Source organism: Salvia hispanica, chromosome 4, assembly GCF_023119035.1.
Source record: "Salvia hispanica cultivar TCC Black 2014 chromosome 4, UniMelb_Shisp_WGS_1.0, whole genome shotgun sequence".
NCBI classification, from domain to species: Eukaryota; Viridiplantae; Streptophyta; class Magnoliopsida; order Lamiales; family Lamiaceae; genus Salvia; species Salvia hispanica.
This window is the reverse complement of record NC_062968.1, coordinates 56205344-56273883: the sequence shown is the minus strand read 5'-3', so window position 1 is coordinate 56273883 and position 68540 is coordinate 56205344. Positions and strand designations below refer to the sequence as shown.

Here is a 68540-nt window from a genome sequence, read left to right as displayed (position 1 = left end):
ATTGAAAGGCACGTGGCATATTAGATAGTAGTACTAGTAATTAAATTTATTGATATGAAATACAATGTCGAACTTTGACACTAAATAAAATAAAATTGTACACCACATATCTCCTCTTAATCTCTTATCATGTTATAAAAAAGTAGAAGATTTAAATAAGCACACAGTCATGACATAGCAGCCACCTCATAATTTATTCGTTCAATTCTAAAATGATTCGTTCATAGAAAAATATGCATCTAGACTAGACGAGTCATTGTCGTGGTTCCACAAAACAACAACATCTAGTGGACCAAAAAGCATTTCTTATGAGCCTAAAATCACGGAATAAGTGAGGCACATTTTTATCAAAAATTTTAAAAGTGATACTCCAATAATTATTTTTTGACTAAGATAATTTTGAGAGTGGTGAATTGGAGTATTAGACTACAAAATAAGTAAATTATAAAATGTTAAATTCATAGCATAATGGTGTTGGAGTTGTTTGATATATAATCTCGTAATTCCAATATATTTCAGGACAATACGAGTTAAATAGGTAATTTTCTTCTTTATAAAAGCAATCATTTTAATCGGTTTTAATTTATTACTCTCTCGTCAATTATCTACTTTATTGTATCCTCTAGTTTATTTGCACGTCTTATTCTCTTTCCATTTAACTAAATACAATTTCCTGTAAAAAGAATACCTCAATTAACATAAAGAAGAGAGTTTGTTTTGTTTACATGAAGGGGAAAATCCATTTAGTAATACAAGCATGTAACAACCGATTTTGAGGTCGGCCAAAAACGCCATGCCCATTGCCCGATTTGTATAAGTATCACTAGTGTTTTCGTCGTATAAAAAGACTTCGAACGATATCATTTTGACATTTTATAAAATTTCATTTTGAAATTATAGGTTTGTCACTAATATAAGTAAAAAATCATTTACCATCCCTCGTACACTAAGATAGAGACATAATCGAGTTTTGAGAAACATTACTATATTTAGTTAAAATTAGATTTTTAAACTATACGGCTATAATCGATCGATCATCAGTCATAACCAATAGCTCAAAATCAATAATTGAAATCGAACCCAAAAACAAAAATTTCGGTTTTTGGTTAACCGATAACCAATCATAACCGATTCGGTTATCGACCGATTAACCATACCACCACCACCACCACATTTTAGATTAGGCACTTCACTTGATATTTTGATGGCCCACAACAAGGCTATCTTGGTCATTAAGACAATCTTCAATGGTTTAGTTCCTCCACCTTAAAAAGCATCCTTTCCCATCCAAGGTTGTTAACAGCCCCTCTCTCTCAGACATGGCTGTAACAGACTTCTTCGCCGGCGAGATCGCCACCGAGCTCCTCAAACAGCTCCTCGTCATCGCCCGCAAATCGGCGTCGTGCCGCTCCAGCGCCGAGCAGCTCATCGCCTACATCCGCGACCTCCTCCCGATCATCGAAGAGATCAAGCTCACCGGCAACGAGCTCCCTCAGCACCGCCAGCGCCACCTCGACAACTTCTCCCAAACCCTCTCCGGCGGCCTCGAGCTCACCAACAAAGTCCTCTCCTCCCCTCGCTGGAACTTCTACCGCAACATCCGCTTAGCCCAGAAGATGGAGAAGTTGGAGAAGAACGTCTCCCGGTTCATGGAGGGGCCTATTCAGGTATGAACGGACGCAGAAAAAAATATCGATAGACAGTAGAAACAATATTTTTTAAATTATATTAGAAAAAACATCTTTTTTGACGAACGCAGAAAAAAATATTGATTAAAAAAATATTTTTTTTATGGACGCAGAAAAAAATATTGATAGAAAGTAGAAACTTGTAAAATATATTTGAAAATATGTTTTTTTCGGCGAATGCAGAAAAAAATATTGATATACTGAATACATAAAATTCGAATAAATTTTAATGATTTATATTAAAATTTTTGGCAGCTTCACGTGCTGGCGGACGTGCATCACACGAGGATGGATATGGCGGAGAGGTTCGATCAGCTGAACTGGAAGTTGGGGGCGATGAAGATCGGAGTCAACGGGGACGGGGGGTGCTTGGGGGCGGCGGTGAAGAGGGTGGAGGAGGAAGAGAGGTGGTGCGAGGACAATTTGGTAAATTTGGGCTGCACGGGGCTCGAGCTTGGCAAGATGAAGGTCAAGGAGATGTTGACCGGCAGCGATCACAGCGTGGTCGGAATTCATGGGATTGGCGGCATTGGCAAAACTACCCTCGCTAGGGAAATATGCAAGGATGATCAGATTAAAAGTAAGTCCTGTTTTTCTATTTTGGTTCGTCCATAAAAAATTAGTCATTCCAATTTATGAGATTATTTATTATACATTACTAATTTTGCATCAAAATTCTGACAATGTGATCATATAAATTTGTTATATTTCAGGTCATTTCAGGGTGTTTTTTCTGACTGTTTCTCAATCTCCAAATATGGAGCAACTCAAGTCAAGAATAAGGGAAATATTGTTAGGGAGGAGTGGCAATGTCAATGACAACAGCATGGAACTAAAATTTGGATTTGAGGCTGAAAGCAGTTCAAGAATTCTATTGGTTCTTGATGATGTGTGGAAACAATCTGTTGTTGAACAGCTCCTGGTGAAAGCTCCAGGCTGCAAAATCCTCGTTGTTTCGCGCCTCAAGTTCCCGCCATCGGTTGTCGACTGCTCGTACGAGCTCGATCTGCTGTCGGAAAATGAGGCCATGTCTCTGTTCTGCCACTTCGCCTTCGGCCAAACTTCCTTACCTCTCGGTGCCGACGAGGACTTGGTCAAGCAGGTAAATAACCATTAACCGGTTTAAAGCCGAGGGGCTCAAGTCTCTACCATATTTCATTTTTTATTTTATTTTTTACTTTAAAATTTGTGGAAATTTTTTAAAATTATCTTAAGGGGAAAAAAATAAATAGAGTCAGACCAACATTTTTTTCTGCATCCGCCATCTGCTGTTACTAGTAGCCTAACCCTTATGTTCGAAATTTCGAACAGGTGGTATCCGAATGCGGAAGGCTTCCGCTAGCATTAAAAGTGATTGGGGCATCACTAAAGGGTCAGCCGGAGATGTCATGGACGAGCGCCAAGAGCCGGCTATCGCGAGGGCAGCCTCTATGCGAGTCCCACGAGGTGCAACTGCTCGAACGCATGAAAATGAGCATCGACAATCTTTCTGAGACGGAGAGGATGTGTTTCTTGGATTTGGGGGCCTTCCCTGAAGACAAGAGAATCCCACTCCACATCCTCATCAGTATGTGGGTCGAGCTTCACGACATCCCGGAAGAAGAAGCGTTCGCCGTGTTAGTCCAGCTTTCGGACAAGAATCTTCTTACACTAGTCAAAGATTCTAGGTATGGTCTTGTATCTTTTGTTTATGGTGGTTGACCCTTCAGCGTCAAAATCCTGGCTCTGTCACTGATTTTATCTCGTATTTGACAGGTCTGGTGACAAATACAGTAGTTACTACGAGATATACGTTTACCAGCACGACGTATTGCGCGATCTAGCGATACATCTGAGCAACGACGGTCCGGTCAATTCACGGAGACGACTATTGATGCCGAGAAGAGAAACCGGGCTTCCCAGAGAGTGGGAGAGGAATTCAGATGAGCCCTTCAACGCTCAAGTTATATCGATACATACAGGTTTCATTATATTCTCTCCATCCCCTCATTATCTGTCCTGGATTTTCATTTTGGGACGTCTCTTATTGTTGGGTTGCAAACTCATCTCACATCAGAAAAGAAAAAATTGAAAGCAATATAAATTTTGTCAAATTCAAATTAGTTTGGACTCTTTGGAAGTGAACCAAAAATAATAATTCAAATTATTATGCAGTCGACGATCCTAATAAGTATGTGACTGATGCAGGGGAAATGGGAGAAATGGACTGGCTAGAAATGGAGTGCCCAAAAACAGAGGTGGTGGTTCTAAACTTCTCATCATCCCAATACTTTCTCCCGCCTTTTCTCGAGAGGATGCCCCGGCTACGGGCCCTCATTCTCATAAACCACAACGCCGGCAACGCCCTTCTTCACAACACCGCGGTGTTCAGCAACGTAACCAATCTCCGAAGCCTCTGGTTCGAGAAAATCTCCCTCCCGCTCCTCCCGGCCACCACGACTCCGCTCAAGAAGCTGCAGAAGGTCTCGTTAGTCCTCTGCGACATCAAGACCGTCGAGCACTCGGTCCTCGGCCTCCCCTTCCTCTTCCCGAACCTGTCCGAGCTCACGTTGGACCACTGCATCAACCTCACCGAGCTCCCGGGCAGCATCTGCGAGATGCCCGCGCTCACGAGCCTCAGCGTGACCAACTGCGACAGCCTGGAGGCGCTGCCAGCCGAGCTGGGGCGGCTGGGCTCGCTGGAGATCCTGAGGCTCTCCGCGTGCCCGAGCCTCAGGGGGCTCCCGGCCGGGGTCGGGAGCCTTGAGAGGCTCAAGTACCTCGACGTGTCGCAGTGCGTGAACATGGGGTGCCTGCCGGATAAAATTGGGGGGTGCCGCAGCCTCGAGAAGATCGACATGAGGGAGTGCCCCCGGGTGAGGAGCGTCCCGGATTCCGTCGCGTTCTTGCATTCGCTGAGGCGGGTTGTGTGCGACGAGGAGGCCGCCGGGCTGTGGAAGCAGATGGAGAAGGCGAGGCCGGGCTTGTGTCAAGTTCCGCAGGAATGCTTTACGCTCGACTGGCTCGCGGAGTGATGAAACGGCGTCGCTTAAAAAAAGATGTAAATTAGCGACGAAAATTATCCGCAGATAGTTTTCGTCGCCAAAGGAGTATCGAGCGGTAAACATTGATGTAAATATCAATAATGTTAATGCTTTACTCTCGACTAGCTCGGGAGTGAAGAAATGGCCTCACTAAAAAAAGACGGAATTTAGCAACGAAAATTATTTAGCGACGAAATATCGAGCGGTAAACACTATTTGTAGTGTTTGCTTCATCTCAATCTCCATTGATGTAAATATCAATAATGTAAATTACATTATTCTATATCCAACTTTTCATTCAAATTTTTTCTTCAATTTTAATTTGTCTTAATTCCATATGGTCTATATCCACAACAAATAGTTACAACATTTTTCTATTACTAATTGAGTAGACATAGTGGAATATCACATGAACACTATCGCAAGTCAATTGTACGTTCTTTTAGGAACACATGGTAATGACTTTATTTATCCATTAAATCATGGGAAACTTTAATTTAGATAATTATAGTGGAGTAATAAAGTATTTCTCAAGTCTAATGGGCACCCACTAGTCAACAAGCTATCCGGAATGGTATGATCATGAATAGTAAAAGCTGATGAATAGACATGTGATCATGTGAATAATATAATATTATAATAAAAAATTGAGTGCATTTTTATGATAACTAATTGTGGATTACCTAATCATATTCCCAACAAATTAAGAGTCGATAATAGCTGTATGGCTGCTACTGGTGATAGTGGAATATCTAAATAAATCCAAAAAGAGTCTAAAACGCAAGAAATTTCAAACCGTGTGGACCCTTTGAAAGCAAGAGGCATGAACGTGATTTGGAATTCTCTTTCTGCCAAAACATTTATTTCATTTTTTTCCACAAAAAAGTGTACTCCCTACTAAGGGGGTCGGGTCGCATTTACACTACACAAAAGGAATTTATCGAGTGCCAACTTGTCGAGTAAAGCATAATATCCGAGTACTTTTTGAGCGACATAGATGCTCGTTATTCGTTAAATATGTGAATGTTCTCTTTCTGCCATAACATTTATTTCATTTTTTCCACAAAAAAGTACCTACAATGAAGGTCAGGTTGCATTTACACTGCACAAAAGGAATTTATCGAGCACCAACTTGTCGAGCAAAACATAATATCCGAGTACTTTTTTGAGCGACAAAGATGCTCGTTATTCGTTGAATATGTGAATATTTAAGAATTCCTACTACATTAATCGTGAGCATAAACAGAGCCACTAGTCTAACAATTCAAATTTATCATATATAATATTATATTTACATTTATAATTTTGAGAAAATGGAAAGTGCATTATTACAAATTGAGTTTGTGATTCACGTAGCTAGGAAGCAAATTAAATAAATCAAGTCAAACAAACATTTTAAAGCTTTCTTGTAGTCCAAATGTAACATCTAGAATGAAACTTAAACAAACAATTAAAAATATGATTAACACTAAATCGTCAAAGTAAACATACTTTTGGTATTAAATGGTCAAAAAGGTTGGTTGGTGATGCTCATGCCACGTGACTTAAAAAAGAGCATGAAAATATACAATTTTTTATTTTGGATGCGACAAATAATTAGATGACACGTCAACGATCATTCAACAGTCGCATTTTCTTATGATAAAGTTGGTAGAAAATAAAAGTATTATTGTTAAAATAAGATTAAAAAAAATACAAATAGCTTACAATAATCCTTCATCACTTTTCTATCAACTTCATTCATACACTTTCTTTTTCTCCTTTTTCTCGAGTTTATTTCGAATATACACAAGCATAACTTATCTCAGAAATCTAGTAGGAATGTATTCACTAAATCTCAAAGGGTAGCTGTAAAATTCCTCATTTCTGCTGTCTCCCTTCCAGCGATGGAAGGGCACCATCCACGGAAGCCCTCGTTCTTCAACAGCGTGCCTGGCTTCGAGCGTGTTGTCAAGAAGCGCTCCAACGATCAGTGCCACGGTGGGTGGCGAGGAGAATATGGTGTTCAAGATATCATTGAACTGCAAATAACACAGAAATAACATTATCTTCGCTTCGTACGAGCATTGGAACACTCATAAGGAGTGTCGATTCATAGTCTGCCCCGTGCTAATCACTGGAATCTCGACTAAATTTGAACATCAAGAGTTAATAGAGAACTTTAGTGTTATTGGCATGTTTTTTTTTTCTTTCTATTATTAGAATTTATTTCCGAAAATACTAATGATAAGAGATTGAATGAAGCAGTAGTATATATAGGTCACGGATTTTGAGACCGTGTATACTACTGCTTCATTCAACGTCGAAAAAGTTATGATTTTTTTAACTAATATTCTATGTTTGTAACAAATGAATACACTAATGAATGTGTGTAATACTTACCCATCCTGCTTTCGTTCGGACAGGACCGTGCCCGGACGCATCTGTATTGGTGATAAAATACTGAGGAATCGATATGCCCAAGAACAGGGAGACGCCCAATACGTAGATATTTCGCAAGGAATTGTTGTTTGCGAACTGAATAAGTGAAATCCCGGTCGCAGCTGAGGGTGAAATGATATATGCTAGTGAGTTTCCGGTTAGAAAATAGAGAAGAAAGGGTAACAACATGCATTACTGGTTGGGAAAACTTACCAACGATACCGTATAAGATGCAGTATATTGCAGCAAATATCGGCAATGGAATTGATGCAAAAAAAGCACCAAACTTTCCTGTAAAGCAAGATTTCCCAGTAGTCATGTATACCATTATCATCATCTTGCACTCCTTTTTACCACACGAAACCAAGAGAAGGCTTAACCTACCGAATATTGAGAAGAAGATCATGAAAGCGGTGGATATCTGAACCACTCTTCTGCTCCCAACACGAGTTAGTCCCAGGAGGCCGACATTTTCACTGCATAGCAAAGATAAAACATAATCACACGAAACTTATTGATAGATCTCTGTTTGTACGGGATATATAAGCTCCTTTCCCACTAAAAAGACATACTCGTGCAGGCGTATGTGCATCGACATGCCTACACAAGCGTCGGGGTAACAGCATTAAGAAAATAACAATATTATGTCAAGACGCAGTGACATTATGTCAAGACGCAGTGACAGCAAGTAGGGGTAGTAGTTACTTCATTCACATAAATGAAGTGAAAATAGGCCCACTTCTGCAAACTTAAGTGACAAAATAAAGAAGACAAGAGGTTTGTTGAACCAAAATATATGTAAGACTCGTGAAATCTTACACAGAACCAGTAGTTCCAACAACAGAACCAAATATGCCTTCGAGCAGCTGGCCTATACCCTGCAATGGAAAGAGATATGATCAGTCCAAAACTGTTTAGGAAGAAGCCATGCCAAAAGAGCATAGAGAAAAACATTATTTATCTGGATTTATCATTAATATATGTATCTATTTTAGAGGGGTTTACCTTTGAGGATTAGCCCAGATAGATAAATATAGGATAAGACAATCCCATTGTTTACTTTGAGGATCGAAGTTTTGGGCTATCCCAAGGCCTTTGATAACTCATATCAGTCGACCTAATTATGCTTAATTCATTGCCCATTAATGAATATATATGATTTACTACCATCAAATCGTTCAAGAAACACTACATGTCATTATGAGAGGGCTGGTTCGTGTTTGTCAATATACTCCGATTAGTAGCATTTTGCTTGCATTAAATAGTCATAATCGACACAGATGATACATTCTGGCAAATATCCTAAGTACTACACAATTTGTATGCATATCCCACATAAAAGTCTAGAGATAAAGTCATATATTGTTACTAAAAGAATCAAAGTTCTCGTGACCAGACAAGAAACCGAAAACTTCACAGACCTGCAGACCTATGCTTCTGCTCATCACATGCCCTGGAGGCGAAGTAGCACCAGAAAGCCTTGCTGCAGCATAAAACGTTCCAGTTGACTGCGATTAGGATACTATTGTTAGTCATATACAAGACCACTGGCATACCCGTGACGGCCAACTTTTCCAATGCATAAGAAGTTCAGAGGGAAAAAAGCACAAAACAAAACGATCACACGCCCAGCCGAAGTGATTAAAAAGCTGAGAGAAGTGGATGATCATTTAGAGGTACAAAAAGTGAACAAACCTCAGCAGAAGAAACAAGTGCAGCACCCATCATCCCAAATACATGACTTGCTCTGAATATAGGGGTACCCCACTGAAAAGGATACGGAATCTTGATCCTGAAAAGAACAAACATCAAGCAACAGGTAAGAAGTAACAAAGTTGGAAGTAGCTAGAATGCAGAACGTACCATGGAGCAGATGACATAAGAAAAGACCGATCTGTACGACAGCTTGTTTTCGTCTGCTGCTTGACATTGTTGTAAGCACCAGCAACAGTCAGAATTGCAGCAAATGCCCAAACAAGTCCAACACATAGAAGCAAAGCATATCTCTCGAGCATGGGCTTAGCAACTGCATGGAGGTGTTGCAAGTACTGCATATAGCATATACTTGAGCCAAATAATACTTTTGGAAAAGAATAGACATAAACACGAGCGACATAATAATTTCTTACTTGTTGCGAGATAACCAGTAGAACTAACATGAGCAAGCCAATTTCCACGCAGTTAGCAAGCTGTCGGATGCACGGAAACAAGTAAGCTGTAGATTTTATCATGTTTGTAGCTTCACTGGTTTCTGAAATTTCAAGGAAGAGGGAAATACGAAGATACCTGGGGGAAGCCCCTGGCGAATAAGCCGAGCCCCACCACGCAGACAGCTGGAACCAAAACTAGTGGACCAAAGTGCCTGTTCAAAAGCAATTTAAAGAGACATTGAGAGAAATGGTAGAGCTAATGAGATTAAGCATGAAACTTCCTGAAATCTTCATCTACTACAAGAAAAAATAAAATATGGATGAACGAACTACTGATGACAAACTGAAGGTACACAGATCAGTTTACCTTGTAAGCTTTCCCCATGCATCGCTATATCCAAGTATAATGTTCAAAAACGAAGATACAATTAGTGATCCTTGAATGGCTCTCATGGTGTGAGTGAATCTCTACAAGCATCCAACTCAACAAGTTACGAAATTGTGGCTAAACAACAGAACCAACATAAATATCTACTTCACACGAATAACAAAAAATCACTTGAAGTCCAAAAAGAAAATCATAAATGAGTGTGTAACAGGATCCTAGTGTGCATATAAAGTGCTAACAAAGACAAGCCAATAAATTCTGGATTGTATCTAAGAAGTGACATTGATGGATGGGTCAGAGTTGGCTAACTGAGATTACATCTAACATAAAAGGATAGGGTCAACTACACTTTTACACCCAAAATTTCCCCCGGTTTTTTGAAATAGAATAACTAATAAATGTATTGTGTTTTCAAATCTAGACGCACTTAATCGCGCTGGTAGTCAAGGACCACTTGTCACTACTCACTAGCATTAATAACTTAATCAGAGAAGCTCCAAACTGATTTTCGGCTGTCAATGCGACTAGCACGGATCAAAAAGTTATACCAGATTATTGAATACGAAATGCATTTCTTGGGCACTAATATGTCAAAGTAAGACATCTTCTGTTTCTGAATTAAATCTGGGGCAAATATTTGGTGAAAGTGTAATTATAATCCTAAAAGATACAATGATTTTAACTTTAAAGATGTCCCAAATACAGCATTAATTAACAGTAATGAGCAACAAAGTAGAAAATTTGAGTCACAAATATAGTAATACATGATTTTCTACAGAATACGAAGTATTTTATATTCTGAAGACAGCTGTTCATCTTAGATTCATTTTAGGCAAGACAAAATATAAACTTCAACTCACTAATTTAAACTTACAATATATTTACAACTACCAAATTTGCATACCTCATGATCATTTTGGAAATCACTATCAAAGAAATCATTGATGATTGCAAACACCGGAATAATATACGCAAAGGATGGGCCCATCACAGTTGGAAGTCGTGTGCCGAACCATGTTTGCAAGAGAGTATTCACTCCTGACATAAAGAGCAATGACTGGATAACCCGAGCTTTATCACCCTGTTGGAAAGATTTTTCGACACTTAAGGCAACGATATTACACAAAAGAAAACAACTCCAACAATTTAGTTATTCTTAACAAGTGCAGAAGAATGTAAATGGACATACTGGGCTACCACCCATCCGAGGCACTAGTAAAGTGGCGATCATCACAGTGGTTCCAAGCATGACAATGTAATGTTGGAAAGCCAAAACTGCTGTTTGTACTGCAATATGTGAACAATAGAATTAGCCAAGAATCATGATATGATAAAAAGAAAAGGGGGTTGATACTTGATTGTCAATAAAATCACGAAATTTGGTCAAATCCCGATATGTCCGTACCTTTGAAAATTTAAATGAAAAATCATGAAGTTCAGAAATTCGCAATTGTCCCACGACAGATTTTTCCCGAGCAAATGTGATATTGAGTTGGCACACATGTAGTATAAGATTATGGTGACGTGGATGAATAGTGTCACATATGTGTATTAATGTGGCGACATGAACAATGTTGTTTTAGATCTAATAAACCAAAAAATAGATACCTATATCCACTCCTTCTTTGCATTCGTTCGCATCTCTCTCTCTATTAGTCTCTAACCTACGCATCGTCCCCCCTTGTTCTTTCCCGACCACCACTTCCATGTAATGTAGACTTCTATGTCTATCAACTTAGTTTCAGTTTCCCCAAATTATGAAAGGGATGGGAGATTTTATAGGCAATTAACCCTAAACCCTCATATGTGGGAAGCAACAATAACCAAGATGCAATTTTTATAAGCAGAAAAGACCATGGATACCCAAAATCAGTCCAATTCCAGTTCCATTTCTTTCAATTACAAATCTCCCTATGCTTCAATTACCAAATAAACTACGCACAAGCAACCTAAACTCGAAGAAAATTGCAATATCACTTCCATTATAAGCAAGTTAGGGAAACAATCTGGACTAAATCTTCAATCAAACACAGACTAATCAAGAAAACACAGCAACCCAATCATGGCAGAAGAGTGTGAAGTGTATGTACTAACTAACCCCAAGAAGGATTGGAGTGGATGCAGTAATGGAGCTGGAGGAGCTGCTCCGCAGGAGGGTAAACAGGGCCTCTAGCACCCCCGAGCGGAGGAGCTACCATGGGCGGCGGTGGAGCTCCATGACCCGGCGGCGGAGCTTCGTGGTGGTGATGATGTCCCGTTTCCACCATCTTCACTTGAAAGACTCCTTTTTTATTCTGAATTTGGAACTGTTTCTTGGTTTGTGGGATTGTAATTCTAGCAAAGCACAGCACAGCAGCTCCTGATAAAGTGAAAATCGATTTGGAGATGAAGCCCTCTTTAAAAAATCACCGACAGTTAGCACATGCACAAGAACCCAGAAGCGGTATATTCTGTAAAATCATGTAAAAGTTGCTTTAAAAGTTGGACACCTTTCTGTAATACGCCTTTTCTCATAAAAAAGTAATCTTGTTGAATGTATTTGAAAAAGTAGTTCTAAAAGTTAGTGAATTTTCTGAAATAGGTTTCATTTTTTCCAAAATTAGTCCCTTTCGATTTTGGGATATTGACGTCTAATATCACGAAGCTTTCAAAAAATTGGATTTTTTCCACGAACTTTAAAATTGGCAAATAATATCACGAACTTTATCACGTGTTTAATTTTTCCCACGAATGAAAAAATTCCCACAAATAATACTATGATATCAATTTTTTTTCGTAATTTCTCGACAACAATTTCGAAAGTTTCAAGTTTTTCAATATCTGAAGATAGTTTTCTTGAAGCACACCCTCAAAAATTGTTCTTCAATCTATTAAAATAACATGAATTTTTTCATTCGTGGGAAAAAACAAACCCAAGGTAAAGTTCGTGATATTATTTGCCAATTTTAAAATTCGTGGGAAAAACCCAACTTTTTGAAAGTTTTATGATATTAGATGCCAATATCCCTTCAATTTTTTATATTTTTTTATTATAATGAGATTGAGATTCATTATTCATTAATGTTATCTTTTATCTCTTTCTTTTTCTCTTTTTATCAATTTTGTATGACTGTTAGTATTCGTTACTAATAGTAGTCGATAGGGTGATTTTAAAATAGAAAAGGATATTGGCATCTAATGTCATCGAATTTTAAAAAAGTTAAGTTTTTTCGATGAATTTTAAAATTAACAAATAATATCACGATATTTACTCAGAGTTTGTCATTTTCTGCCAATGAAAAACATTTCAGCTATATTAATAGATTGAATAACAGTTTTGGAGAGTGTGTTTTAAGAAAAACTATCCTTAAAAATTGAAAAACTTGAAGCTCTCGAAGTTGTTGTCGAGAAATTACGAAAAAAAATCTGTATCATGATATTATTTGTCTGATTTTTTCATTGGTGAGAAATAACAAACTCGAGGTAAAGTTGGTGATATTATTTGCCAATTTCAAAGTTCGTGAGAATTACGTTAAGGTTTTGTCCCATTCTACGAACATGGCGTATGGCAGTAGCCGCGTGAAATCAATATGGACAATTTAAATGTCAAAGATTAATTCTCCCTCCATTGTCACGAATAGTAAAGACAGTTTTTTGCTATATGAGATTTAAGAAAAAATATTTTAAGCGTGCTAGGTAAAGAATAGAGTAGAAAGAAGAAAAGATAGGGAAATCAAGAGAGATTAAAATAAGAGAAAATAAAGTACTGAATAATAGAAAAAATGCACTTTTTCATTCCTATTCAAGAACCACATTCTTGAGTATCACCATATTTTAGGAGGAATTGTTAGGTGGAGAGAAAAATATAATTGAATATTTTAATGTGATGAGATGAGAGATAAATTTATTTCCAAATATAAAACGTGGATGATTTTAGTAGGACAAACTAAAAAGGAAAGATGGACATCTTAAATAGAACGGAATGAATATTACTTTTTGCCAAAACAAAAATGAATTAGCTATAACGGGATGACTAGAAAAGGAAAAAGACTCAATTACGTGGGGATGGAAAGAGTACAATATACTGCACTTATGTGGTCGTGCAAACAAATTAAATTTTGCTAATTTTTCCAAACAATAATTAAAATATAAGAAACAAGATAGAATTTGACCAGATTTTATAGTTTATCTGGAAAAAAAAAAAAAAGAACTAAACTGGTGAGAGTAATACTTTTTCTACTTAAAATTTTATTGTGCATGTCAGCATGTGGACTATCAATTAGGAATAGATGGAGTAATGCCCGCAGGGGGTGTATATAGCGCAGTTGGCAACGGAAGGGCAGATCTTGCTACAATGAGCATGGGTTCGAATTCTACTGTTGTCGTGTAGTTGCTTCTATCTTTCAGGCACAAGTGGCAGACCATGGGAGATGGGCTTCTGACAGCAAGTGGGTTAAGGCCTCCCCTTTAACGGGCTATTGCGTACCCTGATTTTAATCCCTTTACATGATGTCGAGCCGGAGTGTGGACCGTCAAGGCGATGGAATCGCCTTTTTTTATGCAATGGAGTAATACTTTTTTCTACCTCAATTTTATTGTTCATGTGGAAAATCTATTGAACTTCGTCAGCACAACATCATTCTTGTATTTAACTTAACCACTTGCTTTTCAATGCATAGGAAGGGTTTAGGAAGTAGCTAACTCTATCTGAAAAATCTCCACCACCCAATTGTTTCAAAATTTCTCTATAAATTGAGGACTAAATCCAACACAATCTACCATCCAAAACTCGAATATCATCGTCCAAATTTCAATTCCAATAGCATATATGGGTGCCAAAGTAATTAATACTTTTCTCGAAATTTTGCTCCTCATAGTTCTCATAATGTCTCCTCAAATTGTTGTAGCCAGAGAACTTGCACAGACTACCATTGTTCATGGTATGCTAATTTCTTCTCTCTCAATAGCATTAGTCAATAGTCATCCTTATTTCAAAATAAAAATGGAGAATTATTTTCATGCATTTCGATCATAATTGGTTAATTTTTTAAAAATAGTTAATATTATTGTGATTACGGTAGTTTATAAACTCAAATTACTTATTTGTCTAATAATGCAGGTGACGCGACAGAGATTGATCCAGCTTACGGGGGGTCCACGTGCTACTACGGCCAACGGGAACCCTGCTACACTCCGCCCACGCCCAACCGACATCCTTGAGTATTCAAGCCCGAACTAGAGATTTTGGCAATGTATGAATGATAGTATTAATTTCATACATATTATCCACATTTTATTTGGTTGTTGACGATCATGTTATATCTTGTAATTTTTGGTCCGTGTTATATATAAAAGTTTATGCGACTTTATATATTTTGTTGCGATGACAATCGTAGTAACAAATTTTGGGTTATAGTAAGAAAAATTTGGGCCTATATATAGAGTCACACTAAATAATAATGTTACTAGCCAATGTCTATAGCTATTTTTAAAAAACCCAAAACTAAGTTTTCGCTCAAGCCCAATTGAATTTTGATTTCTATATTGTGGTATTTTCACATTGAATTGTCCATATATATTTGAATCTGATAGACATACAGTAATATTTTGTGGTCCTGTGTCCACAAGACCACAACACAATCGAAATGTTTTGTGATTAACTTGATTACACATAATAATATCAATAAAATTTAAAAGAAAAATTAGTGGCAAAAATCAACGTTATAAATAAATGAAATTATAAAGTTTTTAGAATAATAATTCTGAAGCATGCTTCAGTATACAAACCTAAGAACATAGACAACGCAATCGCTGGGGAGGTTGAACCAAATGTGGTCACGGTGCAGCTGAGAGGCCTTGTTGTAGGTGTGCACGTCCAATGCGCATGCGTACGAACTTCATGCACGGGTCCTCTTAATTTATCAAGGACAAGAATTTTGCAATAAATTAAATATGGTAGTTTATAATGCAATTTTAAAAGTTCATTGGAAAAATTAAATTTTGGATTTATTTGCAATTAGCCTACATCAAAATTTTATATTAGTGAAATTATATCATGAAGTAAATAACGTTGTATGATCAAGAAATAGTATCAAGACAATCTTACACATAACACATAGGCCATTAAATTTTTTTTTGGCATAATCCAATAATTACAAATAAATTAAAACTATGTAAATTTTATGATAATTTGACCAAATTTTATGTACTATTTTCAACTAACTTTTTATATTGCTGAAAAATAGAATTTTAACCGCAAATTTTATGACAATTTGACCTCATGAAAAAACTAAAACAAGACTTATCATTTAGAAATGAAAAAACTGTCATTTAACTTATAACTTTTAGTTGGCTTCCGGTCAATCCCATAAAAATAGTTAAGTACTACTATAAAACATAATTTTTTTACATTTTTCAATTGTCTCGACAATTAAAATTTTGATGGATAAATCATAATTTTAGTTAAATTTTGAATAAATTTAGCATTGTTCTATATAATGGTAGTCGATTTTTAAATAATTTTTAATTAAGTGGTGATGATATAATAACGAAAAGTATAAAAGTTTAAAAAATCCATTAAAATTTTAAATTGTTCAAACAATTAAGAAATATACTTCCTCCGTCCCACTTTAGGAGTCGCGGTTTACTACTTTTAGGTGTCTCACTTTAGGAGTCCCGATTGGAATATTCCATTATTGGTAATAGGCCCCACATTCCACTCACCTTTTCCCACTCACATTTTATTATATAACTAATATATAAAAGTAGGACCCACATTCCACTATCTTTTTTCACCAACTTTCCTTTATATTTCTTAATACCCGTGCCGAACTCAACCGGGACTCCTAAAGTGGGACAGAGGGAGTATAAAATTATAATTTTATATATTTCTTAGCTAAATATGATATCTAAGAGTAACCATAATGGGGCGAATGATAGCTCGTCTGATGCATTCTCAGCCATTGCAGGTGGACGAAGGATGCTCCCCCCTTCCGCGCCCTATGCCATCCTCCGCCAACGATGAACCATTTTTTGCATCATCAGCCCCATTGCGGGAGTCCGAAGGATAGGTCCGGACGATGTAGCACATTTTCATTTTTTTGTTTTTTTCATTTCTTTTATACATATGATCCCCGCATTTTGACTTCATTTTGACACCTTTCACTCCATTCTCTTCCTCATCTCAATTTTCACTCTTCTTATCTTCCTCATCTCAATTTCCACTCTCTTCCTTTAATTTGTAGTGTTTTTATATTTATTTTGCTAATTGACATATTTGCAAACATAAAAGTTAAATATAAAATAGTAGTTAAAACTATAAGGTCGGCTATAGAGCACCCACTGCAGATGGATGAGCTGGAAGATAAAATGCTGATGTAGTGGAGTATAGGGCGCTGGTATCCCATTGTGGATGCTCAATTATTATGCAAAATATATGGAGTAATATATATACTTTTTTGTAGTACTACAATTTTGTCGTGCATGTGGAAAATTATTCCAACTTCGTAATCACATTTACGTCATTTCTTGTATTTAACCATTTTTACTTTTCAACACATGAAGTTGCTAACTCTATCTGAAAAATCTCCACCACCCAATTGTTCAAAATTTATCTATAAATTGAGAACCAAATCCAACACAATTATCATCCAAAAATACTCGAATATCATCGTCCAAATTTCAATCTCCAATAGCATGGGTGCTAAAATAATCACTACTATTCTTGAGATTTTGCTCCTCATAGTTCTCATAATGTCTTCTCAAGTTGTTGTAGCCAGGGAACTTGTACAGCCTACCCTTGTGGAATGTATGCTCTAGCTTTTTCTTCCCTCAATAACGTTATTTTCCATTATTTCAAAATAAAAACAGAAATTTATTTCCATGCAGTCGATGATAATAATTGCTACTAATTTGGTTAATTTTTCTAAAAAAATGTTGATATTATTGAGATATATCATGGTCATTTTATAAACTCGAATTACATATTTGTCGAATAAAACAGGTGATAGGACGACAAAGCTTGATCCTGCTCCACCGTCGTACCAAGCCAACTGCATCTACACTCCGCCCAAGCACATCCATCATCCTTGAGTATTCAAGCTCGAACTAGAGAATTTGGCAATCATATCAATATAGTAGTTTGTATTTTATAAGTATTTTGTTTTCGTGTTATAGAAAAGGTTTTGCGCCTTTGGTATAATTTGTTGCGATAACACTTGAAGTTCTACTACGTAATCAAATGAAATATATGCATAAATTATAAATACATAAGTTTCACAAATCAATCCACGAAGAACAAACAAATGCAACACATTCATCTTTATTAATTCAATGAGTACACTAGTAATGTCTGTTTCTAAGGATTAATTTATTTTTATGGTTATATTATAGGGAGTTATGAGGCATCAATCCCACGTATTGGAAATTCCAACAATATTTTTAACCAATACATAATGTTACCTTTAATCTCGCAAATATTTTGATTCCGACGAATGATGACTCTATGATTTGTGCCATGAAAAAGAACATAAGTATTTGACTGTTTCATTCATACTCTACTTGGCTCAGAGATATAACTCAGTTGATAGAGCTCTGCTCTTGCAATTGGTTCGTTGCGATTATGGATTGAGTGTCTTAATTGTCGAAGAGATGTGAATTTCGGAAAAAGAAAAATTCCTTTTGTCATGTATCCTCAACTAATGCAACCTCACTTATGTTTCCATTTTAACATTAGAAAGAAGCACTTAACCCAAAAATCAACAATATAAAACCTTTATTGAAAATTGAGCCTACATGAAATCACTCTAGATAATAATGTACTAGCCATTGTCTATAGTATATTTTATTTTATTTTTAATACCCAAAACTCATGTTTTCGCTTTAAGCCCAAAAGAGTTTTAATTTTTTTGCCCAACATATTATATAATTCTGGCCTATAATTTAGCCCATGAAGTTATTTCTTTTATTCTCTTCTCGACTCCTACAAATTACCATCATAAATTTCTTTTTAAGTATTTCAGCAAAGATAAGCTTCATCGAATTGATATCATGGTATTTCACGTTAAATTGTCCATATACATTCCATTCATACGGTAAAGTTGCTTATGCAGTAAGAAACTGATCAAGTGATATTTGTTATCTTGTATTCACCGTATAAGATAAATTTGAAAGATCAACTTGAGTACAAATAATTTGATCAACAAAATTTAAAAGATTAATTAGTGAAAAAAATAGAGGCTCTATTCAAAATCACACTATAAAATAAATAATGTTACTTCTAGGCATTATCCAGAGCTATTTTAGTTAAAAACCCAAAACTCATGTTTCGCTTTCAGCCCAAAATAGTGTTAAGTTTTTGAAGCCCAATACTATTTTATTTGGACCAATAATTTAGCCCATAAGTTATTTCTTCTATTTAATCTAACATAGGCAGGGGCCATTTATTTTTAAGATTTAATCTAATAGATAAATAAAAAGTACTAGTACTCCATTTCTCACTATCTCCGATTTAAACATTAAAGCAAACAACTATGAAGTACTGGTACCCGATCCAATTATCCAATTTTTTCGGGTTCGGATATCGGCTATCCAATACCCGATATCCATTTTGACAGGCCTAAATATGACGTATGGTAGATTCATGCGTGTTTATTCTCATGGATTTATCCTCAAGGAAAAATCATAGTTATAGTTATAAATTCTTATAGACAGTAACTAAAATAATAGACACACTCAAATCATCAATTGTTCAAATCTTTCCCGTTGAACTTCAAATGTGATGAAAATTTCATCTTAGCGACTAAGCCTCTCTTATTTTACCACCTCTTTATTTTTTTGTTTAGCAAGAAGAGATGTAATTATCTAATAATTGAGTTATAAGTATATTTAATTCTAAAATTAAGACAAGTAGCAGGTTGGGTGGACCAGGCTTTTTTTGTTTTACTAATCAACATGGTCATCCGCGTCACACCTGATTAAATATGTAATTAAGCCCTACACATTTTAATATTATAAAGTTTCTAGTGCTGACAAAATTCATTGACTTTCTCAATTCCTACTAACAATCATAGAGCCATATTTAAGTAATAGGTTTTGCTACTAAAAAATACTGGTACTACTACTGTTGAAGAGATGATAAAGTCCACTAGTTGAAATACTAATAGTAGATATGCCAACCAAGTGTTTGGTTGTACCTACTGTAGAATAATTAGAAAATTAGAAAGTAATAGCATCATTCTTTAATTTCTTAAATCATGGATCAAGTATATTGTTATTCTAAGTCTGGATCAAATCTGGATTCGATCACAATGCATTATTATAAGTATGTACATATGTGATAGGATGTATTGAAATATCATTAATTAATATGTAATCCATTGTTATGTAGAATCTAAAAAATTTATTTAATAGTTTTTGACTTTCGGTTATAAAAGGGTTGTGTATTTTTTATCAAACATAAATATTAGTAGGATGTTATAGGTATAGTATGTATACTCCTTAATTAAGGGGATGTTTACTTTTTATAATTCATGAGATAAATGATTTTACATTTGTATATATCCTCATTACTAGGGTTTCTCCCATCTCAACCTATTCTATGAGATACAAATTAAAAAAAAATTATTCCCTCTGTCCCATAAAAATATATGCACTTTTTATTTTTGCATATCTCATAAAAATATGTGCATTCTTCTTTTGGAAAGTTATATCAACCGAATAATGTAGGTTCCACTACCCCTAACACCACTTTAACTATCATTCTCCTTATCTCTCTTACTTTACTATACAATTCTCCTCATCTTTCTTACTTTACCAATTTTGTCTTAATTTTCGTGCCATATCCATTAACTTTAAAAACTTTTAAGTCAATAGTAGTAAGCTATATATTAGTCTATACTGTCAACTTTGCTCTATTTAGGGATTAGAATACATAAATTGATTTTTAATTTATGAGATATTGGAATTAAAAAATATATATACTACATTAATAAAATTAGAAAAATGTTTTATGTTGTAGGGTAAATATGACCGACGTGTTGGTCCTTTGAATATATATCGATCAAGTTGGACTAATTAATAAGCATTCCCAACTAATGTTAGTTTTCTTTTTCGTACTTGAAATATTATTAAATTTAAATGCCACATTATGATGGATTGAAAGTTGAAATCTCTATCCTTAAATATTACTGCTACTAACTACTTACACGTTACAACTAGGCAAATACACGTGTATACAAAATATCATTGCTTTTTCTTGCTGTAATGTTATGTACGTAATCCTTTTATTTTATTGGCAAGATACAATTAACTTATGCTTAATTTCTCATGGTCAAAATTAAATCTCTCATGTTTAGCAATTTGCTGAAGTTTTCTTAATCAACTTTACTTTCTCTACATAATATATAAATTTATTTATTCAAGATAAAATTGAGGAGGAAGCATTCACATTCATAAGGAGAGTCCCTTGACTTTGTATATCTCCATCCACATCACATGACCTACTTAATTAATTAATTAGCTACTAATATTAAAAGATTAATCATTAGACACACAATACTATCTGAGCTTGTTCAACATTTTTCTAGACTTTTTTCCGGTGCTATTAAATAATCAAACCAAAAAAGGAAGAATAATATAGAGGGATCTTATTATCTTCCAATTAATATGTACTCATATATATGTATTGCTATTTGTGTGCTAATATAGATCTAACCACCTTGTTCTTTGGTTTATCTATATTTATAGATACATTTACCTAACTTATTTTTAAATTATTGAAAAGGGTGTGTCGACCATCTTTTTAACTCTCTTCTTTATTTTGGATATAACATAAACCAGCTTTCCACATGTCATACCACACCCTCATGTCTCCTTTCAAATTCCATCATTCTCCTTTTTATATATACCAATGAACAAACTTAAAGAATGCATCAGTTTATAACTTCAAATTTTTACTTTGTATAATTACGAATGTATTAAAAGTTACTCCCTCCGTTCCGCTTTAGCAGTTCCATTGACTTTTCTGCTCTCTTTTTATAAAAATGATAAAAAATAGTTAAAGAGGAGAAATGGTAAATCAAAAGAGAGAATAATATAGAGAAGAGTCTTATCTACATTATTGTCTCTCTTATTTTACCATTTCTCCACTTTAACTAGTTGTTAATATTTTTACAAAAAGAGGGTAGAAAAGTCAGTGAGACTGTTAAAGCGGAACAAAGGGAATACAACAAATGATGACAATTAATGAAGTGTAGCTTAATTAGTAGTAAGACATTTTTCTCGTATTTTTCAATTTTTCGAATCAGCTTGTGACTATATTGATAAATTCCACTTCATGAATAAAGAGACAATTTTTAAATTTATAAGATGGGAAATATATAAAATAATAATATTGAGAGATGTAAATGCAAGACACGGTTGAGTATTCCTTTACATAAAGTTTTTTACATAGGCTAATAATTAATGAATATTCAACTTAATTATGACATGCAATATGTTGACTGGAAATTAAATAAAAATATTGGAGGGTGTAAGAGAGATACAATTTTATTTATACAATCTTTCTCATACAACAATATTTTCTAGTTTACAATTAGGATGAGAAATCCAAAAAAAAAAAACCCAAAAAAAGAAAGAATGGCTGAGTCAGAAATTATCACTGAATCATGAAAAATGGAAAAGGAAAAATTTGGCCAATAATTCATATTTCAAGGCCATTTTGCTCTACAGATAAATTCAAATCCCATTTGAAAGCATTCAAAACTACTGAGGAATTCGAGTTGGATGATTCAAGAATAAACATTTCATCAGACTTAGATACCTTTGATTTTTCCGATTTTCTGCTGCTAGATTTCGGATCTACCGACGTTAATTCGCTTCTCGCCGACGATTTCTCGTTTTTTCTCCGATTATTGCTCGATTTTTCCTCCTCGGAAATATCGCCGGTCGCATATTTGTTCGATTTTTCCCGTTTCTGGAGATGCGTCATCCAGTAGTTCTTGACATCGTTGTCCGTTCTTCCCGGCAGTTTTGCTGCAATCCCGGACCACCTATTTTGAAAAAATAATAATTACCATAATTAAAATTACTATTTATAACTAGAAAGAGTCTTGTGTCAGGTCCGTCTTGTTACTAGTAATAATTAGACAGTCTGACACGAGTTTTTATGTTAGGGTTTTGGAAAATCATACTCACTTGTTTCCGAGCTCTCGATGAAGTTTGGCGATGAGATCTCGTTCCTCTTGATCGAATTCCCCCCTTTTCACACCGGGTTTCAAGTAATTCATCCATCTCAATCTGCAACTCTTCCCGCATCTTTGCAACCCTGAAATTAATATAAAATCCATCAATTATTGCAAATTGATGGCAACAACTCCCGATGTCTGCCTTGGCACACATCGGGAGCCCATGGCGGACTTATGAAACAAAATAAAACTAAAAATAGAAGAATTTGTTGAATAGTTACCGGCAAATTTGGGGAGCAAACGCCAATTCCAATGGCCGTATCGAACGATGTACGATCGAAGCTTGTTGTCTTCTTCTTCGCTCCACGCGCCTTTCTTCAGACCATCTTTGTCGACATAGGCAGCTTTCACCATTGTTTTCCGACACAAAATCGAAGCTATAAATCCAACTAATTGGAAAGCTTTGAAACAACCCAAGTCTTGTCTATATATGCCTTAATACCCAAATTGGAACGAGGCTATACTATTAATTGGAAAAGCATACATTATTTGGTTTGACTTGTGAAGCTTATAAAGTTTTGATTTTGCTTGATTTTAATAATTAATAATGGGTTTTGGTGATTCATGGAAGCACGTGATCTCATTTACCATTTTGCCTTTAGCTCCCAAGAGATAAGTGACACATGGAAATCGCCATTTTGTTGAAATTGCGGCTATATTTATACTTTAAAATTTAAATAGTGATATGACCCTCAGTTAATTGGTTAAAGTGACACACGTTATTAACTAACAATATGTATTTTTTTATTACTTTTTATTTCTATTTTTTTATTATATTATATTAATTATGTACTAAAACTCTTACTCCCTCCGTCCCAAGGTATTAGACCAACTTTCCTTTTAGGGATGTCCCAACATATTAGACTCATTTCCTTTTTTAGCAAAAAACATCTATCTTATTTTATTTTCCACCTACTTTTTTCTCTCTTCTCTCCCCTACTTTTTCCCTCTCTCATACTTTACTCTCTCCACTTTAACTATTTAAATATCAATTCCTTAAATCATGTGCCCAAAAGAAGTGAGTCTAATACTCCGGAACGGAGGAAGTATTAAATATTTTTGTGCGACGAAAGAAGTACTAGTAAATGAAATGTTAGGAATTTGATGAGTCTAAATTGACCTAGTGAAAATTTGTGAAAGATTTGTAACATAGTCCTTCTTTTGTCCTTTAAAAATTAAAACTATTTTCTTTTTGGTCTGTTTAACGAAATTTCTTTCTTTTTAATGAGGTGAAACTTATATTTTATTAACACACTTTTCTTTTCATTTTCTCCTACTTTATTAGTTTTGCATTATAATTCATGCTACTTTAAAAAGTTTTTTTTTCGAAGAAATAGAGAGAGTAATTATTACTACGTTTTATTTTCGAAGAAATAGAGAGAGTAATGTATTACTATGAGTAGTATATTATTCAATACTCATACACAAATTAAAGTTTTCTTTCTATTTTAAAATTGTGAGGACCCCATAGTTTGGTAGTGGGAGTGAGGCCTCGTGATTGCAACATTTTAGGTTACATTTTCAATAAACATGAATGAATACTTACTAAAATAATACAGTGGTAAAATGCATAGTACACTTCTGTGTTCTAAAACCATATGGCATACAATAAATGTTGAATAGAAAGATACAAAGTGGAGAGTAGTAAAATGCATAGTACACTTCTGTGTTCTAAAACCATATGGCATACAATAAATGTTGAATAGGAAGATACAAAATGGAATTGAATAATTTAATATATAGGGGTGAATAATTAGTCCATCTATATATATTGAAATGAATACTACTCCTAGACTAGTTATATGTCCCACTGATTAATTTTTATATTTCCAAATTTTAATTTTTTTAATCGAATATTCGATGAGTTGTACCTACTCTTTCTGTTCACATGGTTGCCACTCAAAGATTTGGATCTTGGGAAAAATACATGCGATATAAAAAAAGATTGTAAATTCTTTTCCTTTCTATTTCTGGCAACTGAAACAATAGGAGAGTAGTATAAAATTCAAGACAGAAAACATTGGAAACTAAAGTTAAAAAGTACTCCAAGTAGGAATTACCCACTACTTTTTTTAAAATAATTACGTCACATTTCTCTCAGTGGAAAAAATTAAAATATTAGAACAAAAAGTTGGGTTCAATGAATATAGCTTGATTAAACAATTAAATACCGAACTTTTATTTTTTTGCGGTTTGGTCACAAGTATAAAAGTCATATTTTTATACTACTACAAACGCCATAATCCATTTTAGGTAGCTAGGTTTAGTTTGGATTTTTTGATATCATTTGAAAGTTTTCAAAATATTTTAAGATAAGTAAAATAATTTAGGATTTAATTTGTATAGAAGTAATTTGAAAAACTCATGTTTTGAGTTGAATAATTGTACCAGTCGGTGATTTGTCGTATGTGTTAATTTGTCTTCCCTAAGCCTTGTCTTGTTGTATTAAGTGAGTGTTACCAATAAATTAATGTCTTGGAAATGAAAATATTAAAGTTGGCACAGATTATTGTCGAAAAAGTTCAGAAAGATTCATTTCTCTTTATCAATGAAGATCGAAACTTTAAAGTAAAATAAAATAAAATAAAATAAAATAAAGTTAAAAAGAACATTGTATCTGTTACAAATTTAGGGATTAAACTATTATATACTCCAACAGACTTAATAAATGAACCTATAGGCAATGAGAACTCATTTATCTCTAAATCTTATAATATCAATAGTCTTTTGCCGATGTGTTTTTTATTTACCTATTTAGATTAATTATTATTTTATGTACTTAATTATTTCTCAATAATTGAGTCATTAATTTTATAAACTTGTTTACAAGTTATCTTTGTGGGTTCTTTTTTCGCGAATTGCATAAGAGAATCGAACTGCATAGGAAGTTGAAAGACTATAAAGTAGAGTATTATTTTTTCTTAACAATTAATTAAATAAAATGATATTTTTTGAAACCCTAATTCTATTTCTTTTCCTCTTTCAGGTTTGAAACCCTAGAAGCTGTCTCTTCGATTTCGAATTTTCGACCTCCCTATTTCACATATGTTGCCTTACCCTACAAATTAAATATACTCCCTATTACTGACAACCAAACGATGTCGTTTTCTTATACACGTGGAGTTTCGTTAGATCATAAACAATGTTGCTTTCATTTGGTGTGAAAATTGAAAATTTTAAGTCAAATGTTAATTTACCAAATATTTTTAAACGTGATAGTTTATTCATTTATGATATACTTGGTCTTAAATATTGTTTAGTGGTTCCACCTAAATAGTGTATGCAAGTGTTAATTGAACAAAATGCGTATAGAGTTCGACTATATATTGACAAGATTCCAAGGCAAATCAAACTTTAATTTGCTTTTCAGTAGCTGTCACAATCTAAAGTAAATCTGCATTAACCCAATATTTATAATAATATTACTACTCCATTTCCTAATTAGAGTTAATTGGTTGTTAGGACTAACTAACCAACTAAATATAACTATACTAGTAATAAACGGAGCAGCGTAACATGACCAATTTTCATGTGATTAAACGTGTCAAACTTTGCTCCTTCACTAAAATTGTTATGATTTGACTAATTAGGTAAAACCATTAAAATTCAAAATTAAATATGAATATAACTTGAACTGCGCAGCAAAGTTTAATCAAAAGCATCAATACACAATGATTAAGAGATAATTTAATTAAGGTCGATAATTGGCACAGACAAGATCCATGGATAATGGATTTCAGAGTCTTGACTTTGACACCTTAGCTACTTATCCATTAAAAAAATATAAATGGCTTCTTCCGCGAAACACACACACACATATATTTCGAAAAGACTTATTCCAATTAAATATTTCTGTTACTTAATCAATTTGAGTGCGTTTACGAAATACAACTATTTACTAGTATTAGTACATTCGAGGCAGAATTGTTTATATTATTATAAATAGGAAAAATTATGAATCACTTTTAATTAATTAATTAATTCATTCATTCATTCATTATTATTACAACCATGTGGGCCTTCCTGAGCCTGGTATATTTGGCCCATTTGGTTGGACCAATAATATCTTTAAGCATCATTGGTAGATTAAGGCCTTTTTTCTCTAGTTTTAGGCCTTTTACATATTAGGCCTTTTACATATTATAGGAACTATATATCCAAAATTCAAATTAATGACAAAAATTTTATTTTGAACATCTCTCAAGTGGAAGTATGGACATGTCCATATATGTATAGAGAGAAATTGCACGCTATGTGTGTTTGAGTTGTCCAAACGGTAGAGAGGATAATGTCTGATACCAAAAATCTCAAGTTAAAGTCCTCCTTGGCACAACCATTAAATTTAAATTCATTTAACCATAAAAAATGACACCACATACCTGATGTGAGTATCATTTGCTATCAACACTCTCATTTAATAGTGCATGTTTGGTACTCCTTCCGTCCCTGAAAAGTATGAACAATTTCCTTTTTAGTCTGTCTATGGAAAGTATGAACATTCTAATTTTGAAAAGTTTTTTCTCTTTAAAAAGGTGAGACCCATTATTCATTAACAATACTTTAATTACATTTTCTCTCGATCTTTCTCTCTCTTACATTGTCAATTATTCATTGAAACTTGTGTAAAACTAAATTCTCATACTCCCTCCGTTCCCTCATAGTTGAGGCGGAACTTTTCGGCACGGAGTTTAAAAAATGAATGTTGAGTGTGTTAAATAAATAGATAAAAAAGTAAGAAAGAGAAAAAACTAGAGAGAATAAAGTAAAAAGTGAATAAAGTAGAGAGAATAAAGTAAGAGAGAGTAAAGTAAGAAAGAGGAAAAAGTTACTATATATAGAAATGACTCAACTATGAGGGAACTTCCCGAAATGAAAAAATGACTCAACTATGAAGGAACGGAGGGAGTATTTTTCAAGAGCGGATGAAGTATATTTATTTTATTTTGTACATTTAATTTGATCCTAATACCTTAGAAATTGTTATTGACATTATTAAAATTTACGAGTTACATAAAAATTAAAGTTAGATTTTTTGTTCATTTAATTGGAGTTAAAATGAATAAATCAATTTCAAATGATTTAAATATAATGACAGACAATAACTTTTTTTGAAATATCAGAATCAAAATATATGTACAAAACAAAAATTAATAAGTAAAAAATTTTGGGATACGTATTTTCCTCCTTATCTTCTTTCACTGATCTCGACGTTGCCTATGGCGTAGTAAATGCTTGTGTTCCTCAATTCTTGCATATGATGCCTCCATCCTCGGTTAGGACGATCTTCATATAATAAAGTGATGGATTGAGAGCACTAGCAAGAGCATGATTAGCTCATATTCAATTAGCCCGTAATCCAAGTAGGCTGACCTATTTTTCGATGGATTGATCGTAGGTGCAACTATTGTTGTTCTTCTATCTTGTTTGACAATAAATTCAATACTTCGATAATGAATTTTATAAAATAAATAACTATACAAAAATAAAATAAAAGTAAATCTCCAATTTATATATAGTAATATGCATTAGTTTTATTATTATAATATAATAATATATTAAAGAATCAAAAAATCATGTTTATATTTATAAATATTTTAAATTCTAAAACAAGCTTCAACAATATTTACTGAAATGTATTTTTGTTTTTATTTTAATTTTAAAAAAATTCTTGACTTTTATATTGTAATATATCATTATTCATTATAGTTCATTTTTATGTGTCACATTATTGAATAACTCAAGATAAACTCATCATCATCAATATCATCGAATGTCATAGTAGTTTTAAAAAAAATGTACTCAAGCTAAAAAATGTTGTACTTGTTACTTCTTAACTTTGGCAAAATTTGTGCATCAATGGTACACGTTGTATTTATTTTAAGTTATTTAATCAAGTTTCATAGTACTATGAATTAAAATCCATCGATATCTCAATTAATATTTAGGGTTAGCAATATGAATTATAGTATATTCCTACTATTTCTTAATCGCCGTCAAGATTTAATTATGACATGAATCTATGTGTATACAAGTGCCCCTAACTTACACTGCGTTCCCAAACTATGTACAAATAGAGCTTAAATTACACATTGGCAAACACATAGGATTTTACTTAGATAAAGATAATGGTGATTGAAGGATAAGGAAAAGAAAACTTTTTAAAAAATATCTTACATTATATTGTACTAATCCTAAACTATACTAATAAATTATATTATTGGGATGATTTTTTTGTATGATACATTAGATTTAATATATATACACTTAAGGGGAGTGATCAATTGCTAACTCATCATTTAATTGCTAACTACAATTAATTTAAGGCCATAGAATTTTAGAGAACGTGTGGTCTACAATTTGCCACGTGTAATTTTTATTTTTATTAATAAAATAAAAAAGATAAAAAAAAGACGCCAAATTAGGGTTTTGCATAAAAATGTCAATATAGTGTTTCGAAAATATCAACGCAATGCTTTGAGAATATCAACACAATGCTTTAAGAATGTTAACTCATTGCTTATATTGACATTCTACATGTATTATATTGACATATTTTATATAGTATGTTGACATTCCTGCTTGTACGAAAAAATGAAATTTTTTTAAATTTTTTTCAAATTTTGACGTCGGAACATATGCATGTATGATATCGTTGGAATCCTTATGAAATTATCTTTAATTTGATATATGTTATATGAATTTAAAGTTTTGGGATTTCTTTTAAAAGTTAGTTATAACTAAACATGTAGTTAATTGACATTAATATCCCTATTGATATTTATTGGAATTAATCATATGACTTTATTGACGTTTTTCGTTGATCGTATTGACATTTAGGGATTAATGATCTAAGCTCTTAATTTGAATATCTAATGGCTATTATTTAGTTGTAGTTAACAATTAAGTTATGAGTTAGCAGTATAACACTCCCCTATACACTTATTTATACGAGAGTTGGTGTAATAAAATGTATATCAAAATTTTTCTGCATCTGTAGTAGTTATTTGATTATATGAGAATATATATTCATGTACTGGGGAGTGATCAATTGCTAACTCATCATTTAATTGCTAACTACAACTAATTTAAGGCCATAGGATTTTAGAAAACGTGTGGTCTACAATTTGCCACGTGTAATTTTCGTTTTTATTAATAAAATTAAAAAAAGATATTAAAAAACGCCAAATTAGGGTTTTAGATGAAAATGTCAATATAGTGTTTCGGAAATATCAACACAATGCTTTGAGAATGTCAACACGATGCTTTAAGAATGTTAACCCATTGCTTATATTGACATTCTACATGTATTATATTGACATATTTTATATAGTATGTTGACATTTCTGCTTTACGAAAAAATTGAAAAATTTTCGATTTTTTTTTTCAAATTTTGACGTCGGAACATATGCATATATGATATCGTTGGAATCCTTATAAAATTATCTTTAATTTGATATATGTTATATGAATTTAAAGTTTTAGGATTTTTTTTAAAAGTTAGTTATAACTAAACATGTAGTTAATTGATATTAATACCCCTGTTGATATTTTATGGAATTAATCATATGGCTTTATTGACGTTTTTTGTTGATCGTATTAATATTTCTTGGTTGATGATCTAGGCCCTTAATTTGAATATCTAATGGCTATTATTTAGTTGTAATTAGTAATGAGGTATTGAATTAGCAATATAACAATGCTACGTACTACCCTTTCTTGGTATCAAGTATCAACTGTATCAAAGTATCAAGGGACTGAAATATGATTATTAGCTCAATAGATGTAAAAGTACCAAATCCTCTAAATAAAAGGAAAAATAAAATTATAGGTGTTACATTTGAAATAGGGGATAGTTCCCCTTGTATACCCTACCTACACGTACGTGTTAATAAATACATTACTATTTCTTCCCTTTTTTTTTTTTTTTTTTTAATTTACAGTACTTTTATGGTATGAATGATATTGCTAAATACATTACTTTTTCTTCCTTTCTTTTATTTACCTACACTAATTTTTCTTTGTTTATTTTTATGTATAAACTTATAGCTAAAATCATTTTTTATTCCTACTTTTTAGTTAAATTATTTATTTTTCAAAGATTGGATTTTTTTTAATTAACTAGTAGTAAAATGAATATAATAGCAACTTCCTGTAAAAAAAAAATATTTGAAAAATAAACGAGTTACTAAAAAGTATAAATAAAAAAATTCCCGTGAAAAAAATTAATACTCGTAAATATTTTTATAAGTTATTAATACGAGAACAAGAAAAAGAAAAAGAAAAAGACAAAGAAAAAGATAGAGAATTCTCATGATAATTTGAGTTTACAAAATTTAATACTCGTAATTGAAACTAACCAATGCAAAATGGCCTATCTACGCTTCTACTCATTTATAGAACATTAAAGTCACGATTGCATTATATATACTTGAAGACTCCATTGATGTTCCAACTTAATTGTATACATTCTACCCTTGTTTACTTCTCTACATTTAAAATCGGTTGTTAAATTTGTTTTTTTCGATAATATGAGGGTGGCGGTGATAGGTGGTGGCGCAAGTGGGCTAACGGCGGCTTATGTTTTGGCGAAAGAAGGGGTGGAGGTGGCGTTGTACGAGAAGGAGAGTAGTTTAGGCGGCCATGCCAAAACGACTACGGTTGATGGCATTCCACTTGACCTCGATTTTATGAGTTTCGCTCGGGTATGACTTACTTTTATTACTTCCTCGTTCCAAAATAATTGTATCTCATTTCACAATTTTGATAAGTCCGCAATTTAAAGTCTTATATATTTTTTTCTCTTTTAGTAAGCGAGTCTCATATTTTACTAAAATACCATATTCATATAAATACTATGTACGTAATCAAGGCGTGTCTTTTGTTTTCTGTTGTGTTTTTAAATTTGTCTGTTATTGTTGTTTGTTGATGCTCTGTTTGCTTATAGATTAAGTGACACACATTTATCGTTGTTGGTATCGATTTATATATTTAGTTTTCTTAAATCATTAAACTCCAAAATTTGGTAAACGAATTACTATTATAATTGTTTATCTTTAATTTTCACATTTTCGCCTCAAGATGACTCTTTTAAAAATTGCATAATTCAATATTAGGTAACATATCACCTACATAGATATACTTGATTTTTTTCTTTACTACAAATTGACAATTCATAGTGGAATAGGCTTCAGATACAAAATTTTTTATTATCGCAAAATATATGACCATCAACGAGAACAAAAATATGGACCAATTGTCCTGAACTAACATTTCAAATGAAGTAAGTACTATATAAGCACATGACATGCTCGATGAAATGCCCATTACATGCTTAAACAAAGCATCTCCTCAAAAACTTATGAGGCCATTGGAATGTTTAATGTTGGGAGATATGGTGGAGACAGTGAACACTTGATTTTGAAAAGGATGGTTCACTTATTGAACAGGTTATGTATCCGGAGGTGATGGAACTATTCGAGAGCATTGGAGTTGATACTGAGGCCTCTGACGTTTCATACTCTGTGAGTTTCGATGATGTCGAATGGGGGGCCGGAAATGGACTCTCTGGCTTGTTTGCTCAAAAAATGAATATGTTGAGTCCATGGTTTTGGACTATGATTTGGGAAATCATCAAGTTTAGAGACGACGCCTCTCTGTAAGTATGTTCATTAGAAACTTCAGCCTCTTATGGTAGTAATATCCACTTCTACACCGATTGCAGTTATATTAACAATCCAGATATCGACCCCAATCAAACACTGGAGGACTTTGTGCAATCAAGTGGTTACTCTGAGCTATTTCAGAATGCTTTTCTTGTAAGCCTATTATCAATCAAACTTCATGTTCATGTCCATGTCATCATGCAAGCAAAAATATGACTTTGGTGTGTATGTTTGTTTCCAGATTCCAGTTTGTGCTTCTGTTTGGCCATGCTCTTCACCAGTGATGACCTTCTCTGCTTATTCAACAATTTCATTCCTGCGCAATCATGGCATTCTCGAGGTACATGTTTACGTTTGTTCGAAGGTGGCATCACTACAATATCTTTGTTAAAAATGTTTAAAATTGTTTTCTTTTCTGCAGCTTCTCGGTCTCTCCAAAGGGCTTACATCAAAATGGCGTTCACAAAGTTATGTCGATAAGGTTTCGTAAATTTCTCTAGCCTACAAATATCATTTCAGGAATATTGCACGGTTCATAAAATAATATAAATGTCTAGTGTTTGTTAGTTGTCTATTCACCATTAAATAGACTCTTATAAGACTTTACTGCTTTCTTTATAACTAGATTAAGAAAGAGCTGGAGAGTAGAGGCTGTCAAGTGAGGACTGATTCTGAAATATATTCAGTTTTTACTGATGACAATGGTAAGTACATGTCACAACACAACTCTTTACTTGTTTTCGGAAACAAAAATCATTCGTTGGTTACACTGATAGATTGAATTGAACTGAAATGATGTACCTATACTCGATGGAGTTGTGTAAATTCATGCTAACATACTTATTAGTTTATGTATAGAGTTCGGATCCAAAATTTTTCCAAACGGTTGGCTCAATATAAATACCAGCTGAGTAAATGGTTCGAATATCTTATCAAGTATCTAATGCAACAAAAATCAGCATGAACGGTGTTCAATGAAACCGCTGCATTTGTTTAATCTCAAATTTTTTAGATAGAATTCTATATTTCTAATGTGAATATAGAAATAAACTACTATCCATAAATATGAGCTTACGTTCTGCACATGACTGTAACATGGAATCATTCAGGTTGTACTATTACATATAAGGATTGCTTGGAAGAAGCATACGATGGGTGCATAATTGCTACAAATGCTCCAGATGCTCTGAAGATCTTGGGAAAACAGGCGACGTATGATGAATTAAGAATACTTGGTGCTTTTCAATATGGCAACAGGTTTCCTCTATATGTTTTCTGCAAAACCTATTATATCTATTAATTTGAATCCTTGTTAACACATCGATGTACTGCTATTCGTGAGCCCTTACTACAGTGATAATTTCCTTCATCACGACCAAAGTCTAATGCCAAAAAGCCGCAAGGCATGGAGCTCTAGGAATTTTCTTGGTACTACCAGGGACAAAGCTTGTATAACATATTGGCTCAACAATGTCCAGGTTTTGCACCTTTAATCAATTCCTCCATTAGTTAAAGGATTTTCTTTGAATTGTGGTAGACAGACCAGTTTCTTATGACTGTTCTTAACGGAAGTACAGAGCATTACTGAATCTGGGGTTCCCTTTTTTGTGACTCTAAATCCACCTCGAACCCCTAAAGATACATTGTGTAAGTGGTCAAGTAGCCATCCCATACCATCAGTTGCTGCATCAAGAGCATTGTCTGAGCTCAATGCTATTCAAGGAAAGAGGGGACTATGGTTCTGTGGAGCATATCAAGGTGCATTAAATATCCTTACTCTCCATTTTCACCGTCCATTATGTTGAGCGTGTTGTTATGTATGATGACTTATGGTCTTATTTGGTTCAACATTTTTGGCTTCAAGGCTACAGCTTTCCCGAGGATGGAGTGAAGGTATTTATTTAGATTTGATGTGAAGGGATTTAATCACACCATAAACAACGGTTTTATTTCTAGATGAATTCTCATTTTATTGACAACACAATTTGATGTTGATAGGCTGGCATACTTGCTGCAAACGGCATGCTTAGAAAACATTATACTTTTTCAAACAGCCCCAAATGCATGGTTCCATCTTGTCTTGAAACTGGGTCTTTTGTTCTCGTTACGAGGTTTCTTCAGCGGTTTATTGTTACTGGATGTCTAATGTGAGCTTCTACTCTAACACTACTACTGCTTCTTAGGTTTCAGCATTTTATACATCATTTTCAAACTCCACCAGCAGTTGTATTTCTTGTATGTATATCAGGCAGCTGTCTTATCACTTCAAAGAAAAATGTGTTTTATTTGACAAACTTCTCGTATGCTGAGATAGCCTTTCGGTTATAACTGACTAAACCTGCGGTGAAACAGTCTTTTGGAAGAAGGTGGTAAAATATTAACATTTGAAGGTGCAAACAAAGAGAGAAACTTAAGAGTTACTTTGAGAGTTCACAAACCCCAGTTCTATTGGAGGGTAAGATTACGTTATAACACCTTATAATAGTATACTTGAAGCAACCGGAAATGGGCAAATCGATATAGTGTAGGACATCGGTGTTTGTGGTTGATCTGTATATTGCTCTCACAGGTTGCAACAGAGGCTGATTTAGGCTTCGCTGATGCTTACATTAATGGTGACATTTCATTTATTGATGCAAACGAAGGCCTTCTCAACTTCCTTTTGGTGAGGAAATAGATTCAAATTCAGTTATCTTTGATAACTTAACTTATAGCTATAATTATTTAACTATACTTTATTGGACTTGTATTTTCCAGCTGATTATGGCAAATACAGAGATGAATAAGAGTACCTCAAAGTTAAGTAAGGAAAGGTAATTATACATCTTCATGTGTGTGTGTGTTGATGTGTTATGGTTTTGACATTTAACATAATCGGCTAGTACTATATTTTTACAGTGTTGATATGTCAAGGAGATGGTGGAAACAATTGCCTTACACTTCTTTTATAGGTTCTGCTAAAAACTTCTTCAAGCTTGTTTCCAGGAAGAACACACTCTCTCAGGCACGCCGTAACATTTCACAGCATTATGACCTTGTAAGTTGGCAAATGCTTTGCTTATTTAAATAATCAAAGACCACATCAGTGATCAAGAAACAAATGATGTACTCTTGTGCAATCTTTCAGACAACATATGCTTGACTTATAATTTAATAAATTATTTTATACTATTCCTTTGGCAGAGTAATGAATTTTTTTCTCTATTCTTGGATGAGACAATGACGTACTCTTGTGCAATCTTTCAGGTGATAGTAATGAATTCAATTAGATTTGTTGATAGGTGATAATAATGCTACTAATATTCTTACATTATACTGTCACTGCAGAATCCAGGCGAAGACTTGAAGAGTGCACAGCTTCGGAAAGTTCGTACTTTGATTGAAAAGGTGAAATTAACTTACAGTCCTTACATAGCAATTACATTATCCTAGTTAAGCACTCATTTGCATGAATCTTAACATCTAACTCTTCGAAATTCTTAAATTTTACATAAAAGGTTAGATATTTAATTGTTCCATGAGAATAAATTGAGAAGATGAAATATGTAGATTGAGTAGATAAAGCTGTTCTAAATTTCTTCCTCAGAAAAATCAGTGTTTCTGTTTCAGTTCTGTTGATTGAATACTGAAGAATTTTGTTTCTTGATTTGACATATTCTCACTTGAATGGTTGAGTGGGGAAGAAGTTTATTGAATCCATAAAACTAGCCAACTAATAAACCAATTTAACTGACTGAACTAGGCTGATGGCAACAGCAAAAACAACAATAATAACCCATATGCTATCTATGTCTCTGTGAATACAGGCAAGAATTAATAAAGATCATCACATTCTAGAGATTGGATTTGGATGGGGAAGTTTAGCCCTCGAAGTAGTAAAAAAAACAGGATGCAAATATACCGGCATTTCATTGTCAGAAAGTCAGCTGCAATATTTAGAATTGAAAGTAAAGGAAGAAGGTCTACAGGTATAGCATTTTGTTTAGTTATTATGCACAAATAAAAAGCAAGGTTACCCATATTTGGCATGGAAAGGAGCTGTAATGCTTTATCTCAGGGTGTTATTGACACGGAAGAATTGAGTTGTTACAAAAGATTGTCATTTCAATTGCAGGATCATGTTGAACTTCTTCTTTGTGACTACCGTCAATTGCCTAACAACCGTAGATATGACAGGATAATATCATGGTGAGGCCTCTTTAATTAAGTTCCTGCTTTGCAATGCATACACTTCTGACGCTGAATTTGCAGTGGGATGTTAGAACATGTGGGGCATGAATATATGGAAGAATTTTTTGAATGCTGTGAATCCTCATTAGCCAACAACGGTATTCTTGTTCTTCAGGTAACGAGTACGTTTAAGCTGTCACATCTTGTGAATGCGTGGGTTCTGAGCTTTGAAATTATTTGATATTCTTTATTATTAGTTCATAGCAATAGCTGATGAGAAATATGAAGAGTTGAGGCGCAGCAATGACTTCATCAAGGAATTCATATTCCACGGTGGATGTCTGCCTTCACTTAACCGCGTCATATCTGCAATGGCTGCATCATCCAGACTTTGGTAAGATTTTAGTCTTAATAAGGTTGTCTCTTGAGGTAAATATTTATCGTTGTCTGAAATAATTCTATGCAGCGTGGTGCATCTAGAAGAAATAGGATGCCATTACTTTCAGACCCTCAGATGTTGGCGACAGAACTTCCTCCAAAACCAGAGGTCGGTATAAGGAAACTCGACAGTTATAGTATAAAATACATATATTCCACTGAAAGATAGTTTTCCTTATGAAATATTGGAGGTATCATAGTAGTAATAATCAAATTATGAACTGGAAACCATGAAAAAGCAAATCTTGATTGTGAGAATCTGCAGACTTCTTATCTATCGTTATGCCTTTTGCTAGTCGAATTCGGGATCTTGGATTTGATGAGAAGTTCATACGGACGTGGGAATACTATTTTGACTACTCTGCTGCTGGATTCAAATATTGTAATGTTGGAGATTATCAGGTAATATAGTCTGTCTAATGTCTTGATAATCTTTTCTGATCAAATCATAGTAAGCATTACAAAATACTAATCCGAGAATTGATCTTGTGAATGTTGTTTTGGTCTTGCTCCGTCTTGACAGATTGTATTCACTCGACCTAGTGATGTTGCTGCGTTCGGGAGTGTTCCGTACAACTCCGGGCCAAGTGATTTCTCGTGATCTTGTGTGTGCTTTTTAGTTTCCAAATAGTCCAATTCTGTCATTGTAGTTATGTGATACTCCTTCTGTGCACAAATCAATGTCTCATTTGCTTTGCATGGATTGACTAGTTAGATTATCTTATGCTAAATGTATTTCATTTTCATATCCAGTTAAAGATAAACATTGAAATTCACTTTATTATTACTTGTATAAGAAATTAAAACAGCACAATTGCAAGAAAAATCACAGAAAAACTCCTTATTCAAATGCAAAGTTGAACAAAAAAAACAAAGAGAAAAGTGAGATAAATCATGAGCTTCTAGTAATCAGGATTGGCTTGAACATATGCTTCAATGGCCTTGAACATAGCCATGGCCTTCTCTTTCCCCTCCTTGATCTTCTCCTCACTGATCTCGACGTCGCCTTTGGTGTTGTAAATGCTTCTGTTCTTGCAGATGCTGCCTCCATCTTCGGTCGGGACGATCTTGATGTGGTAAGTGATGGATTCGAGAGCAGCAGCAAGAGCATCACCGTCGATGATGCTGTAGGTGTGTGTCAAATTCTCCTTGTCGATGGCATCCACACGGTGCTTAGCGCTCTTATACTGACTCCCTTCGCCAAAATGGATGATCTTGACAGTCCCAACGCCGCCATCTCCTTCCAAGATCTCGACGTTCTTGATGGCCTGAGGCATGATCTTGGGAATGAGGGTGTCGGCGTCTAGCACCATGGCTTTGAACATCTTTGCAGCTGAGACCGCGGAAGGGATCTCAATGTCGTAGGTGATGGCAACCATTCTTGATTTTTTTGAACTTGAAATTGTATGAAATAAATATTGGAAAACAATGGAGGAGTGTTTGATGCTATTTGTTTGAAATGTGATGAGAAATGTGGGAAGCATGGTTGCTATTTATAGTTTAAAAAGAAGCTTCTTTGCCTCTACATTTGTGGAGGCATTATTTATTTAATACTCCTACAAGAATAAGCACCTCTTTATGGACTCTTTCTTTTAGCATATGAAATCGATGATTCTGTCTATACATATATATTGTATGGGTTTGGTAATCTTAAAATTCATTTAAAATTAAAGATGACTAAAAGAATAGATACAATACTTGGCCAAGATGATACACACACATATATATGTATATAGTACTATAAACAAAATCATCAATTTCACATGCTAAAAGAAAAGAGTCATCAAAGAGGTGCTATCTTTTCTAAAATAATAGACTTAATTAGCTAATTCACACACTTGAAATGTCCTAAAAATGTTGAGGCAAAGGCAAAGAAGCTTCTTTTTTGCACTATAAATATCAGTCGTGCTTCCCACATTTCCCATCACATTTCAAACAAACAAAAGCAAACACTCCATTGTTTTCCAATACAATTTCAAGTTCGAAAAAATCAAGAATGGTTGCCATCACCTACGACATTGAGATCCCTTCGGCGGTCTCAGCTGCAAAGATGTTCAAAGCCATGGTGCTCGATGCCGACACCCTCATCCCCAAGATCATGCCTCAGGCCATCAAGAACGTCGAGATCTTGGAAGGAGATGGCGGCGTTGGGACAGTCAAGATCATCCATTTCGGCGAAGGGAGTCAGTATAAGAGCGCTAAGCACCGCGTGGATGCCATCGACAAGGAGAATTTGACACACACCTACAGCATCATCGACGGTGATGCTCTTGCTGCTGCTCTCGAATCCATCACTTACCATATCAAGATCGTCCCGACCGAAGATGGAGGAAGCATATGCAAGAACAGAAGCATTTACAACACCAAAGGCGACGTCGAGATCAGTGAGGAGAAGATCAAGGAGGGGAAAGAGAAGGCCATGGCTATGTTCAAGGCCATTGAAGCATATGTCCAAGCCAATCCTGAATGCTAGAAGCTCATGATTTATCTCACTTTTCTCTTTGTTTGTTGTTCAAGTTTGCATTTGAATAAGGAGTTTTTCTGTGATTTTTCTTGTAATTGTGCTCATTTTCATATCCAGTTAAAGATAAACATTGAAATTCACTTTATTATTACTTGTATAAGAAATTAAAACAGCACAATTGCAAGAAAAATCACAGAAAAACTCCTTATTCAAATGCAAAGTTGAACAAAAAAAACAAAGAGAAAAGTGAGATAAATCATGAGCTTCTAGTAATCAGGATTGGCTTGAACATATGCTTCAATGGCCTTGAACATAGCCATGGCCTTCTCTTTCCCCTCCTTGATCTTCTCCTCACTGATCTCGACGTCGCCTTTGGTGTTGTAAATGCTTCTGTTCTTGCAGATGCTGCCTCCATCTTCGGTCGGGACGATCTTGATGTGGTAAGTGATGGATTCGAGAGCAGCAGCAAGAGCATCACCGTCGATGATGCTGTAGGTGTGTGTCAAATTCTCCTTGTCGATGGCATCCACACGGTGCTTAGCGCTCTTATACTGACTCCCTTCGCCAAAATGGATGATCTTGACAGTCCCAACGCCGCCATCTCCTTCCAAGATCTCGACGTTCTTGATGGCCTGAGGCATGATCTTGGGAATGAGGGTGTCGGCGTCTAGCACCATGGCTTTGAACATCTTTGCAGCTGAGACCGCGGAAGGGATCTCAATGTCGTAGGTGATGGCAACCATTCTTGATTTTTTTGAACTTGAAATTGTATGAAATAAATATTGGAAAACAATGGAGGAGTGTTTGATGCTATTTGTTTGAAATGTGATGAGAAATGTGGGAAGCATGGTTGCTATTTATAGTTTAAAAAGAAGCTTCTTTGCCTCTACATTTGTGGAGGCATTATTTATTTAATACTCCTACAAGAATAAGCACCTCTTTATGGACTCTTTCTTTTAGCATATGAAATCGATGATTCTGTCTATACATATATATTGTATGGGTTTGGTAATCTTAAAATTCATTTAAAATTAAAGATGACTAAAAGAATAGATACAATACTTGGCCAAGATGATACACACACATATATATGTATATAGTACTATAAACAAAATCATCAATTTCACATGCTAAAAGAAAAGAGTCATCAAAGAGGTGCTATCTTTTCTAAAATAATAGACTTAATTAGCTAATTCACACACTTGAAATGTCCTAAAAATGTTGAGGCAAAGGCAAAGAAGCTTCTTTTTTGCACTATAAATATCAGTCGTGCTTCCCACATTTCCCATCACATTTCAAACAAACAAAAGCAAACACTCCATTGTTTTCCAATACAATTTCAAGTTCGAAAAAATCAAGAATGGTTGCCATCACCTACGACATTGAGATCCCTTCGGCGGTCTCAGCTGCAAAGATGTTCAAAGCCATGGTGCTCGATGCCGACACCCTCATCCCCAAGATCATGCCTCAGGCCATCAAGAACGTCGAGATCTTGGAAGGAGATGGCGGCGTTGGGACAGTCAAGATCATCCATTTCGGCGAAGGGAGTCAGTATAAGAGCGCTAAGCACCGCGTGGATGCCATCGACAAGGAGAATTTGACACACACCTACAGCATCATCGACGGTGATGCTCTTGCTGCTGCTCTCGAATCCATCACTTACCATATCAAGATCGTCCCGACCGAAGATGGAGGAAGCATATGCAAGAACAGAAGCATTTACAACACCAAAGGCGACGTCGAGATCAGTGAGGAGAAGATCAAGGAGGGGAAAGAGAAGGCCATGGCTATGTTCAAGGCCATTGAAGCATATGTCCAAGCCAATCCTGAATGCTAGAAGCTCATGATTTATCTCACTTTTCTCTTTGTTTGTTGTTCAAGTTTGCATTTGAATAAGGAGTTTTTCTGTGATTTTTCTTGTAATTGTGCTGTTTTAATTTCTTATACAAGTAATAATAAAGTGAATTTCAATGTTTATCTTTAACTGGATATGAAAATGAAATACATTTAGCATAAGATAATCTAATTAGTCAATCCATGCAAAGCAAATGAGACATTAATTTGTGCACAGAAGGAGTATCACATAACTACAATGATAGAATTGGAGTATTTGGAAACTAAAAAGCACACACAAGATCACGAGAAATCACTTGGCACGGAGTTGTATGGAAGGCTCCCGAACGCAGCAACATCACCAGGTCGAGTGAATACAATCTGTCAAGACGGAGCAAGACCGAAACAATATTCACAAGATCAATTTTGGGAATAGTATTTTGTAATGCTTAGAAATTAACCATAGAAGCCTATGTGCTATGATTTGATAATAAAAGATTATCAAGACATTAGACAGACTATATTACCTGATAATCTCCAACATTACAATATTTGAATCCAGCTGCAGAGTAGTCAAAATAGTATTCCCATGTCCGTATGAACTTCTCATCAAATCCAAGATCCCGAATTCGACTAGCAAAAGGCATAACGATAGATAAGAAGTCTGCAGATTCTCACAATCAAGATTTGCTTTTTCATGGTTTCCACTTCATAATTTGATCATTACTACTATGATACCGCCAATATTTTCATGGAATATATGTATTTTATACTATAACTGTCTAGTTTCCTTATACCGACCTCTGGTTTTGGAGCAAGTTCTGTCGCCAACATCTGAGGGTCCGAACGTAATGGCATCCTATTTCTTCTAGATGCACCACGCTGCATAGAATTATTTCAGACGACAACGATAAATATTTACCTCAAGAGACAACCTTATTAAGACTAAAATCTTACCTAAGTCCGGATGATGCAGCCATTGCAGATATGACGCGGTTAAGTGAAGGCAGACATCCACCATGGAAGATGAATTCCTTGATGAAGTCATTGCTGCGCCTCAACTCTTCATATTTCTCATCAGCTATTGCTATGAACTATCAAATAATTTAAAGCTCAGAAACCACACATTCACAAGACGAGACAGCTTAAACGCACTCGTTACCTGATGAACAAGAATACCGTTGTTGGCTAATGAGGATTCACAGCATTTAAAAAGTTCTTCCATATATTCATGCCCCACATGTTCTAACACCTCACTGCAAATTCATCGTTAGAAGTGTATGCGTAGCGTAGCAAAGCAGGAACTTAATTAAAGAGGCCTCACCATGATATTATCCTGTCATATCTACGGTTGCTAGGCAATTGACGGTAGTCACAAAGAAGAAGTTCGACATGATCCTGCAATCGAAATGACAATCTCTTGTAACAACTCAATTCTTCCGTATCAATCGTTAGCTAACCTTGCTTTTTTATTTGTGCATAATAACTAAACAAAATGTTATACCTGTAGACCTTCTTCCTTTACTTTCAATTCCAAATATTGCAGCTGACTTTCTGACAATGAAATGCCGGTATATTTGCATCCTGTTTTTTTTACTACTTCGAGAGCTAAACTTCCCCATCCAAATCCAATCTCTAGAATGTGATGATCTTTATTAATTCTTGCCTGTATTCACAGAGACATAGCATAAGGGCCATTATGTGAACCGCGTTATTAGTATTGTTGTCGTTGTTACTGTTGCTGTCGGCCTAATTCGGTAAGATAAATTGGTTATTAGTTGGCTAGTTTTATGGATTCAACCTTATGTAAAATTTAAATACTCTGAAAAGTTGGATGTGAGGTTCATGTAAATTAGTGCTTAAGGACTATCAGTAAATATCACCTTTTCAATCAAAGTACGAACTTTCCGAAGCTGTGCACTCTTCAAGTCTTCGCGTGGATTCTGCAGTGATAGTATAATGTAAGAATATTACCTATCAACAATAGAATTAATTACAATCACCTGAAAGATTGCACAAGAGTACGCCATTGTCTCATCCAAGAACAGAGAAAAAAATTCATTACTCTGCCAAAGGAATGGTATAAAATAAGTATTTCAATTTATTAAATTATAAGTCAAGCATATGTTGAAACATAAGTTGTTGTTTCTTGATCATTGATGTGGTCTTTGATTCTTCAAATAAGTAAAGCATTTGCCAACTTACAAGGTCATAATGTCGCGAAATGTTACGGCGTGCCTGAGAGAGTGTGTTCTTCCTGGAAACAAGCTTGAAAAAGTTTTTAGCAGAACCTATTAAAGAAGTGTAAGGCAATTGTTTCCACCATCCCCTAGACATATCAACACAGTAAAATATATCATCATATTATGTTAAATGACATTTATCAACCATACCACATGATTTATAGTAATTACCTTTCCTTATTTAACTTTGAGGTAATTTTATTCACCTCAGTATTTGCCATAATCAGCTGAGAATAAAAGTCCAATAAATTAGGACTTAAATAATTATAGCTATGAGTAAGTTATCAAAGATAACTGAGTTTAAATTCATTTCCTCACCAAAAGGAAGTTGAGAAGGCCTTCCTTTGCATCAATAAATGAAATGTCACCATTAATGTAAGCATCAGCAAAGCCTAAATCAGCCTCCGTTGCAACCTGTGAGAGCAATATCCAGTTCAACCACAAACACCGATGTCCTACACTATAGCGATTTTCCCATTTCGGTCGCTTGAAATAAAAACTATTATAAGGTGTTACAACATAATCTTACCTTCCAATAGAACTGGGGTTTGTGAACTTTTAAAATAACTCTTAAGTTTCTCTCTTTGTTTGCACCTTCAAAGGTTAATACTTTACCACCTTCTTCCAAAAGACTGTTTCACCGCAGGTTTCGTCAGTTATAACCGAAAGGCTATCTTAGCAAAGGAGAAGTTTGTCAAATAGTAAAACACATTTTTCTTTGAGCAGATAAGTTTGAAAATGATGTATAAAATGAAGAAACCTAAGAAGTAGTAGTAGTGTTAAATCATTGAGTAGAAGCTCACATTAGACATCCAGTGACAATAAACCTCTGAAGAAACCTCGTAACGAGAACAGAAGCCCCGGTTTCAAGACAGGATGGAACCATGCATTTGGGGCTGTTTGAAAAAGTATAATGTTTCCTAAGCATGCCGTTTGCAGCAAGTATGCCAGCCTGTGAACATCAGCTTGTGTTGTCAATAAAATGAGAATTCATCTAGGAATAAAAGCGTTGCTTCCCGTCACATCAAATCCAAATAAATACCTTCACTCCATCCTCGGGGAAGCCGTAGCCTTGAAGCCAAAAATGTTGAACCAAATAAGACCATAAGTCATCATACACAACAACATGCTCAACATAAATGGACTGCGAAAAATGGATTGTAATGATATTTAATGCACCTTGATATGCTCCACAGAACCATAGTCCCCTCTTTCCTTGAATAACATTGAGCTCAGACAATGCTCTTGATGCAGCAACAGATGGTATGGGATGGCTACTTGACCACTTGCACAACGTATCTTTAGGGGTTCGAGGTGGATTTAGAGTCACAAAAAATGGAACCCCGGATTCAGTAATGCTCTGTACATCCATTAAGAACAGTCACTAGAAAGTGGTCCGGCTACCACAATTCCAAGAAAATCCTTTTAATAAACGGAGGAATCGATTAAAGGTGCAAAACCTGGACATGGTTGAGCCAATATGTTATACAAGGTTTGTCCCTGGTAGTACCAAGAAATTTCCTAGAGCTCCATGCCCCGCGGCTTTTTGGCATTAAATTATCGTCGTGATGAAGGAAAACTTCACTGTTGTAAGGTTTCACGATTTACAGTACATCGATGTGTTAACACAGATTCAAATTTTGTAGATAAACAGAGAAAGGCGTGTTGACAGGAAACCTGTTGCCATATTGGAAAGCACCAAGTATTCTTAATTCATCGTACGTCGCCTGTTTTCCCAAGATCTTCAGAGCATCTGGAGCATTTGTAGCAATTATGCACCCATCGTATGCTTCTTCCAAGCAATCGTTATTTGTAATAGTACAACCTGAATGATTCCATGTTACAGTCATTTGCAGAATGTAAGCTCAGATTTACGGATAGTATATTTCTATATTCACATTAGAAATATAGAATTCTATCTAAAAAATTTGAGATTAAACAAATGCAGCAGTTCCATTGAACACCGTTCGTGCTGATTATTGTTGCATTAGATACTTGATAAGATATTCGAACAATTTACTCAGCTGGTATTTATATTTGACCCAACCATTTGGGAAAATTTTGGATCCGAACTCGACACGTAAACTAATAAGTATGTTAGTTATGAATTAACACAACTCCATCGAGTATAGGTGTTGCATCATTTCAGTTCAATTCAATCTATCAGTGTAACCAACGAATGATTTTTGTTTTCCGAAAACAAGTAAAGAGTTGTGTTGTGACATGTACTTACCATTGTCATCAGTAAAAACTGAATATATTTCAGAATCAGTCTTCACTTGACAGCCTCTACTCTCCAGCTCTTTCTTAATCTAGTTATAAAGAAAGCAGTAAAACCTTATAAGATCTATTCAATGGTGAATAGAAAACTAACAAACACTTCACATTTAATATTTATGAACCGTGCGATGTTCCTGAAATGATACTTGTAGGCTAGAGAAATTTAAGAAACCTTATTGACATAACTTTGTGAACGCCATTTTGATGTAAGCCCTTTGGAGAGACCAAGAAGCTGCAGAAAAGAAAACCATTCTAAACATCTTAAAACAAAGATATGGCAGTGATGCCTCAGCCTCATTCAAACAAACGTAAACATCTACCTCGAGAATGCCATGATTGCGCAGGAATGAAAGTGTTGAATAAGCAGAGAAGGTCATCACTGACGAAGAGCATGGCCAAACAGAAGCACAAACTGGAATCTGGAAACAAACATATACCAAACTCAGATATTTGCTTACATGACATCATTGACATGGACATGAAGTTTGATTCATAATAGGCTTACTAGAAAAGCTTTCTGAAATAGCTCAGAGTAACCACTTGATTGGACAAAGTCCTCCAGTGTTTCATTGCGGTCGATATCTGGATTGTTAATGTAACTGCAATCGGTGTAGAAGTGGATATTACTACCAGAAGAGGCTGAAGTTTCTAAATGAAAGTACTTACAGAGAGGCGTCGTCTCCAAACTTGATGATTTCCCAAATCATTTTCCAAAACCATGGACTGAACATATTCCATTTTCGAGCAAACAAGGCAGAGAGTCCATTTCCAGCCCCCCATTCGACATCATCGAAACTCACAGAGTATGAAACGTCAGAGGCCTCAGTATCAACTCCAATGCTCTCCAATAGTTCCATCACCTCCGGATACATAACCTGTTTTCATAGTCTTAACAATAATTTGAGAAAGCTACACATTTCTTTATATTATTCATAGCATCAAAAAAATTACAGTATATCCTAGAATATAGAATGATTTCATGTAACACTTTCCAATAAAATAAAACTCATAGTAAAAATATTACTACTAAAATTACAGTATATACTCCTATTTTCCATGATTTTAAAATCTCATTTAATTTGATTAAATCTCATTTAATTTGATTTGCATTTTATGAAATGTAAAAGAAAGTAAATAAAAAATTAGATGCTACACAAATCTCACTTTTGTATATTAATTTCGACTAAAGTCCAAAAGCTAATCCTTTACATGTACCCTGAAAAAAAAAATTTAGTCCTATAAATTAAGTTTGTTACTTACATTTTTATCGCATGACCAATACATATGTTTTCGTCCAAAATTAACAATTTCAGTAAATACTTAACTGTCAAACATATTTTTATTAATTTTAGATTTTAGTCTTAATTTTATAATAAAATCCAAATATAGCGATTAAAATATGAGATTTGCAAATTAAAAATAAAAAAATATAAATAATACTTTAAATTATGAACGTATCAAAATTGCAAAATGAGATACCGTTATTTTCAAATAGAGATAAGTCATACCCGAGCAAAACTCATAAAATCGAGGTCAAGTAGAATGCCATCGACCGTAGTCGTTTTGGCTTGGCCGCCAAAACTACTCTCCTTCTCGTACAACGCCACCTCCACCCCTTCTTTCGCTAGAACATAAGCGGCCGCCAGCCCACTTACGCCGCCGCCTATCACTGCCACTCTCATATTATCGGAAAAACTAGTATAACCACCGCCGAGAAGAGTCGAAAAGCTAACAATTTAATGGAATAATATTTAAAAAAATTGGCAAATATATTTACTATATAAAGAGATCGGTGACACTGATTGCTTGAGTGGTAAGTGTCAACTGCGAGTCACGTTTCTATTTCAAGTAAGATGCATTAAGAAATAGAATATCTAATGCTATGCTGTTTATTCAACAAAATTGTTCCGTTTGCTTCACTTTTCCATATCTTTTTCTCTATTCTCTATCACTCAAACTTATAAATATTTAAAGAAAATTAATTTTTATAACTCAAATTTATCATGGCCATTTTGTTTACTTCTATTTTTAGTAAATCAATTATAGTATATTCTGTTTTTTTAGTTCATCATTTTTAATCTGTAGGTACTTTTAGTCAATAAATAAATTTGATAATTATATGATTTTTCTTATAATTACTAAATTTATATACATGTGCCTCTTACATAATTTTAAGACTATTAATTTGATTGGAATCAGTAAATTTATTTGTATGAGTCTGTTACTTCACATAATTTGTTATGTTTTCCTTGAATGAATTTACTTATGACCTTTACATGAGCCTATTATATAACTAATAAATTTATTATTATTTTTTTTTTGGTTTAACCATAGGTGTACCGAACCTGCTTTTTGGCGGAATCCGACTAATCCTGCTCGATCGAACTTGCGGATTAAGGCCGAAAGTCTCCCAGCAGGTCAAGGGTTAGTGGATCGCTTCTCGGCAAGGCTCGGCGGTCGATCTGTCGGAGAGGCTTTTCATGTCATGTACGACGTCACTGCGAGGGCGGCCGTCAAGGCGAAGACGTAGGAGCGGGATAAAATGGTTTCGATAATAATGTAATCGATAAATTTATTTTTCGAAATAAATGCCTTATATTTTATTCATGACTCACATGTAAAACCAATATAAAAAAGTAGACCTCATATTCCACTAACTTTCCAACCCCTATTTTTTACATTTCTTAATTTTTTTTATGAATTTTATAAAATTAAAAATTTTAATAACACTTATTAGAATCAAATATAAAAAAAATAAACAACTGATTTTATATCACAATGGAGTTTGTAATTTAAAAATATAATGTAATACTCCCTCCGTCCCTGAGAATTTGCCACCTATTTCCTTTTTCGTCCGTCCCTAAAAATTTGTCACCTTTCACATTTACCATTTTTGATAGTGGACCCCATATTCCATTAACTCATTCCCACTCACATTTTATTATAAAACTAATATATAAAAGTAGGATCCACACGCCACCAACTTTTTCAACTCACTTTCTATTACATTTGCCGGATCAAATGGTGACAAATTATGCGGGACGGAGGGAGCATGATTTATAATACTACACCCCTATATTTTCATTAGTAATATTTGATGGTGATCTCTTTCTCCCTCCCAAATTTAATTCTCAACATTTGAAAAATTCCATGCCTCCGCAATCTCTCCCAACGTTTCTCATCTCAATTCATCGCCACCTCACCATTCCTCCCCCTTTCTCTCATCTCAATTTCCCCCTTTTCTCATCGTCTCTGCGCTTCAATCTACAGACCTAATCAATCATGGGCCAGCAGCAATTGATCTACAGCTTCGTCGCTAGAGGCACCACCATTTTGGCTGAGTACACTGAATTCAAGGGGAATTTCACCACCGTCGCTTCCCAGTGTCTGCAGAAGCTCCCCTCTTCCAGTAACAAATTCACTTACAACTGCGATGGCCATACCTTCAATTACAACGTCGAAAATGGATTCAGTACGCTCCTTTCCTCTTGATTATTTCGATTTCTCATTCATCACGTTCTTCATATTGTTGAAAAATTGAATGGTGATTGTGTTGTTGATTCGATAAGGATCTACGTCGATTAAGATATACTCCGTCTGTCCCATTATTCGTGACACATTTCATATGAAATAGTACTACTCCCTCTGTCAGCAAAATGTTATCCATGTTTGACTCGGCACAGATTTTAAGAAATGTGAAGAAGAGTGAGTGGAAAAAGTTAGTGGAGTGTAGGCTCCACATTATATACTCCCTCCGCATTAAATAAATAGAAACATTTGAAACGACATGAGTTTTAATGCACAGTTGGTAAAGTAAGATGGATGAAAAGAAATATGAAGAAAAAAAGTACTAGAGTTAATGGATTCTGAGGTCCATGTCCTAAAATAGAAAGATTCTAAAGTTTCTATTTTTAAAGGAGCGGCTCAAAATGGAAACACTTGCTATTTTTAGAAAACGGAGGGAGTATTAGTTTAATAATAGAATGTGAGAGTAACGAGTTAGTGAAAAGTGGGGTGTTACCAAAAATGGAAAAAAGCAAAGTGGATAATATTTTACGGACGGACTGAAATGGCAAAACTGGACAACATTTTATGGACGGGGGGAGCATATTATTTGAAGTTGTGAGAGTGATAAAAGGGTCTTAAATGTAAAGCCAAGAATTTCTGATCTATGCTACTCCTACTTATTAATACATGGTCTATTAATGTGCCGAGTTCACATTAGATATTCTTGGTGTATGGACTGTATAACTTTCTTTTACATGCTGCATTTGTAGCCTATTGTGTTGTCGCTGTCGAATCTACCGGCAGACAACTTCCCATTGCGTTTCTCGAGCGTGTTAAGGAAGATTTCAACAAAAGATATGGAGGCGGCAAAGCTACCACTGCAGGACAAAACAGCCTCGACAAGGAGTTTGGGTACGTATGCGTTGCTTCTTTATTTTAGCGTATCCTTTCTACTATCTTTCATCTCATTACGGTATTGCAGCCCCAAACTGAAAGGGCATATGCAGTATTGTGTCGATCACCCTGACGAAGTGAGCCGACTCGCCAAGGTCCAGTCTCAGGTCACAGAAGTAAAAGGTGTTATGATTGAAAATATTGAAAAGGTAAAGATGTTCTTATGATCTAGCATCATTCATCTTGATCATATGTTGATGATTGTGTTGATTCATCGTTAGGTTCTCGACCGAGGGGAGAGGATTGAACTGCTTGTCGACAAAACTGAGGATCTCCGGTCACAGGTTAGTTCGACAGGTTTAACTGCAGACATTCGCGATTCAATGGCGGAAAATGATTTCTCGCTGTTATTTTAAATACGACTTGTCTGTGTGTTTGGGGTTTCAGGCGCAGGATTTCAAAGCGAAAGGTACCACGCTGAAGAGGCGAATGTGGTTTGAGAATATGAAGATCAAGCTGATCGTGCTCGGCCTCGTGCTTCTTATATTTCTCACCATCTGGCTTATGATCTGCCACGGCTTCAAATGCTAATTCAAGTCATGCATGCAGCATACACTGCATCTTTTTTAGACAAGTTCCTTTTTTCTTAGCCTTCAACTTAAGGTTTACTCTGATTCAGAGATGAAATATAAGTGATTAGTTGCAGACACTTTTTTTTGCTGATGAATACTTGTTTCCAGACAGTTTCTTGCTGTATTTTTTAGTTTTTGTTTAAGATTATTTTTCATCTACTTTATTGATTTTTTTAATTGCAATGTGATGGAGTACTACATAACTAATTTATGGCAAAACGTGAAATTGATCAATATTCCCTTCATATATGTAATAAGTAATGTTTTATTTTCTCATTCCGGGTGTCTAATGTTTAAAGTCACATTTACATTTTTATTTTGAGTAAATGGATCACAAATTATATATTACTATTAGCTATACATTTCATTATAAAACTAATATACAAATATTTTTCATCTTTTCTCTTTCTCGATTCTTAAAATTCACGAGTCAAATTGAGACTTTAAATCGTAAATGAAAGGAGAGTACGTATATTAAATTTATGCAAATTGTAGGGGCCCGAATATTTTAAAACGGGTATATTATAGGCTATTTTATTGATATTAAATTTACAGGAGTATAAAAGAGAAAGAAGAATTATTTCGCTTTAATTAACTACGTTCCATAATAAGGTAAATTTGACTTTGTTTATTTCTTGACCATTACTCCCTTCGTCCAAGATTTAGAAAACCCTGCCATTTTGATTTGTCCACGATTTATAGAACCATTTACTTTATCCACTTTTAGTATGCAGACCCCACATTCCGTCAACTTTTACACTCACAATCCAATATACAACTACTACTTTAAATGTGTCCCACATTCCATTCACTTTCTTCATTTACTTTTCTTCACAAAGTTAAATACTCCCCCCGTCCTAGATAATTTGTCCCAGTTTTCCATTTCGGTCCGTCCCACATAATTTGTCCCACTTCACTTTTACCATTTTTGGTAGTGGACCCTATATTCCACTAACTCATTTCTACTCACATTTTATTATAAAACTAATATATAAAGGTAGGACCCACATTCCACTAACTTTTTCAACCCACTTTTTATTACAATTCTTAAAACCCGTACCCGATCAAAGTGACCTGAATTATCCGGGACGGAGGGAGTAATTTCTTAAAACTCATGTTGAGTCAAAATGACTCTTTAAATGGTGGACGCAGTGAGTATTTTCTTGTTTATTGCACCACTAATAGAGTCTTATCGAATGGAAGGAAAGTTAATTACATTTTGAGAACTTACAACAAAATACAACACCTATACTATTTCCTTGACAATATCAATCAAGTGAGAAACCAAAACAAAGCACAAAAACAATCAACAAAAACTAGGGTTTTTACAAATTTCATTATTCCAAAATCAAAACTTGAGATCCGTGGATTCCGCGTTCATAGTCCCTTCAGGCGGGCTGATGACGATCCACAGCAACGAGACAGTGATGGAGATGAGCCCCGACCAGACATATATAATGGTCGGAAGCTTCCCTTTCCTCCCCATCAAACCCTTCATGAACGGGTAGTAATGCGTGAGCACCCACAGGCTGAAAAACGCGCCCCCAAACAGCTTGTTCCACTCCGGGATCACGCTGTAGATCGTCCTCGCGAACCCGATCACGAGCGCGATCACGTTTATGATGATGATGATGAGCGGCACGATGAACAGCCCCGTCCACTTCACCACGTAGAGGTCGGCGTACGCGTCGTCCTCGTCCTCGGCCGCGGCCTTGGCGGTCAGCGTGAAGGATATCTCGATCCCCGCGATGACCTTGAGCAGCCCCTGCACGACGGCGATGAGGTGCGCGCTGCTGCCGCCGATCACCCAGAACTGCTCGTTGCGCCACCACTCCTCGAGGGCGATCCCGGACCACTTGACCTCGAGGAGGGAGATGAAGATGAGGCAGATGGTGATGATGAGGAGGTACGAGAGGAAGGATATGTCGAGGGACTTGACGATGAACTGGCCGCTGAAGAGGCACAGGGCCGGGAGGAAGCAGTAGATCACCAGGAAGATGGAGGTGAAGGGGTAGATCCCGACATTGAGGTACGCGATGCGCTGGAGGAACTTGAGGCGGGAGGTCGCGAGGATCGCGTTGTTTCTGGAGAAGAAGATCTCGACGGATCCCGTGGCCCAGCGGAGGACCTGGTGGAGGCGGTCGGTGAGGTTGATGGGGGCCGTGCCCCGGAAGGCGTCGCGCTTCGTGATGCAGTAGACGGAGCGCCAGCCGCGGTTGTGCATCCGGTATCCTGTCACGACATCCTCCGTGACGGACCCGTAGATCCACCCGATCCGGTCTCCCCACTCCGTGTTATCCTCGAACCTGCGGCGAAAAAAAAATTAAATTAGGGTTTCCTGGTGTCAAACTGTCTAATGTGACGACGTGGGCAACTAAAAGTCAAAACAATTTAAAGGGAAAATAGTATAGTCTCAAGAAACTAAAAGGAATAATATGGCTTATTTAGATATTTTTTCAGCGTCCGTCCCAATTTTGACTAGCAATAGTGGACATTTGAAATATTCTGTGTCCGCTATTGTTGACAAGTCTTGTTAAGAAGTCATATTCAGACTGTTTAATGTGACGACGTGGACGATTAAGAGTCAAAATAATTTAAAGGGAAAATAGTATAGTCTCAAGAAACTAAAAAGAATAATATGGCCTATTTAGATATTTTTTCTGCGTCCGCCCCAATTTTAATAGGAAATAGTATTGTTGACAAGTCTTGTTAAGAAGTCATCTTCATTCTCAAATACATAAATCAAACATGCCTATGATTTTGGGAAAATGAGAAGTCATGTAAACATGGGATTCTTACCAGCATGAAATGACGGCGATGGCTTCGGCTGCAGTGGGGGCGTCGATGGCAGGGCGAGCGCCGATGAGGGCGCCGGGGGGCCTTCCGTTCTTGATGGAGAAGTGATCAGCGAGAGGCCGGCCTTGAAACTCGGCAATAGCTATGGATTCATTGAACATGGCTGAGTTTCCGAACTTTTTAGGAAGGTTGAGGTCTGGATGATCTGTTAACGGCTGTTCCTCACCGGAGGGAGGGTGTGCAGGCCTAGCTAGGCTCTTTTTGTGTCCAAAAACGCCTTTATATTCAATTGCCCGCGGCGGTAGGAAGCCATAGAGGGCATAGCGCCGGAACATGCATCCAGTTCCGACATAGACCGGGCCCTGGAGACCATCCAGGGCTCTCATGTTTCCTTTTGTTCATGTCAAAATTGTTTGAGATGATTAGGTTGCAACAATAATTAGACATAAGTAGAAAATGTAACAAACACATGTACAAATAGGTTAACAGGTCTAACAAAGTGCAGAAAGAGGTAAAATTTATGAAAATCCATCGATAATACGTTGATGAAATTTTAGATTCTACGGGGCTAGTTAAAGTCCTTTTCATTGGTTTTGCGAAAATTAGGTACTATTTGATTCATTGTGCCTTGATACATGATGAGAAGAACACTAAACCCTAGTGCAAGTGAAGTTGATCTTTTTTTACTTCATATTTTCGATGTGAGATGACTCACATGTGAATATCTCCAACACAGTGGGGCACAAAATTTAAGCAAAAGCGCAAAACGGGAAAGTATGAAAGAGTTCTCACCGTCAAAGAAGACAGTGTTGTGATTAGCATATCGATCAGAAGGATCGATCCCCTCAAACCTCTGCGGGAACTGTATGTAGCAAATCCTATCACCTCCGCGATCCATCATGTAGCACATCCCTTCCTTAAACGCCATGCAGTTGTACACATAGTGATCGCAATCCAAGTTCAAGATAAATGGCCCATTCGACAAGATTGCAGAAGCTCGAACCAGAGCATTCATGGCTCCCGCCTTCTTGTTGTGGTCGTACGACTTCCTCTTCTCACGCGACACATAAGCAAACATTGGAAGCCTTGTGTCGATGCCTGTGAAATCTAGCGTCTTCTCGTCCGCCTCCCCCATCACAGGATCACTTGGAGGCACCTTGCTCATTATCTATATTTTCCAATTTGTATTCAAATACATAACATAGAGTTACCACTCATTAATCCTCAAACTTTGAAACTTTGCAATAATGTCACCATTTTGCAGTAAACTGAAAGGTGGTGACATTACTGCAAAGTTTGAAACCCTAAATGAAAAAAAAACCTGCAAGATTCCGGCATGGTCGCCCTTGGCGTGGTCGGGGGCACTGTTATACCACGTCCCCGGCCAGTGAGTTCCGTCAGCCATCCAGGTGGCCTGAGGAACTTCAGTCTTGTAGTCGGGTGGAATGATACCGTTGTTTTTCTCTCTCACGAGGCTCTTCTCCTTGTTCGTCTCGGCTTTGTTGTGCATGTCACACCGTTTCTTGATGACGTCGGTCAGCCCGTTGGTCCGCACCTTGAACTCATCATACTCCCGCTTGATCCAACGACGATCCTTGACAAAATCGGGCCGCTTCTTCCCTTTCGTCGGGTCCGACTTCTGACTAAAGTAGCTGTCCGGATTCCTCGGCTCGATGTTATGCTTCCGACAGAACGGAACCCACAACTGTAGGGTTTCTTTCATTCATCACAATCTCAATTTTTTTAGGGTTTCATACAATAGTATAAAAAGATTTGAAAATTACCTCTCCAAATTTGACAGCCTCAGCCATGGCCTCAAAGTTGAGAATGGCACCACCGTCATCGGAGATGTAGATCGACAGCTTTTCGACCGGGTACTCGACAGCAAGAATCGAGAGAATGGTGTTGGCCGTGACGAGAGGAGGCTCCTTCTCCGGATCAGCAGTGGATATGAACACGTCGAGGCCGGGAAGATCGGACCGGCCGTCGGGATTGGCCGGACTAGCCGTCTCGAATTTCTCTTTGAGTGCAGTCAAGTCTGCTGAGCGGTTTATGGGGTTGAATTTGGGGAGAATGTCGAGCAGCCATGAAAATGCAAACCATATCTCACATACAATGGACATGGCCCATAGCCATAGAGCGTCGTAGTTAGGGTTTTCGATTCTCCATATGAGGAAGAGAAGCAGTATTATCATCCTTATCACGATCAGAACACTGTGCATCACAACATACATGCTCATTAGCACCAAATATATAAATATCTCATTGTTAATTATGTTTGTAGAAAGATGTTCTTGCATTATAAACTCCTAGTTGATTTGTTCCGTACAAAATTGACGAAAAAATCACGAATTTCGGTTAGAGTAAAGGTCAATTTTTGTCCTAAACATATGACTAAAATATGAATTTGGTCCAAAATATTCACTTTTTGAAAAATAGGTCCATAACAAATGAAAATGTCGCTGAAGTAGTCTTTTTTTACGGTTCCGTAAAAAAATTAACTGTCAACGCTAATGGCACAGTGGCATGACCGTTAGTTTTTTGACATAATTGTCAAAAAAAGGACCACTCTGACGACATTTTCATTTGTTATGGACCTGTTTTCAAAAGGTGAATGTTTTGAACCAAATTCGTATTTTGGTCATATGTTTAGGACCAAAATGTACCTTTACTCTTTTGATCAAATTCCAAATCTGATGGTTGACGCGTAATATATTATTGCTGATGTCTTCAACCAAACGAAGTTGTGTATGGTTTCTCAATTGTCATCTCGGATACAATTTCACAAAACATTTTCCGTGGAATAATTGCGAACAATATCAAATTTCATGGTTTTTCTGACTGATTTTTAAAGTTGCGAAACTGACTAGAATTTGACCAAACTTCATGATTTTTCCAGCATCTGGATGCACGATGCAAACGACAAAAGCACGAGATGAAACGAAACGAAACGAAACGCTGACCGGTAAGGGCTGATGACCTCCGGCGGAACATTGATCTTTCTAGTGAGAGGCTTCCATGGCTTATCCATGAAATCCTGTATGCTCATCCCCGTCTCGTTATCGAACGACTCGCCCTCCTCCCAGTAAGCGTTCCCGATCCCGTATTTCCCCTTGGTCTCGAAAAGCCAGTGGTTGTGGTCGAAATCCTGCGTCTGGCTCCGCAGGAACATCGACTTGTTGTTGTTGCTGTCCTTGAAAGCCGACGAAACCCTCCGCTCCATCTTCCCGGCGACGGCGCCGGCGCCGGAGGATTCCCCCTCGCCGCCGGGACGGACGCGCCGCTGCGGGCCCGAGGAGGGCCCGTCGGGCTTGTCGGTGGTGGAGGCCGCCCCGGGCATGTTGTCCGGGGTGGGCGGCATCACGACCGTGTACTTGTTGTTGTAGTCGCTCTGGCTGTCGGAGAGGTCGAGCTCCTCGTCGTTGGACATGCTCGTCACGCGGCCGCTGCTCGTGCGCCGCTCGAATTTCACGGCGGAGTTCGGCCGGTCGGTGTCTCCTCCCATTTGAGGATGTGTGAATTTTTTTTAATTTTTTGTGCGTGTGTGTGTGCTAGAAGAGTTGCATTGTTTGAGAAAAAGAATGAGAAAATGTAGGATTTTGATGGTAAATGGATGTGAGAAATGGAAATGCTAAAAATAGGGGGACGAGTTGAGTCGACTTGGAACCTAATTTTAAGGTGAACCTTTCTTTCATAGGATAGGACAATGATAGGGACATTTATATTCGGCTCCAAAAGAATTTTAAATTTTTAAATGGACTATTGAAAATAGAAAGATTTTTTTGATGAATTATTAATAGATTTTTTTAAGTTGTCACAATCACAATCATCATATGAATAGCATAAATTACCTCTGTTTATATTAAATTACAATAAACATGAATAGCGATTTAACATTTTATGAAAACAGACTAGGAGATTTTAAAGGACGAAAAAGATATCAAAAGTACAGCAAACTGTTGTTTTTCTTTCATATATCTATTTTATGATTACGATCGCCCATATACAAATATTTGAAAATTGCCATTTGATCATATATACTCATCGTACTGTCCTTAAAAACTAGTCTAATTTTAGTTCGTCCCACAAAATTACTCTACTTTCTATTTTTATTATTTCAATTACTTTTCTCTTTCTCTTCACACTTTACCAATTTTTTTATTGAAACATGTGTAATTCCAATAGTCTCTATATTCAAGGCGGAGGGAGTAATAATTAATAGATTTTTGATAATTGTTTAAATTTCAAAACCCTTCAAATTACAATATAGAGGAATAGATGCCATCTTCTTTAGCTGCCCAAACGCAGGTACCGGTGTAACACTTATCGCTCCACGTACGACGATTTAAACACGTCAAACGACCTCTTCTTCGTACCCCAATGCAGGGTACAGAAGAACAAAGTGTTGTATGCGATGTTCTCGCAAAACGACCACGTGAATTCAGTGGCGTAAGATGTAAGCTTATGATTTCCGAGATCATCGTTTCCAGATGCACAATGAAACTCCAGTGGCGGAGAGTCCTCGGGTAGGAAAGCAATTGCGGGCCGATGTTTGGAGAAGAAGATGTGATAGAGTGATCAAGAAGAGGATTTTGAAGCTCATGATTTTAGACATTTTGGTGCATGAGATTTCAAGGGTTTGGGGGCTCATATATATAGTCATAGAAATGTGCTAATAATAATACTATAGTGTGTGTAGGTAGTAACGTTTCTTTAAATAGAATTTATACATGGAATTTAAATGTTTTTCGCATCGAGTAACCTTTAAATTTCTTTACGGATTCTGATTTAAGTCACTTTGACCAAAATATATTCAACATTTCATAAATATTAAAATTAATGGGGAAAAAATATTACACAATAAGCTTCTCGGTTATTTTAGTAATAAAATGGTGAATTAGTTAGTGAAAAACTAAAGAGGGTGTATATGTATATGAGTTAAAACTTAAAATTATATTTTCGAACAGAGTAATACTCCCTCCGTCCCCGAATACTTGACACGGTTTGACCCGACACGAATTTTAAGAAATGTAATGGAAATTGTGTTGAAAAAGTTGGTGGGATGTGGGTCATAGTTTTAAAGTATTAGTTTTATAATAAATGTGAGTAGGAATGAGTTAGTGGAATATGAGGTCCACTACCAAAAATGGAAAAAGTGAACTGTGTCAAGTATTCGGGAACGGACCGAAATGACAAACTGTGTCAAGTATTTGGGGACGGAGGGAGTACATAAAAGGGAAATGATTTTTTGACATTATGACAATGCCATAATGGGTTTAAAATAGTAATTTTAGATTATTTTTTATTTTTATTTAAATATATAGTTATGTTTATTTGGATGGCTTGATTTTAGCAACGCATTTATGTTTCAAATTGTTAAGGCATTTATCAGTAAATGATTAGTTTTAATTTTGGAACTGAAAAAAATTCAAAGTCATTTTTGTTTAGGCAATGTACATAAATTTCCAAATTGATTATTTAGTTTTAAATAAATGATTAATCAATTGTAAATATAATAAAAACATTTCTATTCTTATTTATAAGCATAATCTATTAAATATTATTTCAATTTTTCATTCCCTCATAATTTACAGGAATTCCATATACAACTTGTGTCTTCTTGTTAGTACGGGGATTAAGAAATTAGTGTTTAAAGATTAAGTGGTACGAGAATAAATAGATTAAAGTAGGAGAGAGAAAAAAAAGAGTAAAAAGGGAAAGAGAATAAAGTAGGGAGTGTCAAAATATTAATTACTATTTTCGTTGGATTATAACCCTAAGAAATTAAATATATATATATAGGGGTGCACTAGGGTGCCACCATAGTTAAAATAACATCATACCACCAATATAGTCCGATCCATATATATATATATATATATATATATATATATATGGGAGCATTAAACTACTTTCACCCCTTTAGATACTATTTCCTTTTAAATATCATCCATTGGATGAAAGCAGTGGAGGGTCCAGATTAAAAAATCGAATTTAATCCCGTCCTGCATTATTGGTCTAATTTCGTGCATTACCAGGGTATAATAGTAAACATAAACTGTCTGGAAACGGAAGGTCCGATAATTAAGCAGCAATTTGATAGACCTTTCACCTTCTCGCTCCTTTGTCATTCCATCCATCACACCACGATCAAAAAACTTCCTCTCCTCTTCAACATCCGTCAAACCCTAGCCGCCGCCTTTGAAAACCCTAGGACTTCCGCGACTTCGATTGACACCGTGAAAAGGTTCGACCGGCGACGATTCCGAGTGTTGAAGATCCCGCTGCAGTTCGTGCGCGCCCTCGGTCCACTGTTCATATCGGTGTTCCATCCACGGTACGCTTAAAAAGTTCCAATTTTTAGCGCGATTTCTTAGATAAAATGTGAAATTGTGAGTATTAGATGTTGGGTTATGCAAAATTGGAAGTTTATTGTTGATTTGTTAGTGGTATGTGTTCTGACAGTAAGTTTTGGGGATGAAATCGACATGAAATTGGTGATCTTGTTTTTAATCCACGACTCCGAAACTAAGGTGTTAATTTTGTTGGGTCTGCAGACTAATTTGGTGTGGTTTCTGCATTAATTAGATATTTATCTGCATTATTCGGTTGGATACCAACATTATTGATGTTGGTTGCAAATCTTTAAGCATTATTCAATACATAATTTGAATTATTTGTTTGGATTTCATCATTATTGTTCTTTATTGCTGCTAGAAAAAAGTTTCATGCATTATTTAATAGTCTTGGTGCATTCTTTTGATGTTTTTTGGCATTACAACTGTATTCCATAGCTAATTTAATGTTTGTAGAAGTTGTAAACGTATTTTTGAGATTTTGTAGAGCATTTTCTGCATTATTGTACTGGTCATTAACATTATTATAAAGTCCGCTATGTTTATTAGTCAGTTATTATTATGCATTAATGTAAATTGTTTACTTATTCATTTTTGCAGCGACCAAACATCCAAGATTGGCTATAGATGAGGCTGTGGACGATGTTCTGCCTCTAGCAATTGCCCACAAATTTAGGGAGAGACTTAGGGAACAACAGACAGTAGAGGCTAGTACATCTAATGAAGATGGGGAAAAGAGGAAGGCACTAGGAAAAAAGGTTGACCACCTATACAGGGAATGCACGATGGACATTGAATTTGTGGGTTCGAATGCTTTGGATATCTTAGAATGTTTTGGATTTCTTGGTACTAAATATTTTGGATACTCCTGAACTAGGTGTTTTTAGAAAGTTTTGGATATGTAGGTACAAAATGTTTGCTTCACAAAATTGGTAATTGCTTCAGATAACTTAATAATTATAAATTATTGCCTAATAATGTACAATATACAGGGAATAATGTATAAAAAACCATAGAACAAATTAATGTTATACATTGTGCACACTAAAATGCATATAACTAAACAAATAATGTAAAAAAATTAATTTATAATGCACGATTTTACCACCGGATTTTTACCGAAGAACTAACGTTGAAAGATGAAAGAGAAGAAAGAACGATGAAAGAGAAAAAAAAATCTGGGAGAAGAAGAAAAAAACCGATGCAATATTTGGTGAGGAGAAAATTATGGACTTTCCATAACCACCAATATTGTCATTCCCTAAAAAGCCCTTTTCCATATTTTTAATGATTAAAAAATGTATAATCAGGCCTTAATTTCAGCCATTAGATATTAAGAATGAATGGTTGAGATTAAAAAGGAAAAAACATATAAAATAGGAAAAATATATGAATACACCTCTATATATATATATAAATGTAATCGTTTTTATTACTTAAAATTTTAATAATTATTTAACTGTAATAAAATTATTTGATTTCATTAGATGACTAGTAATTATATGATTGACATATATTTGGATAAAAGATAGCTATTTGATATGAGTTGACTTACCTTTTATAATAAAATGATGCATATATATATTTCATTTCTTTCAAAGTGACATAGGCGCTATAAATTAACTTCGATGTCGATTATATGTGCACTATAATTTTGAGTTTTGAATGCTTATATAGGTTAGACAATTATGTTACTTATGTGTTTTGGGTTTATAATTATGGATTATAAATTAGTACTCTCTTCGTTCCAACTAAGTTGAGTCAAAACTTTTGTGCACGAAGATTAAGAAATTATGTTCGAACTAAGTTGAGTCAAAACTTTTGGGCACGGAGATTAAGAAATTTTGTCGACGATTTCACTCTTGTCGATTACGTTTTCCGTCGATTGAATTGGGGTTGCGCTTTCGAAATCAGCCAAAAAGAGGTTATATGACCTGAGTTCAGAAATTTTGCCAAGTCACGCCTCCGACATGCCACGTGGGATAAGTTTTTAACGGAAATATGTCGCCAGGTCGGATAGTTTGGGAAATTTGCACGATCCGATAAAGTTCGTGACTTTCGGCTCAACTTTTATAGTTTGGGAGGAAAATCAAACTTTTCCCAAAGTTTATGACTTTTTAGGCAATTTACCTAAGTTAAAAAGGAAATGACTCAATTTTGTTGGGACATTCCAAAAATGAATACGACTCAACTTAGTTGGAACGGGGTAATTACTAATTATGATTTATTTGGAGTATGCACGTAATCAAAAATGTTAGCGATGGACATTGAGATATCATCTTCTCGGAATGGACATATTTGTTATAGAAAAAAGTAATATCACTAATACATTCACACTCATGCCGTATATTTGTAAAACTTACAAAAAATGTAGTAGTACATTAATAAAAATGTGTACACTACGTAATCAACTTCCTATATTTCAAATAGGCAAATTCAATTTTATTTGTGGTTCCATGGAAAATGATTGGCAATACTTTTTAGATCTTTAACCTACAACTTGCCACAGAAAATAATCTAGTGATAAGAGGTTTAAGTTTAATATCACACCAAACCAAAAAAGAATCCTATTTTTCTTTACTTTGATAAAATTATAAAGTAATTGATTTATTTTTTTAAATTTTTTTGCAAAACTATATCATCTGTTAAAAATAGAAAATTTTATCTTCTAAAAATCATGAACACAAAAAATAAATTCTCTAACAAAGTTTCGTTTATAAAATAAATTCAAAATCATATCACTAACATCACTAAGACAACAAAAAATTAAATACAAATAAACATTTGTTTATAGCCATGGAAGAATCTCCCTCCGCTGCCGTCGATTCCCTCCACCAATCTCCGGCTATTCTCCCTCTTCTCCGTCGTCCCTAGGCTCCGGCCTCACTCAGCTCCACAATGAGAGCAAGCAAACAACACTGACAGAAATATGAGCTCATATGTATTAGAAATGGGCCACTCACCTCTTAAAAGGCCTCATAAGGGGGAGGGTTATCCACACTTATATAGATTAGATTGGATCATCACCAAGTCGATGTGGGAAAGAATTTAGAGAATTTAACAATATTGTAAATCCTCTTTTGCACTCCAATGGTTACCAAAGACCCACACGAAGCTGTAATTGCTCTCCATATATATCCTCGCGTTCTTCTACTATCTTTTTCGCTGACGCCACTGCTGCTTCACTGCATTCATACAATGAAATCGATTTCAGCGTTGCTATTTCTCCAACCTCAGATGGGATCTCCTCGAGTACGGATAAATTTTCGAGACTAAGCTTCTCGAGAAGTGGAAAGTGGGAGCTGTCCGACACAATCCAATTTACGAGACTTGAACAATCCGACAACTTAAGAAACTTGAGCTTCTGGAACTGGCCTTCAACTGTTTCCCACTTGCCGAAGACACCATTTAGCAACTCGAGCTTCTCAAGAAGAGGTAACGAACCGATTTTAGGCAATATGTCTTCAAACTCCGTGCTAAAAACGTCTAGAACAACCAACTTCCTGATAGAGTTGGGCAAATTAATCCTCAGCAAAAGGTCAACAGTCTGACCTAAGGTGCAGCAGCATAAGCTTTCCAATTTACTGAAGCATTGAAGATAGCTTAGACAGTCTTCTCCCTCCATTTGATCGGAAAAGTATGCTAAACGCAATTTCTTCACATTCGGAATTCTTTTAACCACCTCCTCGTTCAATAACAAATCATAAACTCCTATGAGGGTTTGCAGATTCTCCATAACGACAACGTCACTAGGAGGATTTGGGAGAATCAATTCCGGAGTGTCAAATTCAAGATGCCGAAGTTGATGCAGTTTCCAAATTTCATTTGGTACACGAGGATCGATCCAAAAAGATGAATGAATAATCAATATCTGTAGATTCCAAAGGATCTCAATTGAGCTAGAGAATTTGGACTCCTCATGAACAGTGATAGCAAGGTACCGTGAGTTCACCAATTCAAACACATTTTCTAGGAAATACACATTCCTCTTAGGATGATACTCCCCAACACCCCATGCCCTGAATGTCCTCAACAATCTAAGATCGGGAGACAGCAGAACTTTGTCGTCATCACTTCGTGTTCTGTCACAGTCACATATTATGGAACGAGTATGTGACGAATATCCTAACAACCCTGCAGTCTTAAAAACGACTCGACGTTTGCTAATACTGGCCGGAGGATCATCTCTTATGACATGGTAAAATCTTTCCTTTTCAGCTTCTTTCAAACACAAATCTCTCAACAAATCATGAATTTTACAATACTTAACGTTTCCAGTAGACCCCAGTTCATCAACTAAAACGAGATTTCTATCAACCAATTCCTTAAAATACTCTTGCGCAAGTGTTTCCAAACATTTTCCACTCCTTGGTTTTAAAAATCCTTCAGAAACCCATAACTTCTTAAGTATCGACACACGGATGCGGCAATCTTCATCGAGAACACCCATATATAGAAAACATGGCTTTAAATAGTTCGGCAGATAGATGTAGCTCATCCTCAATATTTTCGAGCAAAATCCATCGTTACTGTTAATAACAATTGAATTCAAATTTTGCTCTATATGCTTCCAATATTCTTTTGTCCGCTCAGATTTTGCCAAAAGACCTCCTATTGTAGCAATTGATAAAGGAAGTCCTTTACAATTTGCTACAATATTCTTTCCAATATTCTCCAACTCAATTGGACAACTTTCTTTCCCAAAAACGGTCTTACAAAATAAATCCCAACTACTAGCCTCATCTAGAAATTTCATGGCAAATGTACAAGACTCGTTCAACTGAGAACTCAAGTCAGACAGCCTAGTTGTTACGATTATTCGACTCCCATTTTGGTTATCAGGAAAGAAAAATTTTATCTTCTCCCACACCTCTATACTCCACATATCATCCATTATTACAAGATACCTCCTACCAAACATAAACTTGTGTAATTTTTCTCCCAACTTATTCACACTCAGATCACTACATGAATCTCCTCCACTTGTTCGAAAAAGAACTTCTCTAAGTGTTTCTCTAACATTATAAGTTTGAGAGATTGTAGTCCAAGCACGAATATCAAAACGCTCCTTAACAAGTGCATTCTCAAATAGATTCATGGCTAGAGTGGTCTTACCAATGCCACCCATCCCCGTGATGGGGATGATCTGGCGGTTGAGTTGATCACTGGTGAGCTTATCCAAAACGTCAAGAAATACTTCGTCAGAGCCCACGATCACGCTTTCTTTCACAGAGGGAGAAGACGCCGACAAGGCAGCTACGGGCTTCTGCTTGGTCTGAGCTTCAACTGCAATGCTCTTCACCTCTTTGTTGATCAGATCCATTTCTTCAATCACTTTCTGTAGATTGTGATAGAAGTCATGATCTGCAACGATTGTGGATCCACTGTGAATTTGATCCACAATATGGGATTCGATAACATCCTCAGCCGCGTAAACTGCATCAGCAATGCGACGCTCCAATGGATCAGCTTCGTTGCTATCAGCAAAAGGGGAAATATAGCCATCAAGAAACTCCTGCAAGAAGGCAATGTTTTGAGTGAGGGATTGAACTTGTTTTTCGTCGATAGAAATGGGATGGGAAGGATGTTTCTCGAGGGTATCTATGATATGCATAAGAGAAACCAGAGCTCCATAAGCAGCCATGATTAACAAGTGAATGAAAATAGGATAATACTATTTCTAAGACAACCAATCTTATGTTGGATGAAGAACGCATGTGCAGCATTCTTAAAATCTACAAAAGATGCTCTAGTTGTCGGATACACACACTAATTTATTATAGGTTATAGTTACTTTAATTACTAGTCCAACTATTGATATGCGAGCATGATAATGTTTGAAAATGATTCACCTAACATTTTATAATATCAATTTAATTCTAATATTATCATTTGTGATTCACCCAACACTTTTCTGAAACTCCTTCCATGAAAGGCGTACTCCCTCGGGTCACGCACCCCGGCGCGGAATGTGCCAAAAAACACTTAATGAAGCATCCTCCCCCACACCTCGTTTGCGGACCGTGCGGGCGACCAGATGGCGATGATGCTCAATTTATTTGTTAAGACTTTTTCCCTCCAATCATACATCGGAAGTTCGACTGGAATCTTTTTAAGTTTTTGAAATTCCACCACGAATGTACTTCATCCTTCTCAAAAAATAGTCTATTTTTTGCCATTTTAGTTCGTCACTAATTATTAGTCAATTTCTATTCTTGAAAACTTTTTCATCATAAATTATATAGTAAAGTACTACTCCCTTCGTTTCTTCGTAGTTGAGTTATTTTTCCATTTCGGGAAGTTTCTTCATAGTTGGATCATTTCTATATATGGTAACTTTTTTTTCTTTCTTACTTTTCTCTCTTACTTTATTCTTTCTACTTTATTCACTTTATACTTTATGCTCTCTACCTTTTCCTCTCTCTTACTTTTTTATCTATTTATTTAACACACTCAATATTAATTTCTAAAACTCCGTGCCGAAAATTTCGCCTCAACTATGGCGAAACGGAGGGAGTACTATTTTGGTCCTAAACATAGGACCAGTAGAGGCGCGGTCAACGCCGAGGAGGGAGCGGGTCTTCAATTGGCTTATCAAGAAAGCCGAATCCTCCATTGATGAGCTCGACCATCTCCACTGGCCAAGACTCCGACTTTAAGCAAAATGACCTCAATTCCAACACTCCTGGCTCTTCCACCAAGCCGACGCTCTCTGAAAATCAAATTTCAAGTTCCCTCCCTCCATCTCTATATTCCGACGCCATCGCAGACATCTTCAAGTCCTTTTTCCCGGTGGACGGCGCAGTGGCGGACGCAGAAAAAAAATTTAGTAGAGGGCTTTACTAAATATTTTTATTATTAACAAGATATATATTTCCATTCGTTCGTGAAATATTGTCCATTTTCCATTTTGGCCCGTCTGTGTTGTCCACTTTGTTTTTCGGGTAAATGGATCCCACTTTTCACTAAATCGTTACACTCACATTCTATCGTGAAACTAATATATAAATGTGAGATCCACTCATCCACATTATATTAACTTTTTCCACTTACTTTTCTTCATATTTCTTAAAACCCGCGTCGAGTCAAATGTGGACAACATTTCACAGACGGTGAGAATATATAATATAAAATATTTCATATCCTTTAAAAAAAAGACTAGTTTTACCATTCTGGACCGTCTTCCAAAATTAGAGTTTAAATATGAAAAGATTTTATAAATTAATACCACTAATAATATGGATTTCACAATCCACTAACACTACCAAGTGCATATTAAAACTCGCATAATAATAATAATAATAATTATAAAATTGTATAAATATGTTATACATAAAATTAATCCAACACAGGTGCTCCACGACTACTTGTTGATATTTTTTTTCAAAAATAAAAAAAAAAAAATTGCTAAAAGGACCTTATACGTGCACACGGCAAATCTAGAAACATTTTCGTAGTTCACTCTTTAAATACTTATTTGTTATATTTGTGACATATAAAAAAAAGAACGGTTATAATTGGGACAAAGATAATATTCACTACAATTGTTTATGATCTTAATTTCCACATTTTGCAGTTACATATGAAACCTCATTTTTTTTAGTGGCGTTAAACGGTACATTAATTTAGAATAAACAACCGATCGAAAAATGGGATAATTAATTAATATACTACCTTTCTAGACAACATTTAACTTCAAGTATATACAATTCACATTTTTTAATAGATTTTATCATGAATTATATATCTCATTCCTTTTTCTTAATCAAATTAAAAGCCTTATTTTCCGTCTTCCATTAATCAGGTCACACACAACTCTAACGGACTTATAATCTTTTATTAAAATCCTATCTGAATCACTTAAAAAAATATATTTTGGAATATATATAATAGAGAAAATATAACCAGAAAACGATATATGTGCATGTTGTAGTCCTCCAAATTAATCCGGAGAGATTTGAAAATTTATTCATGTTCATGCAAGTTCTTCCCTTCTGAATCAGATAGATTCATGTCTGAAAGAGGTTGACAATAAGTTCTTCCACTACATGAACAGTGTATTCGTTCGTGAGAAAGCAATTGCGGGCCGATGTTTGGAGAAGAAGATTTGATAGAGTGATCAAGAAGAGGATTTTGAAGCTCACGATTTTAGACATTTTGGTGCATGAGATTTCAAGGGTTTAAGGGCTCATATATATAGTCATAGAAATGTGCTAGTAATAGTACTATAGTAATGTGTAGTAACGTTTCATTAAATAGAATTTATACATGGAATTTTGAATGTTTTTTTGCATCGAGTAACCATTAAATTTATTTACGGATTCTGATTTAAGTCACTTTGACCAAAACATATTCAACATTTCATAAATATT

General features: G+C 35.5%; 12 protein-coding genes and 2 long non-coding RNA genes across 14 annotated transcripts; 7 read left to right on the top strand and 7 right to left on the bottom strand.

Annotated features, from left to right (window-relative positions):
• Positions 1-1273: 1273 nt before the first annotated feature.
• On the top strand, positions 1274-5026 carry LOC125185452 (probable disease resistance protein At4g33300). Its single transcript, XM_048081986.1, has 6 exons — positions 1274-1667; positions 1944-2268; positions 2402-2790; positions 3000-3355; positions 3444-3649; positions 3876-5026. The coding sequence occupies exons 1-6, from the start codon at positions 1320-1322 to the stop codon at positions 4700-4702; spliced, it is 2451 nt and encodes an 816-aa protein (XP_047937943.1). The 5' UTR covers positions 1274-1319; the 3' UTR covers positions 4703-5026.
• A 1368-nt stretch (positions 5027-6394) lies between these two features.
• LOC125185453 (nucleobase-ascorbate transporter 3) lies at positions 6395-12111 on the bottom strand. The gene is made up of 14 exons (XM_048081987.1): positions 11769-12111; positions 10860-10957; positions 10575-10751; positions 9650-9750; positions 9419-9494; positions 9262-9321; positions 8996-9180; positions 8828-8924; positions 8554-8640; positions 7952-8010; positions 7517-7608; positions 7346-7423; positions 7094-7254; positions 6395-6732 (listed from the first exon to the last, which is right to left on the bottom strand). The coding sequence occupies exons 1-14, from the start codon at positions 11935-11937 to the stop codon at positions 6511-6513; spliced, it is 1662 nt and encodes a 553-aa protein (XP_047937944.1). The 5' UTR covers positions 11938-12111; the 3' UTR covers positions 6395-6510.
• A 2327-nt stretch (positions 12112-14438) lies between these two features.
• LOC125185447 lies at positions 14439-15020 on the top strand. The gene is made up of 2 exons (XR_007170135.1): positions 14439-14589; positions 14769-15020. It is a non-coding gene; the product is annotated as an uncharacterized LOC125185447 (long non-coding RNA).
• A 2220-nt stretch (positions 15021-17240) lies between these two features.
• LOC125217664 lies at positions 17241-17849 on the top strand. The gene is made up of 2 exons (XR_007175786.1): positions 17241-17456; positions 17652-17849. It is a non-coding gene; the product is annotated as an uncharacterized LOC125217664 (long non-coding RNA).
• A 4328-nt stretch (positions 17850-22177) lies between these two features.
• LOC125224148 (transcription factor MYB114-like) lies at positions 22178-23407 on the bottom strand. Its single transcript, XM_048127506.1, has 3 exons — positions 23115-23407; positions 22844-22973; positions 22178-22698 (listed from the first exon to the last, which is right to left on the bottom strand). Exons 1-3 carry the CDS (start codon positions 23245-23247, stop codon positions 22350-22352), a joined length of 612 nt encoding a protein of 203 aa, XP_047983463.1. The 5' UTR covers positions 23248-23407; the 3' UTR covers positions 22178-22349.
• Positions 23408-31421: 8014 nt separating this feature from the next.
• Positions 31422-37792, top strand: LOC125185114. Its single transcript, XM_048081599.1, has 24 exons — positions 31422-31595; positions 32340-32548; positions 32615-32708; positions 32797-32895; positions 32977-33036; positions 33181-33259; positions 33665-33812; positions 33910-34033; positions 34133-34313; positions 34420-34448; positions 34554-34702; positions 34908-35010; positions 35125-35220; positions 35313-35368; positions 35469-35592; positions 35739-35801; positions 35883-35942; positions 36362-36523; positions 36670-36743; positions 36807-36900; positions 36983-37119; positions 37192-37272; positions 37460-37565; positions 37687-37792. The coding sequence occupies exons 1-24, from the start codon at positions 31422-31424 to the stop codon at positions 37762-37764; spliced, it is 2580 nt and encodes an 859-aa protein (XP_047937556.1). The 3' UTR covers positions 37765-37792.
• A 124-nt stretch (positions 37793-37916) lies between these two features.
• On the bottom strand, positions 37917-38622 carry LOC125224065 (major allergen Pru ar 1-like). Its single transcript, XM_048127411.1, has one exon. It carries the CDS (start codon positions 38540-38542, stop codon positions 38066-38068), a length of 477 nt encoding a protein of 158 aa, XP_047983368.1. The 5' UTR covers positions 38543-38622; the 3' UTR covers positions 37917-38065.
• Positions 38623-39098: 476 nt separating this feature from the next.
• LOC125223616 (major allergen Pru ar 1-like) lies at positions 39099-41604 on the top strand. The gene is made up of 2 exons (XM_048126832.1): positions 39099-39651; positions 41480-41604. Exon 1 carries the CDS (start codon positions 39160-39162, stop codon positions 39634-39636), a length of 477 nt encoding a protein of 158 aa, XP_047982789.1. The 5' UTR covers positions 39099-39159; the 3' UTR covers positions 39637-39651; positions 41480-41604.
• On the bottom strand, positions 39745-40450 carry LOC125223617 (major allergen Pru ar 1-like). Its single transcript, XM_048126833.1, has one exon. The coding sequence runs from the start codon at positions 40368-40370 to the stop codon at positions 39894-39896; it is 477 nt and encodes a 158-aa protein (XP_047982790.1). The 5' UTR covers positions 40371-40450; the 3' UTR covers positions 39745-39893.
• On the top strand, positions 40927-41604 carry LOC125223615 (major allergen Pru ar 1-like). Its single transcript, XM_048126831.1, has one exon. It carries the CDS (start codon positions 40988-40990, stop codon positions 41462-41464), a length of 477 nt encoding a protein of 158 aa, XP_047982788.1. The 5' UTR covers positions 40927-40987; the 3' UTR covers positions 41465-41604.
• A 61-nt stretch (positions 41605-41665) lies between these two features.
• LOC125223613 lies at positions 41666-47665 on the bottom strand. Its single transcript, XM_048126830.1, has 24 exons — positions 47492-47665; positions 46650-46858; positions 46489-46582; positions 46304-46402; positions 46156-46215; positions 45937-46015; positions 45381-45528; positions 45164-45287; positions 44883-45063; positions 44746-44774; positions 44507-44655; positions 44233-44335; positions 44022-44117; positions 43875-43930; positions 43666-43789; positions 43464-43526; positions 43344-43403; positions 42965-43126; positions 42785-42858; positions 42623-42716; positions 42418-42554; positions 42262-42342; positions 41988-42093; positions 41666-41841 (listed from the first exon to the last, which is right to left on the bottom strand). The coding sequence occupies exons 1-24, from the start codon at positions 47663-47665 to the stop codon at positions 41764-41766; spliced, it is 2580 nt and encodes an 859-aa protein (XP_047982787.1). The 3' UTR covers positions 41666-41763.
• A 1597-nt stretch (positions 47666-49262) lies between these two features.
• Positions 49263-51130, top strand: LOC125217578 (putative vesicle-associated membrane protein 726). Its single transcript, XM_048119096.1, has 5 exons — positions 49263-49455; positions 50261-50402; positions 50473-50593; positions 50666-50728; positions 50832-51130. Exons 1-5 carry the CDS (start codon positions 49266-49268, stop codon positions 50973-50975), a joined length of 660 nt encoding a protein of 219 aa, XP_047975053.1. The 5' UTR covers positions 49263-49265; the 3' UTR covers positions 50976-51130.
• Positions 51131-52270: 1140 nt separating this feature from the next.
• LOC125221479 (cellulose synthase-like protein D1) lies at positions 52271-57317 on the bottom strand. Its single transcript, XM_048123599.1, has 6 exons — positions 56776-57317; positions 55597-56026; positions 55134-55517; positions 54605-54980; positions 53816-54203; positions 52271-53322 (listed from the first exon to the last, which is right to left on the bottom strand). The coding sequence occupies exons 1-6, from the start codon at positions 57315-57317 to the stop codon at positions 52365-52367; spliced, it is 3078 nt and encodes a 1025-aa protein (XP_047979556.1). The 3' UTR covers positions 52271-52364.
• Positions 57318-63262: 5945 nt separating this feature from the next.
• On the bottom strand, positions 63263-65812 carry LOC125221478 (putative late blight resistance protein homolog R1A-10). The gene has a single exon (XM_048123598.1). It carries the CDS (start codon positions 65810-65812, stop codon positions 63263-63265), a length of 2550 nt encoding a protein of 849 aa, XP_047979555.1.
• Between the last annotated feature and the right edge of the window lie 2728 nt (positions 65813-68540).

What these genes read in the sequence shown, in the direction of transcription:
- LOC125223616 (XM_048126832.1), top strand. Translation starts at nt 39,160, where the DNA reads ATGGTTGCCATCACCTACGACATTGAGATCCCTTCGGCGGTCTCAGCT.
- LOC125185453 (XM_048081987.1), bottom strand. Translation starts at nt 11,937, where the DNA reads ATGGTGGAAACGGGACATCATCACCACCACGAAGCTCCGCCGCCGGGT. An exon ending in ATTTCCAAAATGATCATGAG is followed by an intron (nt 9,751 to 10,574) that starts GTATGCAAATTT and finishes GGATGCTTGTAG; the next exon opens with AGATTCACTCACACCATGAG. An exon ending in CATCTTATACGGTATCGTTG is followed by an intron (nt 7,255 to 7,345) that starts GTAAGTTTTCCC and finishes TTTCACCCTCAG; the next exon opens with CTGCGACCGGGATTTCACTT.
- LOC125223613 (XM_048126830.1), bottom strand. Translation starts at nt 47,665, where the DNA reads ATGAGAGTGGCAGTGATAGGCGGCGGCGTAAGTGGGCTGGCGGCCGCT. An exon ending in GCCTTCTCAACTTCCTTTTG is followed by an intron (nt 43,931 to 44,021) that starts GTGAGGAAATGA and finishes TTTTATTCTCAG; the next exon opens with CTGATTATGGCAAATACTGA. An exon ending in AACTTGCTCCAAAACCAGAG is followed by an intron (nt 42,094 to 42,261) that starts GTCGGTATAAGG and finishes GCCTTTTGCTAG; the next exon opens with TCGAATTCGGGATCTTGGAT.
- LOC125185452 (XM_048081986.1), top strand. Translation starts at nt 1,320, where the DNA reads ATGGCTGTAACAGACTTCTTCGCCGGCGAGATCGCCACCGAGCTCCTC. An exon ending in TCATGGAGGGGCCTATTCAG is followed by an intron (nt 1,668 to 1,943) that starts GTATGAACGGAC and finishes AATTTTTGGCAG; the next exon opens with CTTCACGTGCTGGCGGACGT. An exon ending in CAAGGATGATCAGATTAAAA is followed by an intron (nt 2,269 to 2,401) that starts GTAAGTCCTGTT and finishes GTTATATTTCAG; the next exon opens with GTCATTTCAGGGTGTTTTTT.
- LOC125217578 (XM_048119096.1), top strand. Translation starts at nt 49,266, where the DNA reads ATGGGCCAGCAGCAATTGATCTACAGCTTCGTCGCTAGAGGCACCACC. An exon ending in CAACGTCGAAAATGGATTCA is followed by an intron (nt 49,456 to 50,260) that starts GTACGCTCCTTT and finishes CTGCATTTGTAG; the next exon opens with CCTATTGTGTTGTCGCTGTC. An exon ending in TGATTGAAAATATTGAAAAG is followed by an intron (nt 50,594 to 50,665) that starts GTAAAGATGTTC and finishes ATTCATCGTTAG; the next exon opens with GTTCTCGACCGAGGGGAGAG.
- LOC125185114 (XM_048081599.1), top strand. Translation starts at nt 31,422, where the DNA reads ATGAGGGTGGCGGTGATAGGTGGTGGCGCAAGTGGGCTAACGGCGGCT. An exon ending in TCAAAGTTAAGTAAGGAAAG is followed by an intron (nt 35,369 to 35,468) that starts GTAATTATACAT and finishes TGATATGTCAAG; the next exon opens with GAGATGGTGGAAACAATTGC. An exon ending in GCTGCATCATCCAGACTTTG is followed by an intron (nt 37,120 to 37,191) that starts GTAAGATTTTAG and finishes AATTCTATGCAG; the next exon opens with CGTGGTGCATCTAGAAGAAA.
- LOC125221478 (XM_048123598.1), bottom strand. Translation starts at nt 65,812, where the DNA reads ATGGCTGCTTATGGAGCTCTGGTTTCTCTTATGCATATCATAGATACC.
- LOC125224065 (XM_048127411.1), bottom strand. Translation starts at nt 38,542, where the DNA reads ATGGTTGCCATCACCTACGACATTGAGATCCCTTCCGCGGTCTCAGCT.
- LOC125224148 (XM_048127506.1), bottom strand. Translation starts at nt 23,247, where the DNA reads ATGGTGAAAGCTGCCTATGTCGACAAAGATGGTCTGAAGAAAGGCGCG. An exon ending in TTTGCTCCCCAAATTTGCCG is followed by an intron (nt 22,974 to 23,114) that starts GTAACTATTCAA and finishes TATTAATTTCAG; the next exon opens with GGTTGCAAAGATGCGGGAAG. An exon ending in CATCGAGAGCTCGGAAACAA is followed by an intron (nt 22,699 to 22,843) that starts GTGAGTATGATT and finishes TTTTCAAAATAG; the next exon opens with GTGGTCCGGGATTGCAGCAA.
- LOC125221479 (XM_048123599.1), bottom strand. Translation starts at nt 57,317, where the DNA reads ATGGGAGGAGACACCGACCGGCCGAACTCCGCCGTGAAATTCGAGCGG. An exon ending in GAGGTCATCAGCCCTTACCG is followed by an intron (nt 56,027 to 56,775) that starts GTCAGCGTTTCG and finishes TGTGATGCACAG; the next exon opens with TGTTCTGATCGTGATAAGGA. An exon ending in ACCATGCCGGAATCTTGCAG is followed by an intron (nt 54,981 to 55,133) that starts GTTTTTTTTTCA and finishes TGGAAAATATAG; the next exon opens with ATAATGAGCAAGGTGCCTCC.
- LOC125223615 (XM_048126831.1), top strand. Translation starts at nt 40,988, where the DNA reads ATGGTTGCCATCACCTACGACATTGAGATCCCTTCGGCGGTCTCAGCT.
- LOC125223617 (XM_048126833.1), bottom strand. Translation starts at nt 40,370, where the DNA reads ATGGTTGCCATCACCTACGACATTGAGATCCCTTCCGCGGTCTCAGCT.